This window comes from Macaca thibetana, chromosome Y (assembly GCF_024542745.1).
Source record: "Macaca thibetana thibetana isolate TM-01 chromosome Y, ASM2454274v1, whole genome shotgun sequence".
In the NCBI taxonomy this organism is placed as follows: domain Eukaryota; kingdom Metazoa; phylum Chordata; class Mammalia; order Primates; family Cercopithecidae; genus Macaca; species Macaca thibetana.
In genome coordinates, this window is record NC_065599.1 from 11,634,268 (window position 1) to 11,706,356 (window position 72,089).

Sequence of the window (72,089 nt, forward strand, 5' to 3'; positions counted from 1 at the left end):
GATAGACAGATAATGGAGATATGATGCATAGATAGATATAGGTAGATACATAGATGCCAATAGGTAGGTAGGTAAGTAGGTAGATAGATAGAGATAGGCAGACAGATAAAGGATACATGGGCTACATAGATGACAGATAATGGATAGATGATGCACTGATGGATAGATGATGGAGAGACACATAGATGATAATAGGCAGAGAGATGATAGATCGATAGATACATACATAGATGACGCATAGAGAGATCATGTATAGATAGCTGTGTAGATAGATGATAGAGAAATGGATGGATAGATAATGCATAGATAGGTAGGCAGATGCGTAGGTAAATAGATAAATGGATAGATAGGTAGATGGCTAGATACAGGTGTAAATGCAGGTAGATGTGAGTGTGGATGTGGGATCAGACACAGGCATAGTCGCAGACATGAATATAGCCAGAGAACGCTGAGAGCCAAGAAGAAAGCTGAAGGAAGGTACCGGAGAGAAGCTTCTAGAGAGTGGTGAGAGAGGGCGAAGGAAGAGTTGGCCTTGAAGCCAAAGACCCTCCTGATGAGAAGGTGAGAGCCACATGGATATGCGGGGTGAGAGGAGAGGACTCCAATCAGAGGGAACAGCACACACAAAGACCCCAAGGCAAGAATTGACGTCGCGATTCCAGGAGCAAGAGAGGTCACTGTGGTCAAATCCAAGAGTCTTCCCTGCACGTCAGGGCCCTGGGCTGAATTTCATTCCAGGAGCTGGGGGAGCTGAGCAGTGGACTGACATTGCCCAGGCTGGACAGGGCCTCAGAGATCTAGGCATGGAGGGCAACACGGGGCATCAACAGTGAGGAAGGAAAGGCAAACTTGGGGTGCAGCTGAGAGTAGAGAGACCAGATAAAAAGGAGGGAAGGGCTGGGCGCGGTGGCTCATGCCTGTAATCCCAGCACTTTGGGTGGCCAAAGCGCGCGGATCACGAGGTCAAGAGGTCAAGACCATCCTGGCCAACATGGTGAAACCCTGTCTCCACTAAGAATACAAAAATTAGCCGGATGTGGTGGCAGGCGCCTGTAATGCCAGCTACTTAGAAGGCTGAGGCAGGAGAATCGCTTAAACCCAGGAGGCGGAGGTTGCAGTGAGCCGAGATCTTGCCACTGCCTTCCAGTCTGGGTGACAGAGCGAAAAACAAACAAACAAAAAAGATTGTGGTTGCCATGGTCAAATTCTAGTGGAACCTATTCTCTTTAGTGAGACAGAAGCAACAAAAGAGACTGGCTAAGTTATTTGAGGTCACAGAGCTGGACTTGGGTTAACACGTCCCAAGCCTTTTTGCAAAGTTGAAAGAAGCATTGTTGCCCCAGACGGCACTGTAGGAAATGGAGCTGCTTTGGACCAAAGAGGATGGATTGTATTGTGGTTTTGCTGAATTTTAAGAGGCCAAATGCAACCACCCAGTTTTTATTATGTTATACACATCTCAGTGTGCCTCAGGTGTCTCTGAATGCATGCATGTGTGTATATGCATACATATGTGTGTGTGTTGTTTGTGTTTGCATGAATTCACACATCCAAATGCACGTGTGCACACATCACTGCATGCCTGCAAATGCATGTGTGAATTTGTGTGCATGAAGGTGTGAATGTGTATGCATGATTGTGTGAATGCCTTGTGCATACACAAATGTGTGTTCAGTGCACACATGCATTTATGTGCACGTGAATTTGTGTGCCTGAAGGTTTGATTGTGTGTGCCCGATTGTGAATGCCTTGTGCATATGCAAATGTGTGTTCAATGCACACCTGCATTTATATGCACATGTGCATGTACATACATGCATTGTGCACATGTGTGTGCATGCACTGTGCATGCACTGTGAAAGTGTTCCATGTGTATCCTGCATGTGTGTATTTCTGTGTATGTGTACATGCATGTGTGAATATGTGTGTACCTGAGTCAGTGTTTGTGTGTGCATGTATGAAAGTGTATTCATGGGGATGAGAATGCTTCATGCATGTGTAAAAATGTGTGTGGGCCCTGCATTTATTCATGTATGTGCGTAGGTGTGCATACATGTGTGCGTGTGCTTGAGTGTGAAAAACTGCACCTGTGCCTGTGTGCAAATACCTCATGTATGCGCGCTTGTGTACAATGCACATATGCCTTTGGCTGCCTGCATATGTGTGTATGTGAGTGTGAAAACCTGTGCACGTGTGAAATGTATAGATATATGTGTGTGCATCAGTGTGAACACCTGTATGCATGTGTGAATGTGTGTGTGCAATGTACATGTGCCTTTATCTGCATGTCTGTTTCTGTGCACACATTAGTGTGAAAACCTGTGCACATAATGCAGTGTGTATGTATGTGCATGAGCGTACATACATGTACATACGTGTGTGCAGTGTATGTATATGCACGTGTGTACATGCAGATGTGAGTGTATCTGTACATGCATGTTCATGCCTGGGTTTGAGTGGATATGGGGAAAGCAGGAGGAGAATCACTTAGACGCTGACACACAAGTTCTCATTTTGGTAGATGAGCTGGTTGTGTATGTAAAGAGGAGAACAGAGGACAAAGACAGGTGGGATCAGCATTTCGTGCTGATGACGACAGCTCTGGACTCCTCTTGATGAGGGCTGTGGCACACATTGAGGGAAGCACTGCTGAAAACAACATAGAATGTGGTTTGGACTCAGCGTGCAATCCACAATGGCCACGCTGCCAACACGGGGAACACGTTGGTTGACACGTTGGTGTTGGAGACGAAGATCTCCAAAGACGCTTTCTTGAAATCACCAAAGGAAAGGATCCATGCAGGAGAAGGAGTGCAGAGAGAAGGGCAGAGACCACAGAGTGCACCTGTGCACGTGTACAAATGCCTCACGCATGTATAAATGCATGCGTGCGCGTGTAAAATGCACATATGCCTTCAGCTGCGTGCATATGTGTGCAAATGAGTGTGAAAAGCTGTGCACATCTGCAGTGTATAGGTACATGTGTATGCATGAGTGTGAATGGCTGTATGCGTGTGTGAATGTGTGCGGATGAGTGTGGAAACCCTGAAGGGAGCCTCTTTGCAGTTTCTGGAACACAGTTTGTAGTTAACCTGGGACAGAAAGTCCATAGATTCCTTTACGGGATGCTGATGAGTCAGGCCTGCTACCGGAAAGGAGTGTTGTGCACGCCAGGGTTTCTCTTTGGCTTAGGCTTTCTTCCACCAAATCTGTCCCAACCGTGCTGCCCTACCAGCGGCTGTCAATCCGCGTAGGGCTGCATGAAGACCCAAGTTCCTGTTTGGTTGCTTGGTAACCACTAGATGACATTGACTGCGTCCTCAGCGTGCACATTCTAATCCCTGTAATTTTGTTGACTCCGTCAGAGGAGAAACATGGTCTCTTCTCCACTTTCCCAGCTGTAATGCAAACCTTAGCATACAAGAAACAGAAGGAGGCAAGCGAAACACCAGAAGGAGGAGGTTAAGGGAAGGGAGGAAAGAGGAAACCAAAGGATGGCGGTGGGCTCAAACCACAATTTGTGCCACTGGATCGTGTGGTAATATTTCTGCGTGCTTGGGAATTACAAGCCCGCATGGAATAGTATGCAACTGTGGAAAAAGAATGAGATCATGTCTTTTGCAGGAGTATGGATGGAGCTGGAGGCTGTCACCCTTAGCAAAGTAACGCGGGAACAGAAAATCAAATACTTTCTCACTTATAAGTGGGAGCTAGGCCGGGCGCGGTGGCTCATGCCTGTCATCCCAGCACTTTGGGAGGCCGAGTCAGGCAGATCACAAGGTCAGGAGTTCGAGACCAGCCTGGCCAACATGGCAAAACCCCATCTCTACTACAAATACAAAAATTAGCCAGGCACGGTGCAGGCGCCTGTAATCCCAGCTACTCGGGAGGCTGAGGCAGGAGAATGGCTTGAACCCAGGAGGCGGAGGTTGCAGTGAGCTGAGATCATGCCACTGCACTCCAACCTGGCAATAGAATAAGACTCTGTCTAAAAAAGAAAACAACATGCGTGCATAAGTATCTTTTTCATATAATGACTTCTTTTCCTCTGGGTGAATTCCCAGTACTGACACTGCTGGATCACATGGTAGTTCTTTAAAAAATCACCACACTGCTTTTCTAGTGACTGTATGAGTTCACCGCATCCACACCCACACCTATTATTTTTTGATGTTTTGGTTATGGCCATTCTTGCGGGAGCGAGATGGGATCACATTGTGTTTTTTTTTTTTTTTTTTTTTTTTTGAGACGGAGTCTTGCTCTGTGGCCCAGGCTGGAGTGCAGTGGCCGGATCTCAGCTCACTGCAAGCTCCGCCTCCCGGGTTTACGCCATTCTCTGGCCTCAGCCTCCCGAGTAGCTGGGACTACAGGCGCCCGCCACCTCGCCCGGCTAGTTTTTTGTATTTCTTAGTAGAGACAGGGTTTCACCGTGATCGCCAGGATGGTCTCGATCTCCTGACTTCGTGATCCGCCCGTCTCGGCCTCCCAAAGTGCTGGGATTACAGGCTTGAGCCACCGCGCCCGGCCACACATTGTGGTTTTGACTTGCGTTTGTCTGATCGTTCGTGACGCTGAGCATTTTTTCATACGTTTCTTGGCCGCTTGTCTTGAACAGACAGTTCTCAAAAGCACATGTACAAATGGCCATTATCTGCACATTGCGAATTCGTGAATTCCCCTGCTCACTAAAATTGATTGGTCACCTCAAATCAATACTGAAGGTGCTTCCTGGGTCACTCACAGACATGCACTGGATAGGAAAATATTCGAGTCACCCGACACACACACGCACACACACACACACACACACACTCCTAGCTGACATCTAAGAAAGAAAGGTTCTGTCTTGTGACTTCAGCTCTCACACTCTAAAAAACAAATAAACAAAAGTGTTCTTTTTGCTTTCTCTTCAGTGCCACACTTCTTGTCTTCTTAGGCTTTTTATTTGTGACTTTGCTATTTAAAATGACCCCCAAGCAGGCCAGGCACGGTGGCTCATGCCTGTCATCCCAGAACTTTGGGAGGCCAAGGCGGGCGGATCATCTGAGATCTGGAGTTCCAGACCAGCCTGGCCAACATGATGAAACCCTGTCTGTACTAAAAATAAAAAAAATTAGCTGGAGGTGGTGGCAGGTGCCTGTCATCCCAGCTACTTGGGAGGCTGAGGCAGGAGAATCACTTGAACCCAGGAGGCGGAGGTTGCAGTGAGCTGAGATTGCACCACTGCACTCCAGCCTGGGCCACAAGAGCAAAACTCCGTCTCAAAAAAAAAAAAAAGTCCTATTTACTGTTCCGAAGTGCAAGAAAACTGTGATGTGCCTCGCAGGCAAACTCCATGTGTCAGAGAAGCTTTGCGCAGACCTGAGTGATAGTGCTGTTGACTGTGACTTCAGTGTGAATGCATCTACAATATGTATTCAGTAAGGTGTCTGTAAACAGAAACACACATACAACAAGCTGATGTATGGCTTGGCTGCCAACAATTTTGTGACCAGTTGCTCACGGGAACCTAACTCTGTATTTCCCCTGGAATCCCTGGCTTCATATTTGCTAATTTAGTATTTGCTATGACTTTATAGACTCTCTCTACCCTAAATAATAAGAAAGTACTGAAATTGTAAAGAAAAAATCTTTTATTTTTATTTATTTATTTATTTATTTTGACACAGGGTCGTGCTCTGTCACCCAGGCTGGAGTGCAGTGGCATAATTTTGGCTCACGACAGCCTTGACCTCCCAGGCTCAGGAATTCTCCCACCTTAGCCTCCCATGTAGCTAGGACTACAGGTGCGTGCTACCGTGCCCGGCTAATTTTATTGTATTTGTACAGATGGGGTTTTGTTGTGTTTCACAGGCTAGTTAAGAATGTAAATGTTAGCACATTCTCCTCCCACAATTTAGAAAGACTTGGAACCAACCCAAATGCCCATCAATAATAGACTGACTAAAGAAAATGTGGCATATATATACACCATGGAATACTATGCAGTCATAAAAAAAAGAATGAGTTCATGTCCTTTGCAGGGACATGGATGAAGCTGGAAACCATCATTCTCAGCAAACTCACACAGGAACAGAAAACCAAACACCACATGTTCTCACACGTAAGTGGGAGTTGAACAATGAGATCACATGGACACGGGGAGGGGAGCATCACACACCGGGGCCTGTCAGGGCTTGGGAGGCAAAGGGAGGGAGAGCCTCAGGACACATACCTAATGCATGCAGGGCTTCAAACCTAGATGATGGGTTGACCATCATCTAGGTGCCGCAGGAAACCACCACGGCATGTGTATACCTATGGAACAAACCTGCATGTTCCGCACACGTATCCTGGAACTTAAAGGATAATTTTTTTCTAAATGGAATTTTTGTTATGGTTGTTGAGACAGTCTCACTCAGTCCCAGGCTGGAGGGCAGTGGTGCAATCTTGGCTCACCGCAACCTCCACCTCCTGGGTTCAAGTGATTCTCCTGCCTCAGCCTCCCGAGTAGCTGGGATTATAGGCACGCACCACCAGGCCTGGCTAATTTTTTGTATTTTTGGTAGAGACGGGGTTTCACCGTGTTAGCCAGGATGGTCTCGATCTCCTGACCTCGTGATCTGTCCATCTCGGCCTCCCAAAGTGCTGGGATGACAGGCGTGAGCCACCGCCACTGGCCTAAAAATACTTTTTTTAAAGAGAAATTAAGAACAAAGTTATCAGCAGGTTCCAAGTCAATCCAGGGGGCTTTCTGGCATTCCTCATGTGGTTGGAGATACGAAGTGAAATAAATAAAGGTCCTTGTTTTTCAGGAGTGACCACCTAGACAGCAAGACAGGTCCACCATAGCGAGACTGGTGTCTGACGAATTTAAGCCGAGCAGGCGTAGGAAGTGCAGGGAAGGTTGCGGCCATGGGGGAAGGTGTAGGTTGGAGATGGGAGGGGCTGTGTTCATCAGGTGGACCAGCAGGACAGGCAGCCCAACTAGAAAAGCACACGCTCATCCCAAGAGATACCCCACAGCCAGTTGTGTGGGAGAACACCACCAGCTAAGACGGAGACTCAAAGGGGAAGAGGATGTGGAAGAACATACCTGGGGGAAGACTGAGCCTCTCAGAGCTCCTTGGGATCCATTCCCTGGAGACTTTTAAGCTCTCGGTGACTCCTGCAAATGTTCAGTGTCGAATTCTCACCTTCACCTGCCTCCTGGAAGACAAACTCGAGACAGAGTCCCCAGTGGGAACGAACCACAGCATGAGCCAGAAAGCATCGCTTAAAATCATTTCACCTTGTTCTCTATTCCAAAGGCACGCAGCTGCCCGCTTTTCGTCTGACGCAGTGGCTGGAAAGCAGGATGTGTCCGGAAACCCTGCCCGTGCACAGCAGGACACGTCAGCTTGGAGGCTGCTTGCCTTGCGGCCTGGGGCTTCTGTCGTTTTGAGCTCTAATGCCCGTGCTCATTACAGTGGACCAGCACAGCGTGGGCAGACGCCGTGGAGTGACGGGCATCCATCCTGCAGCGTTCTGCCTGTCTCTAACAGGTGCTTCCAAAGCTCGTTCCCTGAGGCCCCTAAGTAGCCCTCAGGGGACAGAGACTCTGTGACTAAAGTGGCCAAAGAAACGTGCCCTTCATTCATTGTTGGAGCTCGATGCCAACTTAATTTTGCTTGGAGACCAGCACCCCGCTCTGCAGAGCTGCCGAACACAGACCCAGTCGCATGAGACGTTCCCAGCTGTGCGTCTGAACTCCTCTGTACGGAAAACGGAGTCCTAAGACCTCCTCCGCTGTGTTGCTTGAAAGATCAAACGCAAAAGATGTGTGAGTCCTTACACAACAGTCTTGGGCAGTGACGCATTTGTAAAGCCTATTGATGTTTTAGGAACTGAAGAAAGCCTTGAGGACGTTCTTTGTGCACGGTGTCTGCCCTACTGCCCAGAAAATACGCATCTGACATTTCATTTTCCACATCTTCCAGCAATCTCATGGTAGAAAGTCATTGGAAGATCATACACCAATATGGCACCCACTGCAAACCAATCACGTAAACGTATATAATACGCTTTGTCTCTTCTCTCTGTTCTGCATGTGGCAGAGCTCTGTCTTACTTAACACTGCAAACTCTGGACAAATCTGGAGATTCCGGAAGAAATACCAAGCCTGAGATGAAAGCTGTTGGTCCCTGGTGCCACCGTCCATGCCTCCTTTATGTCATTCTGACTTAGAACTTGCTAATGAGCTTTTCTCTTCATTTGTCTTTGAAACATTACTTTTCATGGCGGTGAAACAGCACACCACAAAACGTACCATCTTGACCACTTTTTAAAGTGTACAGTGGCGTTGAGTACATTTTATAGAGTGGTGGGACCATCGACACCATCCATCTTCAGAACTCTCTTCCGTTTGCAAAACACAAATTTTGAACTCATTAACAAGTAACCCCTGTTCGCTCCAGTCCCCAACCTACTGGTAACTTTTCTCCTTGACACTCTGATGATCTTATTTTTTTTGAGACGGAGTCTCACGCTGTCACCCAGGCTGGAGTGCAGTGGTACGATCTCGGCTCACTGTGACCTCTGCCCCTCAGGTTCCAGCGATTCTTCTGCCTCAGCCTCCTGAGTGTCTTGGACTACAGATGCACATCACCACGCCCAGCTAATTTTTGTATTTTTAGTAGAGACAGGGTTTCACCATCTTGGCCAGGCTGGTCTGGAACTCCCGACCTCGTGATCCTCCCCCCTTGGGCTCCCAAAATGCTGGGATTACAGGCATGAGCCACCGCGCACGGCCTTCTGATGGTCTTATAAATAGCAACTGTGATGACCTCTTACAGGAGGCTGCCCTGGCCAGAACCAGAACATTTTGCAATTCAGAGGTGTGTGGAGCCATTGAACCAAATCATAGTGTCTACCCGGATCCCCTCGACTTACCGGAAATTCTTCGTAGGGAGCATAGCTCCCCAGGCAAGGTGAAGTTTCTCCAAACGGCCATACACTGCACCTCCTTGGCTTCCTGCCGTGATCTGACTCCACCTCGAACTCTCACGTTCATCTGAACTCTCAGGAGAGAGAAGGGACTCTCCGGTCAGGGCAGGCCCCCGACGTAGGTCATCACAGTTGCTCTTTATAAGACCATCAGAATTCCCACACGTGGTGGGAGGTGCCTGGTGGGAGGTAATTGAATCATGGGAGCATCTATTCAAAAAGAAAATGAGCATATGAACAAATGAGCACCTACTTATGTCTGACAGTTACTGCCCAGCAAGGTCTCCCCCTCTGGGCCTCTTTCAATAATACCAGGCATGGTTTCCACACCACTGTTGCGTGCATTGATTTCCTGAGTGCTCCAGTTGTAACACTGAACTGAGCACACTGGATTTTAACCCTTGTCCCCGGTGGGGCAAAGAGCAACTCAACTGCTGTGTGTAGACCGGGCAGTGAGTGTAGATGGTCATATGCCAAGGAAAGGTCTTCAGTCAGAAGGCTGTGGACCCGTAATGTGAGGCGTGAACAAGGAAAAGTGTGAGAAATGGCCACAAGGGACTATGGATTTTTATCTACCCCAAGAGTAGTCCATAGAATCGATAATAGGAATATATAATACGTGTCTCATCGGAAGGCATCGTCATTCATTTTTGCAAATAAGACACAAACGTCATAAATTACACGTGAAGGAGTAGTAGCTTTTGGGGGCACGGTGCATCTCCTCATTGTAAGAACAGTATGATACCCTTCAATCATGGGGGTTGCATGACGTTTTTTGATATCCAAAAGGAGCCCTGCTGCTCAGTATGGTTGAGACTGATTGGTGTGTGTGGCACTGTTGGCAGCTGATGGTTCCTGAGATAAATCCAGATGTGAAGTGACGCGAGTTGTCTCGGCAGAATAACATCTGCTCCAGGCACAACTTCTTGATGCTGCCGCCAGAAAATCCAGGGCAGGGAATGGTTTTAAAATAGAGGCTTTATTATGATTCAGGTAGAGGAAGGTCAACAGACCAGGAGACGACTAAGAAGAGGGGGGTGTCATGTCAGGCAGGACCCCATGGGGAGCTCAGGAGACAAAGAAATGGGTGAGAGGCGTTATTGCGGTTTCCGCAGGAAGGAACAGGTGAGGTAGGATGAGTCGTAGGCTTAGGATTGCCTGGTTTGAATAATTTCAGCAAGCTCTGGGGTATATTCCCACTCACTGTGGGAGGCACCTGCTGGGAGCTAATTGAATCATGGGGGCAGGTCTTTCCCGTGTTGTTATTGTGGTTTCTACAGGAAGGAACAGGTGAGGTAGGATGAGGAGTAGCATAAATGTTTGTCAAGGTTGGTTCTTCAAAGGGAGTGCTTCGGACCTCCCACGGCATATTTGGAAATGTCTGCAGACATTTTCCGTTGTCACCAGGGAGGTGGAGGAGGTAGGTGCTCCTGGCCCCTGGTGGGTGGAGCCCAGGGGCGCTGGTCAACACCGGACAGTGCACAGGACGGACGGCCTCACCACAGAGTCATGCACCCCCAAATATCCACAGCGCTGAGGCTGAAAAAGTCTCTTAGCATGAGTGACTCTCACACATTGCTCCTTCTCTCTTCTCCCTTTTCTCCTCCTTCCTTCCTTCACCCATCTCTCTGTGTATCAATCTATAGCTCTCTCTCCCTTAACCTCTCTCTCTCATCAATCTCTCTACCCATCCATCTATCATCTGTCTAGTCCGTCCATCCATGCATCCATCATGTATCTGTCTATCCATCCATCAATCATCTATCACCTATCAATCCATTCATCTATCCATCTTTCTACCTTCCAAAGTGCTGGGATTACAGGTTTAGGATTGCCTGGTTTGAATAATTTCAGCAAGCTCTGGGGTATAGGTACTGATATGGTGTGGCTGTGTCCCCACACAAATCTCATCTTGAATTCCCACTCATTGTGGGAGGCACCTGGTGGGAGCTAATTGAATCATAGGGGCTGGTCTTTCCCGTGTTGTTCTTGTGATAGTGAATACGTTTCATAAGATCTGATGGTTTCATAAGGAGGTATTTCCCCGCACAGGCTCTCTCTCTGCCTGCTGCCATCCGTGAAAGACGTGACTTGTTGCTCCTTGCCTTCCACCATGATTGTGTGGCTTCCTCAGCCACGTGGAACCGTAAGTCCATTAAGCTTGTCTTTCTTTTGTAAACTGCCCAGCCTGTGGTACGTCTTCATAAGCTGCATGACAACAGACTAATACCGGGGCTCTCCGTATTCACCTGGCACCTGACCCTGCAGACCTTAGGGCAAGTGGAGAGTGGCCCTGGGATGCGAGACTCCCATACGGAATGTTGTTGGGGTGTGCAATCTAGATTGATTGTTTTTCATGTGAAAGACGTGCTCATAGAGGAGTCGTTCACGTTCTCCAGAAATCGCCTAACCCTGAGATGGTCGTGGGGTGTGCGATCTAGATTGATTGTTTTTCATGTGAAAGACGTGCTCATAGAGGAGTCGTTCACGTTCTCCAGAAATCGCCTAACCCTGAGATGGTCGTGGGGTGTGCGATCTAGATTGATTGTTTTTCATGTGAAAGACGTGCTCACAGAGGAGTCATTCATGTTCTCCAGAAATCGCCTAACCCTGAGATGGTCGTGGGGTGTGCAATCTAGATTGATTGTTTTTCATGTGAAAGACGTGCTCACAGAGGAGTCGTTCACGTTCTCCAGAAATCGCCTAACCCTGAGATGGTCGTGGGGTGTGCGATCTAGATTGATTGTTTTTCATGTGAAAGACGTGCTCATAGAGGAGTCATTCATGTTCTCCAGAAATCGCCTAACCCTGAGATGGTCGTGGGGTGTGCGATCTAGATTGATTGTTTTTCATGTGAAAGACGTGCTCACAGAGGAGTCGTTCACGTTCTCCAGAAATCGCCCAACCCTGAGATGGTCAGTTTCTCGAGGAAGCAAGACCCCCCAGTGTCAAAGCATCACATACAGAAATCAGGAAATGCGATAATGGTAGGAACGTTCCCCTGCCAAAGGACCCTTACACAGTCTTTAACTGCTTTCAAAGAGATGCTTGGTGGAGGGGAGGGGGTCCTCAGACCTACCGAATTGTGGAATAACGCAGTCTTCCGGAAATGCATGGACTTGTGCTTCTAAAGTGTAGCTCTAATACACAGCCAGTCTTGCTGTATTAGTCCGTTTGGATGCTGCTGATAATGACATCCCTGGGTATGTCTTCCACCTCCGTGAATCTGCCATGACTACAACTCCCCGTGTCTCATTTCCTAGCTATTTTTAAAGAAAACCAGAGCCAGAAAGCACAAAGCAATGGAAACTGGGCTGCTCTCCTTTACTTTCATAAATGCCTGTTTCCACTGAGGAGAAAACATACCTGATAAAGATACACTTGGGGGACTGGGTAATTTATACAGAAATAGAGGTTTAATGGACACACCGTGTCACGGGGCTGGGGAGGCCTCACAATCATGGCAGAAAGCAAGGAGAAGCAAGTCACGTCTTACATGGATGACGGCAGGTAAACGGAGAGCTTGTGCAGGGAAACGCCCTCGTATAAAACCATCAGATCTCATGAGACTTACTCAGTTTCATGAGAACAGCATGGGAAAGACCTGCCCCCATGATTCGATGACCTCCCACCAGGTCCCTCTCACAACAACACGTGGGAATTCAAGATGAGATTTGGGTGGGGACACAGCCAAACCCTATCACTTGCTTTTTATCCCTCATTTTTGGAAACAGCTCATCATACACATGTGGCTTTCCTCGTGCAGCAGAAATGCCTGATGTTTAATGACTAGATAGTAGGAGAATGACCTACCTCGACCATTGACTGGAGTCCTTCCTAGTTACATCCAGGGAGATTTTCATCTTTCTTGTTTCTTTTTACAACACCCTCAAAATCTGAAATTACTTCGGAAGTCTCCAAATTTCTTTTCTTTCTGTTTTTTTTTTTTTTTTTTTTTTTTTTTTTTTTTGACGGAGTTTCACCTTCTTTCCCAGGCTACAGTGCAGTGGCGCGATCTCGGCTCACTGCAGCCTCTGCCTCCCAGGTTCAAGCGATTCTCCTGCCTCAGCCTCCCGAGTAGCTGGGATTACAGGTTCCCAACACCACGCCTGACTAATTTTTGTATTTTTAGTAGAGACAGGGTTTCACCATGTTGGCCAAGCCGGTCTCAAACTCCTGACCACAGGTGATCCACCCACCTTGGTCTCCCAAAGTGCTTAGATTCCAGGTGTGAGCCGCCGTGCCCGTCCAGAAGGCTCCAAATTTCTCAGTGCTTCCTGAGCGACACGGTGTCTTCCCTAACGTGCTTCTCTCTTTTAAAGTAGTTTCTTGGAAATATTCCACTTGTGTACATCTGCCATGACTACCACTCCCCATGTCTTGTTCCCTAGCAGTTTTTAAAGAAAACTAGAGCCACAAAACACACAAAGCAATGCATGCCGTGCCGCTCTTTTTTACACTCATACATGCCTCAGGGAGAACACTCAGAGATACCAAATCCCAGTTCAGTGAACCTTTCTGGTTGTTAAAGACGATGTCTGTGATCTAGTCTAGCAATTTCGTTCCACGGAGAGAAAAAACAGAGTTCACGTTTCTGAGCTTCCTGCCTAGGCTGCCTGGCAGGAATGAGTTGGTCAGCTCTGAGGGTAATTTCCTGTACCAAGTAGAGTGAGCTGAATAATGAGCCCTGAAGATATCAGGGTCTTAATCCTCAGAGCCTACTAATCTGTGACCTCACAGGATAACACACACCTCGCAGGTGTGGTTAAGAATCTTGAGATGGAGGGATTACACCAGATTATCCAGGGGGACTCCATATAATCAAAGTCGTCTTTTTTTTTTTTTTTTTTTTTTGAGGCAGAGTCTCTCTCTGTTTCCCAGGCTGGAGTGCAATGGCATGATCTCGGCTCACTGCAGCCTCCACCTCCTAGATTTAAGCAATTCTTCTGCCTCAGCCTCCCTAGTAGCTGGGATTACAGGCACCCGCCATCATGCCTGGGTAATTGTTGGATTTTTGTAGAGATGGGGTTTTACCATGTTGGCCAGGCTGGTCTCGAACTCCTGACCTCAGAGGATCTGCCAGTCTCAGCCTCCCAAAGTGCTGGGACTGCAGGCATGAGCCACCATGCCTGGTCTCAAGGGGTCTTTATAAGAGGAAAGGAGAAGGAGATTTCACACAGAAGAGAAGATCAATGTGGAGACGGAGGCAGAGACTGGAGTGATGCGGCCACAAGCCCAGGGACACCTGGAGCCCTCAGGAGCTGGGAGAGGCAGGAAGGATCCTCCCCTAGAGCCTCCAGAAGGAACCAAACACAACTGCAGTGGGTTGAATGGTGATCCCTAAAAGATGTGTTCATGTCCTAACCCCTAGAACCTGTGAATAAGACCTCGTTTGGAAATGGCATCTTTGCAGATGTAATCAAATTGAGAATCTTGAGATGAGATCACCCTGGAGTAGGTGAGCTCTAAATGGAATGACAGGTGTCCTTCTAGGAGACAGAAGAGGAGACACAGACACAGAGGAGAAGGCCACATGGAGATCAAGACAGAGACTGGAGTGATGTGGCCACAAGTCCAGGGACACCTGGAGCCTCCAGGAGCTGGGAGGGGCAGGAAGGATCCTCCCCTGGAGCCTCTGGAGGGAGCACAGCCCTGCCCATGCCTCGATCTCATGTCTCCAGGACTTGGAGAGAGTAAATTGCTGCTGTTTCAGCCACAGAACTTGTCATCATTGGTTAAAGGGGACTCAAGAAACAACTGCAGCGGCTTCCCACTGGGGTTGAGCCAGCAACAGGCGCAGACGTTGAGCAGCATGAGAGAGTGGTCAAGACAAACCGGAGCCTTGGGGAAGGGAGGGGAGGTGGTGAGTCAGCGTCGCGGGGACGGGCTGTGGACACTGCAGCACACACGTGGCCCCTGCCCAGTGTGCCGAGGTGTCCTCCTTACAGCCTCCCTCTCCCAGGTGTAGGTTCTTAGATCTAACGCCCATGACTTGAGTGAACTGTTTGGGGCCTCATCTGCTTTCTCTTTTCTTTTCTTTTGTATTCATTTTGTATTTTTTTTATTTTTTTTTCAGACGGAGTCTCGCTCTGTCACCCAGGCTGGAGTACAGTGGCCGGATCTCGGCTCACTGCCAGCTCCGCCTCCCGGGTTTACGCCATTCTCCTGCCTCAGCCTCCCGAGTAGCTGGGACTACAGGCGCCCGCCGCCTCACCCGGCTAGTTTTCTGTATTTTTTAGTAGAGACGGGGTTTCACCGTGTTAGCCAGGATGGTCTCGATCTCCTGACCTTGTGATCCGCCCACCTCGGCCTCCCAAAGTGCTGGGATTACAGGCTTGAGCCACCGCGCCCGGCCTCTTTTTTATTTTTTGAGATGGAGTCTCACTCTTGTTGCCCAGGCTGGAGTGCAATGGCACCATCTCAGCTCACCACAACCTCCGCCTCCTGGGTTCAAGCGATTCTCCTGCCTCAGCCTCCTGAGTAGCTGGGACTACAGGTGCCCGCCACCACGCCCGGCTAATTTTGTAGTTTTAGTCGATACTGGCTTTCTCCATGTTGGTCAGGCTGGTCTCGAACTCCCGACCTCAGGTGATCCGCCTGTCTCGGCCTCCCAAAGTGCTGGGATGACAGGCGTGAGTCATTGCGCCCGGCCTCTTATCTGCTTTTTTCTAAGTTGAGTAGGTAGAAGATGCTCCAATAATTTATAAGAAATATTTTCCTTTCAGGCCAGGCCTGGTGGTTCGTGCCTATAATCCCAGCACTTTGGGAGGCCGAAGTGGGCAGATCACCTGAGGTCAGGAGTTCAAGACCAGCCTGACCAACATGGTGATACCTTGTCTCTACTAAAAATACTAAAATTAGCCAAGCATGGTGGTGTGTGCCTGTAATTCTAGCTACTCGGGAGGCTGAGGCAGGAGAATCACTTGAACCCAGGAGGCAGAGGTTGCAGTGAGCTGAGATTGCACCATTGCACTCCAGCCTGGGCGACAGAGCAAGACTTTGAAAAAAAAGAAAAAGAAAGAGAGAGACGGAGGGAAGGAAGGAAGGAAGGAAGGGAGGGAGGGAGGGAGGGAGGGAAAGATAGAGAAAGAAAAAGAGAGAGAGAAAAAAAAGAAAAAAGAAAGAGAAAAAAGAAAAGAGAGATGAAAGAAAGACGAAAGGAAGGAGGGAGGGAGGAAGGGAGGGAAATATTTTCCTTTCAAGGTGACGACCTGAATCAGTAAAATAGAGAAAATATTAGAGAGAAAAGACCATTGTCTGCTAGATGAGTTTTCTAGGCCGCCAAAACAAATAGCCACAAACTGAGGTGTTTAAAACCACAGAGATTTGTCCTCTTCTAGTTCTGGAGACCCAGAGTCTGAGATCAAGGGATCTCACGGCTGTGCTTCCTCAGGAGACTAGGGGAGGATCTTTCTTGCCTCTCTCAGTTTCTAGGGGCTCCAGGTGTCCCTGGGCTTGTGGCTGCCTCCCTCCAGGCTCTGCCTTCATCTCCACATATCTTTCTCCTCTGTTTCTCTGTCTGCTCTTCTGACTCTTAGAACACCTGTCATTGCATTTAGGGCTCTCCCTAATCCAGGATGACCTCATGTTAACAGGATGACCTGCAAAAGCTCTGTTTCCAAATGAGGTTACATTCTGGGGTTCCAGGTGGACATGCATTTATTTTTTCTTTTTCTTTTTTCTTTTTTTTTTTTTCCTTGAGACAGAGTTTCGCTCTTGCTGCCCAGGCTGGAGCGCAGTGGCGTGATCTCAGTTCACCACAACCTCCGCCTCCTGCCTCAGGCCTCCCGAGTAGCTGGGATTACAGGCGCCCGCCACCACACCTGGCTAATTTTTTATATTTTTAGTAGAGACTGGGTTTCATCATGTTGGTCAGGCTGGTCTTGAACTCCTGACCTTGTGATCTGCCCACCTCACCCTCCCAAAGTGCTGGGATTACAGGCGTGAGCCACCTCGCCCGGCCCAGAATACTTCTTAACAGACGCTCAAAGCAGTGTGTGGAAATCGTACCCACACTGTAATTGTGTAAATTGAAGGGTTTTTTTTTCATCATCTCTAGCCAGCGAACTGGAGACATGTGAACTCTGTGAGAGGCACACGGTCTGTGCACCTTGCTACTTGCAGCGTGTGACTTGGAAGAGAGCCTCAGTCTGCTGAGGACAGCTCTGGCCTAACGATGCATTTGCTGCCTCAGGAGGCGAGGGTTGGTTGGCTTTGCATAAGTGTATCTTAGAGTCCAGGAATTTTGATGAGACCGTCTTCATTCTCCTTTCCTTGGGAACAAGTCTCCTCCAAAAGTTCTGAACCAACAGTGCCAGGAACCATTTCAGCCTCTGTTTCATCGCTGACGTTGAATTGTGGGACTCTTCCACGAAACATTGAGCAGCGTTACTTTGCCAGGTGGATGACCAGTAGGTACAAATCCCAGGTACAGGATGACTCACGCACAGGTGGACCTTGTCTGGCTTAGACAAACAGGGAGAGGTGAGATGGAGGAACAGTTTCAACAACACTCATCTCTTTAGGGTGATATCACCCCCGTAGCTCTCATGCCAAGTGGCTCCGTGGCCACCACCAGAATTACTTTTCACCAGCTCCTAAAGCTCTGAACCTGTGCTGTGGCAAAAACGGGGGGCAAGCTTCATGTTCCGGGTGTTGGCTGATTGCATAAGAAGCTAATATCGTCGGCAGTTTATTCTAAGGATCTGCCTTGTGTCTGCCGTCTTCTCACAAAGCATTCCGTTGTAAAGGAATCAGAATAGCGTGGAACCACCAGGCAAGCTGAAGCAGAGTAATATCCAAAAGTCCGACACCAGCACACGTGGCATTGCTAGGTTGTTCTCCATCCGGCAAAGCTCCTTCTCTCAGGGACGCAGTCAGAGAGAAAAGGTGGGGACTTTCCATGGTTGGGTAATTGGATTTAGAAAGTCACAAATTTCCGCAGGGTAATGGCAGCAATTCATCACCTGTGAGGTTGGCGTCTCTGAGTCTCCACTTGTCAGCACCCAGACTCGCTGCCAAGTCCGGCTCCTTCACACCTCCTGTTTGACTCCCCCACCTCAACCTCCTCAACAGAACGTGCATTTTCAAGACCAACAAAGTTTCTGCAGAACAGAACTCACTTCATGGCAGGCATTTCTCCATCTCTGCAGCAAAGGAGGGTTCCACTAGACAACGGTTAGCCTTCCTTTGCAGGCTTGCAATCCTTTCACCGTTACCTATTTATTCAGAGCTGAGAAGCGGAATATAATCGAGGCTCAGGCCATTTTTGGAGACAGTCAGAGGCTCAGGACCGAGGGAAAGAGTGAGTTGAGAATCTCTAAACAGGCAGTTGTTATGCCCCACATAGAAATGAAAAGAAAGGGTCCGACGCAGTGGCTCACGCCCGTAATCCCAGCACTTTGGGAGGTCGAGGCGGGTGAATCAACGCGGTCAACAGTTCAGGACCAACCTGGCCAACATGGTGAAACCCTGTCTCTACTAAAAATACAAAAAATTAGCTGGATGTGGTGGCAGGTGCCCGTAATCCCAGCTACTCAGGAGGCTGAGGCAGGAGAACTGCTTGAACCCGGGAGGCGGAGGTTGCAGTGAGCCGGGATTGCGCCACGGCACTCCAGCCTGGGTGACAGTGTGAGACCCAGTCTCAATAAAAAATAAAAATAAAATAAAATTATAAAATAAAATAAAAATAATATAAAAATATATAGTAAAAATATAATTAAAAAAGTAAAGCAATAAAAAAAGAAAAGACCTGCAAGAACAGGAGAAGAACCCATAAAGTTAATTTCCCCAGTGAGTGAGGAGGACAGAGTGGTAAACCAGGCAGAAATCAAACCTGAAGGAAACATCAATAAGCATGCCAACTCTTCATTTGGTATCTTAATTTTATCTTGTACTGATTTTTCATGAGCATTTTCTAGGTAGCCTTTTCTTTCCATCTCTCCCTGCTAAACAGTGATATTCTTGGCCTTTCTAATGAATCATTTTGACATGGACATGCTGTCAATACCAGTTAGTGCAGGATTTAACATTTTGGTCATCCTCCAATCATGAACATATTCAAAAGTCTTGGACATAATGAAAAACATGAGAATCTTAAAATTTGTTGATGAAGTCTCTCTGTAGCTTTTGGATGCTCAAAATGCCATACTTCTCTCAAAATCCAAGGAGAATTAAAAGGATTGATGGGTTTAAACATCGCTATATTTACTTTTCTCTCCCCTTTCAATTGTACTCTGCCCAAGGTCTAGATTCAGGTGCAGACTCTCATCCCCTGGGAAATGGGACCTTATGATGGAAAAGGGTCTTTGAAGATGCAATTAAGGTAAAGATCACAAGACGAGACCACAGGGTGGGTATGACCTCCAATGACAGGTGTTGTTATAACCGATGGATGAAAAGACACAAAATGAAGGTCGTGTTGGAGAGAAAAGCAGAAATCAAGGTGATATGTCTACAAGCCAAGTGTCTTAGTCTGTTTTCACACTGATGACAAAGACATACCCGAGAGTGGGCAATTTACAAAAGAAAGAGAGGTTTAATGGACTTACAATTCTATGTGGCTGGGGAGGTCTCACAATCATGGCTGAAGGCAAGGAGGAGCAAGTCACATCTTACATGGATGGCAGTAGGCAGAGAGCTTGTGCAGGGAAACACCCCCTTATGAAACTATCAGATTTCATGAGATTTATTCACTCTCATGAGAACAGCATAAAAAAGAGTTGCCCCCATGATTCAATGACCTCTCAGCGAATCCCTCCCACAACACGTGGAAATTCAAGATGAGATTCGGGTGGGGACACAGCCGAACCATATCACCAAGGAATACCTGGGGCCACTAGAAGCCAGGAGATAGCCATGAGCCAAATTCCTCTCTTGCAACCCTCATAAGGAACCATGCCTCCCAACATCTTGATCGGAGACTTCTGTCTTCCAGAACTATGAGACAACATATGTATATTGTTGTAAACCACCCAGTTTGTATAAATTTGTTATAGCAAGTTCAGGAAAGGAACTCAAGCTCCAACCCAAATTTTGCTCTTTGAAGATCCTCTGAACCCCATATACATCATTCCCCCATCTGAAATACCCCCCTTTTATTGTACTTCTTTTTTTTTTTCCAAACTTTTTTTTATGGGTTTATTTGGGGTTTTTTTTGGTTGGTTGGTTGGTTTTATTGAGATGGAGTTTCACTCGTGTTGCCCAAGCTGGAGTGCAGTGGCGCGATCTTGGCTCACTGCAACCTCCGCCTCCAGGTTCAAAAGATTCTCCTGCCTCAGCCTCCTGAGTAGCTGGGATTACAGGTGCCCGCCACCACGCCCGGCTAATTTTTTGTATTTTTAGTAGAAACGGGGTTTCAGCATGTTAGCCAGGCTGGTCTCGAACTCCTGACCTCAGGTGATCCACCTACCTCGGCCTCCCAAAGTGCTGGGATGACAGATGTGAGCCACTGCACCCAGCTATTGTACTTCTATTCCAGACGTGACATGAGTCCCTCATACTTAGGTGATTTAAGTATTATTCATTCATGAATGTCAATCCCTTGAGAAGGAGAATGTGGTTTTAGTTCTTCTCTCATCACCATGCCTCATGCATGGGAAGGGCTCACCAAATGTCCGTGCCCCGTGCGGAAAATAAACTGGCAGATGCTCAGAGTGCGATGTGTCCTGTGTCATAATGAACCTTTGCCACCAACAGAAATCTAGCAGTCACAAGCAATTAACTTTTTCTGTGAGTCGTCCAAGGCTAATTTTAGCCTCAGTAACAGTCTCCTGCCAGATCTGATAACTTTTCTCCTCTGCTTCTGACTGTCTGGTTCCTGATGGCAGTTGGCTATGTAGAAGCTGGCATCTTGAGTACATTAACAATTTCCAGAAACTGAACTGCATAGCTGATGAATATGAATGACCTTCTCATGGGGTTATTGGATAAGGCTAATAGAATCTGACACTTTGGAGTTGCCCTGGGCAGTCTCCATTTTACCCAGATGGAAAAGGCTCTGCTTTGCAACATGGTGACAGAGAAGAGAAGAGACACCTAAACACACCGATGAAAATAAGTGGAGAGATGCGTCATGAAACTGCCCCATTTATATTTACAGAAAGCGCTTACTGTGGAGCTCTCTCTCTCAAATGGCTCAGGTTGGAATGTCCGTTTTGAAGAACAGAGAACACTCGAAATTCTCTCTTTCTTGAGAGAGATCTTGTGTGTTGGAAGCAAAAGCAGGTACCGTATCTCCATGGAAATATTCTGTATTTTGCCTGTTAACTGGATGCTGGACAATAGAACATAAAATTCACCAAAGCAGCTTTCCCTCTTGGGTTATTCATATTCATTCACCCATACTTACTTGCCTTAGTGGACATGGAGGTGGTCATTGAGATCCCTCTGCCAGAGTCCATGGAGAGAGAAGTCAGACTGCCTGGGGGAGATTATCTGTTTATGTCAATCACACTCTCCCCAGGTGACCTCAGCAGATAGATCATCATCTGCTTCCTACAATGATGGAGAAATATTGGTTACGATGGATTGTCTATGAGATTTACAGTTTATGAAAACTGGTAAGGTAAAGGTGACACCTACTTGGGGACTCAAGATTTGAAAAGAGCAGTTACAAAGTGATCTAAAAAACATTAAAATATTGGACCTGGCGTGGCAGCTCACTCCTGTAATCCCAGCACTTTGGAAGGCTGAGGAAGATGAGTCACTCGAGGTCAAGCATTCGAGACCAGCCTGGCCAATATGGTGAAACCCCATCTCTACTAAAAATACAAAAATTAGCCTGGTGTGGTGGTGGGCGCCCGTAATCCCAGCTACTCGGGAGGCTGAGGCAGGAGAATCGCTTGAACCCGGGAGTCAGAGGTTGCAGTGAGCTGAGATTGCACCACTGCACTCCAGCCTGGGTGACAGAACAAGACTCTTATCTCCTCCCAACCAGAAAAAGTAAAAAAAATAAATAAATAAATGACAGGGCACCCTGTCAAGGTAGACAAAATGTGATTCTGATCATACAATGAGGAAGAAAAGTTGGCATAGAGTTTGGTCTCTACGGGTCTCTTTGAATATTTTCCAGTTTGAGAATTAGACTGTGGCATCTTCAATACTTTTCCAAAATGATTTTAAACTGTATTGTTAGGGCCATGACTGATGTCAGATATAAAATCACTAGCTGGGATGCCATCTCATAGAATTTCAACATCTGAGGGTATCATTTGAGTGTCTGTCCCCTTGATGTTTTGTATCCTCTTCAACTAGGACAGGAATTGGAAATATTCACCGGTTTCAGACACTCACCTCATTGACTTCATTTTTTACTGGATGGATTCTACCTGGGTCTGTTTTTTTTTCTAAGTGAGCTAAAAAGGAAATAGGAATGGATATCTCATATAGCTTTGCACTCAACTCTCTGTTGTTAAAATTAGACCAACCTCGGGCACATGGTACGATTCCTAAGACCCAGTGAGATGTCTACGATCCTGACTGTGCCTGACACAGTTTAGAGACCTAATCCTCTTTTTTTGCAGTTCCTAAGAGCAAGAGTGCATTGCCTGCATTTTCTTCTTCACTGTGAAGGCTATGGTAGCTTAGTTTCCTTGGTACTCATGCCCAGTCAGCTAAGCTCATACTCATGCCCTTTCTCCTTTGAACCATGCGGCTCTATTTCCCTCTACAGCAACCCACTGTGGCTAAGCTCATACTCATGCCCTTTCTCCTTTGAACCACGTGGCTCTGTTTCCCTCTACCGCAGCCCACCGCACCATTGCAGTCGTTTATTTTGGGATCTGCAGATTTTCCCGAAAGCTAAAATGAGCCTCCGCAAAGCAATGAGAAAACCCATGACGGGTGATTGACAGTGGGCTGTTTGTCAGATTTTTGGCAGCTCGGAGCAAGTTCAGTTTCTGCCACGCGTTTTTGGAAGAAGCTCACACACATCATTCTCATGCGTGGGATTTCTTGTTGAAGTCTATGGCTTTGTTTTAGGGATGCATTCACAACACAGCTGGAAGAAAAGAAATCTTTTAACTGTTTACAAGCAACGCAACACCCAGAGCCATGAAACCTGACACCTCTCTTGGAAATTCATACTACGACCTCCTAATGCGGATGAGCCAGAAGTTCTTGCTCAACTCTAAGCTAAAACCATGTCGATAGTTGCAGTTTACTGTCCAGTGAAAACTGCATTTATTTTATTTCATTTTTGAGATGGAGTCTCGCTCTGTCACCCAGGCTGGAGTGCAGTGGCGCCATCTCGGGTCACTGCAAGCTCTGCCTCCCGGGTTCATGCCATTCTCCTGCCTCAGCCTCCCAAGTAGCTGGGATTACAGGCGCCCACCACCACGTCCAGCTAATTTTTGTATTTTTGGTAGAAACGGGGTTTTGTCATGTTGGTCAGGCTGGTCGCAAACTCCTGACCTCAGGTGATCCACCCGCCTTGGCCTCCCAAAGTGCTGGGATTACAGGTGTGAGCCACTGTTCCTGGCCTAGAAAAGAAATATTTTAACTGTTTACAAGCAACACAACACCCAGAGAATGAAACCTAACACCTGTCTTGGAAATTCATACTATGACCTCATTCTACTAAAGAGCCAGCAGTTCTTGCTAAGCTCCAAACTAAAACCATGTTGAGAGCTGCGGTTTACTGTCCAGTGAAAATTGCCTTTATTTTGTTTTATTTTTTGACACTCAAACCTGCCTTTCCATGCCACTCAGTTCCAAGTCAATCTCCTGCAACTTGACTTGGACATTCTACTCACAAGGATGCACAACTGAATGCTTCTGTGATACGCTTCCTGCCAACCGCCCACTCCATCTCTCTTGGGCACTCTCTGTTGACTTCCCCATCCTCCTATAGCTCCTAGTCTGGGCTGCCATGACTCTCCTCAGTCTTGGAGCCACTTCTACCTTCTCTGCCTTGTGATCTCTTGGTACCTATGATCTCCATCTCTTCTTCCTCCAAAGGCCAGGATTTCTTCATACTTGGTACCTATGACCTCCATCTCTTCTTCCTCCAAAGGCCAGGATTTCTTCATGCTTGGTACCTATGATCTCCATCTCTTCTTCCTCCAAAGGCCAGGATTCCTTCACACTTGGTACCTATGATGTCCATCTCTTCTTCCTCCAAAGGCCAGGATTCCTTCACACTTGGTACCTATGATGTCCATCTCTTCTTCCTCCAAAGGCCAGGATTCCTTCACGCTTGGTACCTATGATGTCCATCTCTTCTTCCTCCAAAGGCCAGGATTCCTTCATGCTTGGTACCTATGATCTCCATCTCTTCTTCCTCCAAAGGCCAGGATTTCTTCATGCTTGGTACCTATGATGTCCATCTCTTCTTCCTCCAAAGGCCAGGATTTCTTCATGCTTGGTACCTATGATCTCCATCTCTTCTTCCTCCAAAGGCCAGGATTTCTTCATGCTTGGTACCATGATCTCCATCTCTTCTTCCTCCAAAGGCCAGGATTTCTTCATACTTGGGTCCTTCTCTCTCTGCTGGGCCACACGAAGAGTGTACATTTTTGCACTTGAGATCCTAGTGTTCAAATTCCAAATTCTCCCCAGGACGTGTCTGTGACCCTGGGCAAGTCACGTTGCCCCGTGGACTGCCTGTCAGGATCTGTAGATTACGACAGTCACAGTATTCAACTCAGACGGTTTTCTTCAAGACAGAGTGAGTGACTTTATGTAACCCACTCACATCTAAGTCTGATACGTGCTAAGGTCTCAGGAACTATGAGCTTTGATATGATGCATTTGACTTCAAATCTTTCACTCTCCAATGTGCAAATAACTGTGGAAACTTTATCTGTCACCATGAACTTTTCCTCCTCTTCTTTTTTTTTTTTTTTTTTTTTTTTTTTGAGACGGAGTCTCGCTCTGTCGCCCAGGCTGGAGTGCAGTGGCGCAATCTCGGCTCACTGCAAGCTCCGCCTCCCAGGTTCACGCCATTCTCCTGCCTCAGCCTCCCGAGTAGCTGGGACTACAGGCGCCCGCCCCTGCGCCCGGCTAATTTTTTCTATCTTTAGTAGAGACGGGGTTTCACCATGGTCTCGATCTCCTGACCTTGTGATCCGCCCACCTCGGCCTCCCAAAGTGCTGGGATTACAGGCGTGAGCCACCACGCCCGGCCCTTTTTTTTTTTTTTTTTTTTTTTTTTTTTTTTTTTGAGATGGAGTCTCGCTCTGTCACCCAAGCTGGAGTGCAGTGGCACGATCTGGGCTCACTGCAAGCTCCGCCTTCTGGGTTCACACCATTCTCCTGCCTCAGCCTCCCGAGTAGCTGGGACTACAGGAGCCCGCCACCTCGCCCGGCTAATTTTTTGTGTTTCTAGTAGAGACGGAGTTTCACTGCTAGCCAGGATGGTCTCGATCTCCTGACCTTGTGATCTGCCCGCCTCGGCCTCCCAAAGTGCTAGGTTTACGGGTGTGAGCCACTGCGCCTGACCCTAGACTTTTCTTAAGACCACAGATCTTTTATTTTTTTTCTTTCCTTTTATTTTTTTTGAAACAAGATCTTACTCGGTCATCCAGGCTGGAGTGCAGTGGCGTGATCTCGGCTCACTGCAATCTCCATCTCCCAGGCTCAAGCAGTCCTCCCACCTAAGCCTCCCAAATAGCTGGGACTATGGTGCACACCACCATGTCCAGCTAATGTATGTAATTTTCGTAGAGATGAGGTCTTGCCGTGTTGCCCAGGCTGGCCTTGGACTCCTGGGCTTAAGCAGTCTGCCCTCCTCAGGTTTCCAAAGTGCTGGGATTACAAGCATGAACTATCGCACCCAGCCAGTCTTCTCTATAAATACGAACTTGGCTTGAAATTTTCACCACAAAGTCAATGTGTACCAGTTTTCCACTTATTTATCATCACCATTATAATTTTGCTTCGACCTCCAGTTTCCAGACCTGGTCAGGAATATTCTTCCTCTTTTCTTTTTCTTTTTCTTTTTTTTTTTTTTTGATGGAGTCTTGCTCTGTCACCCAGGCTGGAGTACAGTGGCGTCATCTCAGCTCACTGCAACCTTCGCCTCCTGGGTTCAAGCGATTCTCCTGCCTCAGCCTCTGGAGTAGCTGGGACTACAGGCGCCCGTCACCACACCTGGCTAATTTTTTGTATTTTTAGTAGAGATGGAGTTTCACCGTGTTAGCCAGGAGAGTCTCCATCTCCTGACCTTGTGATCCGCCCGCCTCGGCCTCCCAAAGTGCTGGGATTACAGGCGTGAGCCACCGCGCCTGGCCTCCTGCTCTTATTAGTAAACCTGTTGGATTCAGTCCACCCTGAAATTAAATGTAGCGTCAGTTAGCTCAATCAGAGCTCAGTCAGAAGGAACAATTTAATATCATGAAATCTGCGGTGCTCCCGAGCCATGAAACGGTATTTTTTTTTTTACTTAATGGATCATTTTTACCACAAATCGTATGACCAGAAATACAATATTCGTATAAATAGCGATAAATATACAATTGAGTGAGTGCTATATCTGATGAGTATATATAGTTTTACCTCAGTGAGTTTCTGGAGTTTTTGTTGTTGCCGTTTTGTTTCATTTTGATTGTTGTTGTTGTTTTTTTTTTAATTTTTTATTATACTTTAAGTTCTAGGGTACATGTGCACAACGTGCAGGTTTGTTACGTAGGTATACATGTGCCATGTTGGTGTGCTGCACCCACGAAACGGTATTTATGGGCATAAATTCACCAGAAACCAGCAGGTGATCCTCAGTTTTGGAGGCTTACAAGCTCGGATTGAGAAGGATAGTACAGCCACCAGTTGTTGCATTAGCTTACGAGAGACCAACTTCTGACCCACACGTTACTCTCTAATGTGGTGCCATCCAGCCAGGGTGGTCCTATGCTCTCTCAGGAGACACATTTGTCTGAGAAGCTACACATGACCAGAGAAGAAGTCGGTGTCAATAGAGGTTGAGGTGAAATAAATGGCATTGGGTTGGTGCAAAAGTAATTGTGGTTTTTGCCATGGAAAGTAATGGCATAGGCCGGGCGCGGTGGCTCACGCCTGTCACCCCAGCACTTTGGGAGGCCGAGGCAGGCGGATCACGAGGTCAGGAGTTCCAGACCAGCCTGGCTAACACAGTGAAACCCCGTCTCTACTAAAAATATAAAAAATTAGCCAGGAGTAGTGGCAGGCGCCTGTGGTCCCAGCTACTCAGGAGGCTGAGGCAGGAGAATCGCTTGAACCCAGGAGGCGGAGGTTGCAGTGAGCTGAGATCACGCCACTGTACTCCAGCCTGGACAACAGAGTGAGACTCCATCTCAAAAAAAAAAAAAAAAAAAAAGGAATGGCATATACATACGCCACATCAATAAATGTATACAAGATAAAACAATACAATATTCACTCAGCAGAATATCAATGAATTGTAAAAATAACTCAATATCCTCAAAGGGGCTGGGTGTGGTGGCTCATGCTTGTAATTACAGCGCTTTGGGAGGGTGAGGCAGGCATATCATCTGAAGTCAGGAGATGGAGACCAGCCTGGCCAACATGGTGAAACCCCGTCTCTACTAAAAATACAAAAATTGGCTGGGCGTGGTGGTGGACTCTTGTAATCCCCGCTACTAGGGAGGCTGAGGCAGGAGAATCCCTTGAACCCGGGAGGCAGAGGTTTCAGTGAGCTGAGATTGCACCACTGCACTCCAGCCTGGGTGACAGAGCAAGATTCCATTTCAAAAAAAGAAAAATCCTCTAAGGATCATGTGATTACATACACACACACACATATATTTTTATATATATACACATATATATATAAAAGTGACACATGAACATATGTATATACAGTTTATTCTTGTGATATACTGTAATAAAATATGATATAGTTTGTGCATATATTGATTGCATGCATATATATTTATGTGTATAGATAGGTGATATATAGATAGATACAGAGATACATAGACAGATAATCACATGAGCCTCTGAGGCTATTGAGTTATGTATGTAACTTATTAACATGCATCATATGAATCTTCTTCTAATTAGCACAGCCTCTTGACACACCCAGAAGGATGTAATTAACTGGATTCCCACTCCTGAAATCACAGTCATGCTCCCGCCTACCTCCAGGAGACTGGAGCCAGGTCCCTCAATGGGCGTTTTCGGTTTTCCTCAACTCTTCCGTTAGATAGTTCTAGAAAGTCCTCAACTCTTCCATTAGTTCTAGAAAGTCGCAACTCTTCCCTTAGACAGTTCTAGAAAGTTGTCAACTCTTCCGTTAGATAGTTCTAGAAAGTCCTCAACTCTTCCGTTAGACAGTTCTAGAAAGTCGTCAACTCTTCCGTTAGACAGTTCTAGAAAGTCCTCAACTCTTCCGTTAGATAGTTCTAGAAAGTCCTCAACTCTTCCATTAGACAGTTCTAGAAAGTATCTTGGTCTGCATTCAACATTTAATTGCTTGCTTTTGGTGACACAATGTGTGGTATAGTTCGCAGGCAGGCTTATTTCTCGTACTATCAAGTTCTTTAGGGGAGAATGCTGCACGGATGCACCTACCTGAAGCTTGATCCTGAAAAGACTGTAGAAGTGATTTCTGTCTTCTTTTCCCAGACTGAAAGTCATTTCAGACTCCCTACTCCTCTGTGAGAACCAGCTCAACCTCCTCATCCACGTCCACTTGACCATTTGTAAGCAAAGAAATCTGAGTAGTGTTGGGGGAGAAAAGCTAGAGGAAAGTCAGACATTTTTCCTCTAACTTTTCAACTGTAACACTGTTGTTCAAAGATGGCGGTTGTGATTACACTGTTAATTCAGAGGGCAGGAGATCATGGTGGTTGGCTCCCAACTACTCAAATCTTTCAAGTATCTTTCCCCTCAAGAGAAGTCAGAAACTTGGTTTGCACTTGATATGGTTTGGCTGTGTCCCCACCCAAATCTCATCTTGAATTGTAGCTCCCATAATTCCCATGTGTGATGGAAGGGACCCAGTGGGAGGTCATTGAATCATGGGGGCGGTTTCCCCCATACTGTTCTTGTGGTAGTGAATAAGTCTCATCGAGATCTGATGGTTTTATAAGGGAATTCCCCTTTCACTTGGTTCTTATTCTCTCTTGCCTGCCACCATGTAAGACCTGCCTGTTGCCTTCCACCACGATTTTGAGGCCTTCTCAGCCATCTGAAATTGTGAGTCTGTCAAACCCCTTTTTCTTTATAAATTACCCAGTCTCGGGTATGTCTTTATCAGCAGCATGAAAATGGACTAATACACCCTTAGCCTCTGCATGCTAATTTCATAAACTCTGCACAGGTTGCATGACGGCCAATAGCTTTCTCTGCTGGTGGAGTTTGCCTCACCATTTTGGACATTGTATTAGAGAAACATTTTACTCATTCTTTTTGTTTCAGAACTAAATTAAAACTAAGTTTCAAAAAGAGCTGATGGATTTCTGGAGCCAATCACAGGCTTTGTCATAATCCATCCGTTTGGCTGGTAGGGGATGAGTTTCCTGTAGAAATTCAAATTTGTCTTAAACGCATCTTTGTGGATAAATCTTGTGTCCTCACACAATAATTCTCTCTCTCCTCTCTCTGGTTTATACAAAAAAAATTCCTTATAACACAATACCTCCTCCTCTTATCCACATGGGCTGTCAGCTTATGCTGGCTTAGAAGCACATTGATTTCTTCGAAAGAAACAAAGGATAAGAACATATGCACTGCTACCCATGAAGAGGGGAGCAAGTTTAAAACACTTGTGAAAATGACGTGTCTTCTCCCTAAGTTTTCTATTATGTTCAGGAGTACACATGTAAGTTTGTTATGTAGGTAAACTTGGGTCATGAGAGTTTGTTGTGCAGATTATTTCATCATCTAGGTATGAAGCCTGGTACCCATTAGTTATTTTTTTCTAATCCTCTCCCTCCTCCCATTTTCTTCCCTGCAATAGTTAGGACACGCTGTGTCGTTCTGGGTGTGTCAAGTCGCTGTGCTAATTAGAAGATAATTCATATGATAGATGTTAATAAGTTAATAACATGATGGGTGTTTATGTTAATAAATTAAGTTACATATATAACTCAATATCCTCAGAGGCTCATGTGGTTATCTATCTATCAATCATCTATATCTATCTATCTATTTATCTATCTAATCTATCTATCTATCTATCTGTCTGTCTATCTATCTATCTATCTTTCTATCTGTCTTGAGATAATAGTGTCCAGCTCCATCCATGTTCCTGCAAAGGACATGATCTCTTTCTTTTTATGGCTGCATAGTATTCCATGGTATATGTGTACTACATTTTCTTTATTCAGTCCAGCACTGATGGGAATTTAGGTTGATTTCATGTCTTTCCTAGTGTGAATGGTGCTGCAGTGAACACACACTTGCATGTGTCTTTACGATAACATGATTGATATTCTTTTGGGTGTATGTCCGGTAATGGGATTGCTGGGTTGAATGGTAGTTCACTTTTTAGTTCTTTGAAGAATCGTCACACTGTTTTCCACAATGATGTCTTATCTCACGTGCCTTCTTTCAAAATTTCTCTTACGCCCTCGTTTCTGCATTGTCGCCCGCCTACTATGCGAAGTTCTTTCCAAAGCTCAGTTACAGCAGTGGTGTTACAACTGGTTTCCATTCTTTCAGCCTCTCCCACTGGATTCTAGGTTTATCCTTTTTCCAGCTTCTCCCACTGGACCCCCACTGGGCTCTATGCACTAGAGCAATCCTGCATTCCTCCATGCCTTCACTACTCTCTCATTGCCTACAAGCCAAGCCCTTGGCCATCTGTTCATGGCCTTCTAGCCTTCGTTTCGACAGATCACTCGTCCACCACGACCTGCCACGTGTCTTGTACCTGCTCTGGAGTCCATATTGCTCCTCAAGCAAGATCTTCATGAATAATAGTTGCCTTGTGTTTCTGGTATACCCTCTGCCTAGGATAGTTTTCTCTTCCCTCCATCAATGCAAATGCTGCCCTCATTCCGGCTTCTACTCAAGTTCAACTTCTCTTCTGCATTTTGTCTTTAACTTTCATCCTTGGATTTCATGTTCTTTCTCTTGGTCCTTACCTTTTCCTGAAGAGTCCTTCACTGCCCCTTCCCAGAATCTCCACCAACAGGGTCATTTTCAGGACTCTTCCTAGATCAATCTGAACTTGAGCTGGGGACCTCTTCAGCTAGCCATGGAGAAAGCCCTTCTTGTACCAGTACTTTTGTGGAGAGGGTAGAATGATGTCCTTGCTCTCATAAGTCTACCTGAGAAGGGGGTGTCTTGGTACTTATCAATGGATGCTAAGTTGAGCTCTGCCTTTTGTGGTCTACTCGTCTTGTTAAGTGAGGAATTGTGTCTGAATTACTAAATGCACGCTCCTCTCTGTTCCCAAGAAGAAAGAAAGAAGTTTCTTTCTTCTTGAAGCTCCAACTGTGGCCTGGAGCTTGGAGTTCTGTTAACTGGACTGTATCTTGATGCCCTGTGTCCCCAAGTACAAGGAAGTTTCTGACACATTATGTATGCATGTTGAATGGAAGGAAGGATGGATAGACAGAGGGACGAGTGGATAGATGGATAAATGGGTGGATAGTTGGATAAATGGATGGTGGATATGTGCATGAGTGGATGGATAAGTGGATGGATGGATCGGTAGATGGATGGGTTGCTGGCTGGCTGTCTGGATAGATGGGTGGATGAGTGGGTGGGTGCATAGATGGGTGGATGGTAGGTGGATGAATAAAGGGATGGATGGTTGGATGGATGGATGGATGGATATGTGTATACGTGAATGAATGGGTGAATGGCAGGTAGATGGATGGATGGCTTATCCATATGCCTGAAGTTTTCCTGCCTGGATTTCTGAAGTTTTCTACCCTAACTTTCTCTCACCAGGCTCCATCTACCTTGACAAACACCTTACCACGTCACCTTGGCAGCCTAATGGCATTTATCTGCCTGAACAATTATTTGAGCTTGTGGAGTCTCAGGCTGGCCTTGTTGAGTCACAGCTTCCAGCTGGGCTGTCCTCCCAAATTCACGGAGGCTTGGATTCAAACTCTTACATTGCTGAGAAGACACTGCCAATCCTCACTGATGGCCGAGGACCCAACCGTCCATCATAGAAGCTCAGAAAGGCTTGATAGATTTGCCACCTTTGACTTTCTGTTGCTTATCCATGGGGCCCAGGAGTGACATCTGCTGTGGCCATGAGCAGATTTGTATCTTTAGTCCACTCAGACATAGCTGTATCTGATCCAAACAAATGCCATTGTTTTATATTTTCTCATAGAGCCCTTCTTCCTACTGTATCTTCACAGCTTTGTGGGCTTCCCTCTCCTACACACACGTCTAACTTCAATCTCACAGATGCACACTGCACATCTAATTCAAAATCAGTTTATTTCAAAACCAACGGTATTGGCCAAGAGATGGCCATAACCACAGATGGCTCCACTCCCCCTTATTTTCCCAGAAAGGTGAAGTAACAAAAATTAGCATTTCTATGCCTACACTTGTTCTGGACAACAAGTTCTTCCAGTGGGGGGGGAAAATGATACTTTTTGAAGGGAAGTGAAGACAGAAAGAGACAATCTCCAATTCTGTTTTTGTTAATTTATTCCCAAGAAACCAGAGTGACAGCACAACAAATGAGTGTACAGGCACTGAAGCGGCATTTAAAATGATTTAGGACTCTTGAACCAGACCAATTTGTTATAAGGTCACTTAGGTGGTGGTGTCTCTCAAAGAGTCATCACTCTAAGTTGTTTCTAGGTCACAGAAGATGCTTCATAGTCCAAAAGAGAACATCAGTCAAACCACTGCCATTCTGGGATTAAAAAAGAAAGGGAGAAAATCCTTCCAGGGCATATTATTCTCAGATGTCCCAGTGGCAGCACTGCTGACTCGTCTTGTGGGATTCAGAATCTTATAGCTGATTATCAACATTGTAGTAATGATGATGACAATGATGATGATGCTGGTGTTGGTGTGATAATGACAATGGCATGGTAAGATGATGATGGTGATGATGATGGTGATGATGATGATGGGGTGGTGATAGTGGAGATGATGATGATGATGGTAGTGATAATGGAGATGATGATGGTGATGATGATGGGAGAGGTAATGAAGATGGTGATGATGACGATGGTGAGGATGGTGGTAGTGATGACGATGGGAGAGGTAATGAAGATGATGGTGATGATGATGGTGACGATGGTGATGGTGATAATGGAGATGATGGTGATGATAATGATGGTGGTAGTGATGACGATGATGATGGGAGAGGTGATGGAGATGATGGTGGTGAGGATGATGGTGACGATGATGATGGAAGAGGTAATGGAGATGATGGTGACAATGGTGATGATGGTGGTGGTGGTGATAATGGAGATGATGGTAATGATGATGATGATAATGGTGGTAGTGATGATTATGATGATGATGATGATGGGAGAGGTAATAGAGATAATGGTGATGAGGATGATGACGGTGAGGAAGGTGATGATGATGATGATAATGGTGGTAGTGATGATGATAATGGGAGAGGTAATGGAGATGATGGTGATGATGATGGTGAGGATGATGATGATGGTAAGGATGGTGATGATGATGATGGGAGAGGCAATGAAGATGATGGTGATGATGGTGATGGTGGTGATAATGGAGATGATGACGGTGATGATGATGATAATGGTGGTAGTGATGATGATGATAATGGGAGAGGTAATGGAGATGATGGTGATGAGGATGATGATGGTGAGGATGACGATGATGGTGAGGATGGTGATGATGATGACGGGAGAGGTAATGAAGATGATGATGGTGATGATGGTGGTGGGGGTGATAATGGAGATGATGATGGTAATGATGATGATGATGTGGTAGTGATGATTATGATGATGATGATGATGGGAGAGGTAATGGAGATAATGGTGATGAGGATGATGACGGTGAGGATGATGATGGTGAGGATGGTGATGATGATGGGAGAGGTAATGAAGATGATGATGGTGATGGTGATAATGATGGTGGTAATGATGATGATAATGGGAGAGGTAATGGAGATAACGGTGATGAGGATGATGATGGTGAGGATGGTGATGGTGGTGATAATGGAGATGATGATGGTGATGATGATGGTGACGATGGTGATGATGGTCGTGGTGATAATGGAGATGATGGTAATGATGATGATAATGATGGTGGTAGTGATGATGATGATGATGATAGGAGAGGTAATGGAGATAATGGTGATGAGGATGATGATGGTGAGGATGATGATGATGGTGATGATGATGGGAGAGGTAATGAAGATGGTGATGGTGGTGCTGATGGTGATGGTGATGATGATGATGATAATGATGGTGGTAGTGATGATGACAATGGGAGAGGTAATGGAGATGATGGCGTGAGGATGATGATGGTGAGGATGATGATGTTGGTGAGGATGGTGATGGTGGTGATAATGGAGATAATGATGTTGATGATGATGGTGATGATGGTGGTGGTAGTGATAATGGAGATGATGGTAATGATGATGATGATGATGGTGGTAGTGATGATGATAATGGGAGAGGTAATGGAGATGATGGTGAGGATGATGATGATGGTGAGGATGATGATGTTGGTGAGGATGATGATGTTGGTGAGGATGGTGATGATGATGACAATGATGATGATGGTGATAATGATGATACTTTCTGCTAAGCTCTGAGGCCCATTTGACTTGGAAAATAAAATCATGCACACTTTAGTTTTGGAGCATTCATACAAGATCTCCTTTGATTGGTCTTATTTTTATTTATTTATTTATTTTGAGGCGGAGTTTTGCTCTTGTTGCCCAGGCTTACGTGCAATGGTGCGATCTCAGCTCACTGCAACCTCCGCCTCCTGGGTTCAGCCGTTTCTGCTACAGGCATGTGCCATGACACCCAGCTGATTTTGTATTTTTAGTAGAAACAGGGTTTCTCCATGTTGGTCAGGCGGGTCTTGAACTCCCAACCTCAGGTGATCTGCTCGCCCTGGCCTCCCAAAGTACTGGGATGACAGGTGTGAGCCACCGTGCCTGGCCTGGTTGGTCCTATTAAATAGGGTTTAAAAGCACACACTAGAGTCAGTTTTGGGCACCATGTAAAATGACCAGTGCTTGTCTTCTAGGGAGGATGAAACAAATTGGTTAGTCATTTATCCACTCATTTTTGTTTGACCAGTGTTTAGTGTGCATATCTTCAGTGTGAGAAGCTAGGTATATAGAAATAAATGAGCAGGCAAGGTAATGGTCTACCATGCAACTGTGCTTTTTGAATGAATGAAGCCCATGGTCTCTTGAAAAAAGCTGATCCTGGTAACACTGTGAGGTCTACATTTTAATCTACGTTATGGCTGTGGTGCTGTCATTCCTACTGGGTTGTTTCCTGGTAACACACATGCCTATGTGCATACACATTGATATTTCATACTAGCTTGGATCAATGATCTATGCTTGAACCAGACTTGTAAGGACAAGTTAGACTATTCTGAAGGCAGTGTCCCCAAAGCGGAGGTAAAACTTGGCACCACAGTGGACTTCTAGGTATTCGTATGGGATTTCTGCCTTCAAACCCCAGCAGTCACTGGCTTCAGATTGACAGGAGAAGAAGACATTCAATAGACCTCTCTTAAGCTCTTACTCTTGGTCCACAAGCATGCCAGACACCCCTGTCTTCCACGAGTTTGCTCTGATGTTGTGTCCCATTTATATCAGCCTCTTCTCTGCCCAGCTGCTTTCATGAATATACCCCCTGTTTACTTCTAATCCCTTGCTTTATATTTCCTCTTCCTTTTCTTTTTAAGCATTTCATTTAAGTAATAATATTTGTGATGGTTAATTTTATGTGTCTCCTTGTCTGGGTCACCGTGCCCAGATGTGTGGGCAAACATTATTCTGGATGTTTCTGTGAATGTGTTTTTGGATGGGGTTGATATTTAAATCCGTGACTTTGAGTCAAGATGATCCTCTCTCCATAATGTGGGTGGGCCTCACCTAATCAGTTGAAGACATGAAAAGAACAAAATCTGACGTCCACAGAGCAAGAGGAAATTCTGCCAGGAGACAGCCTTCAAATTATTTTTAAAAATAGTTAAACTGGCTGGGCGCGGTGGCTTACGCCTGTAATCCCAGCACTTTGGGAGGCCGAGGTGGGTGGATCACAAGGTCAGGAGATTGAGACCATCCTGGCTAACACGGTGAAACCCCATCTCTACTAAAATACAAAAAAATTAGCCAGGCGTGGTGGCGGGCTACTTGGGAGGCTGAGGCAAGGGAATCGCTTGAACCCAGGAGGCAGAGGTTACAGTGAGCTGAGATCCGGCCACTGCACTCCAGCCTGGGCGACAGAGTGAGAGTCCGTCTCACACACACACACATAAAAATAGTTAAACCATGGGCATATCACATAGGAGACAAGACCAATTATGTTGATTACTTCATTCCCATTAATTTTTTAGATAAACCAACCATGGAGTTGGCCAACAAAGGGAATATCTGGGATACGGCATTTACTCACAAGAAGAAGGACTTCCTCCGTCCGTCCTTCCTTCCTTCCTTCTTCCCTCTCCCTTCCTTCCTTCCTTCCTTCCTTCCTTCCTTCCTCCTTGCTTCCTTCCTTTCTCCTTGCTTCCTTGCTTTCTTTCTTTCTTCCTTTCTTCTTTCTTTCTTCCTTTCTTCTTTCTTTCTTCCTCCCTCCCTCCCTCCCTCTCTCCCTTCTTCTCTCCCTTCCTCTCTCCCTTCCTTTCTTCCTTCCTTCTTCCATCATTCTTCCTTCCGTCATTCTTCCTTCCTTCTTCCTTCCTTTCTCCCTTTCTTTCTCCTTCCTTCTTTTCTCCTTTCTTCCTTCCTTTACCCTCCTCTCTCACTCCTTCCCTCCTTCCCTGTCTCCTTCCTTCCTTCTTCCCTCTCCCTTCCTTCCTTCCTTCCTTCCTTCCTTTCTCCTTCCTTCCTTCCTTCCTTTCTCCTTGCTTCCTTGCTTTCTTTCTTCCTTTCTTCTTTCTTTCTTCCTTTCTTCCTCCCTCTCTCCCTTCTTCTCTCCCTTCCTCTCTCCCTTCCTTTCTTCCTTTCTTCTTCCTTCCGTCATTCTTCCTTCCGTCATTCTTCCTTCCTTCCTTCCTTCCTTCCTTCCTTCCTTCCTTTCTTTCTCCTTCCTTCCTTTCTCCTTTCTTCCTTCCTTTACCCTCCTCTCTCACTCCTTCCCTCCTTCCCTGTCTCCTTCCTTCCTTCTTCCCTCTTCCTTCCTTCCTTCCTTCCTTCCTTCCTTCCTTCCTTCCTTCCTTCCTTCCTTCCCTCCCTCCCTCCCTCCCTCCCTCCCTCCTTCCTTTCTTTCTTTTCTTTCTTCTCTCTTTTGTTTGTAGATCTTGGTTCTTGTTACGATTGGCACAACCACGTAGGAGCCATCTGAATGGAGATAGCTTTTTGTGGGGCATCATGAGGAAATTGTATATTCTGTGACACAAGCTCTCGACTCCCTGCTTTTCACTGCAAGCGGTGGCTAATTACTGGCTGGGACACATCCTTGGATTAATGTATGCACGCCTCTCTTGCTTGTTTCGGAGAACCGGAACGCCCTGGCTGCAGAAGCCCTGTCATTGGAGCTGTCGTCGTCGTCTCCCCACAGCGAGAAAGCTTTTGCAAGTTTAATCTCATCATTGAGGAAGCTTTCAGAGACTTCAAAGAAAGTATTTGGTGCTGAGCTTTTCCCTTCCACCCAGTGAAGAATGTGCCCGCAGTGCTTGTAACAAAACAGTCTCTGTGGCCGGTGCCGTTCAGATCCCAACTTGGTATAAAAGCCGTGCCTCGGAGGAAACGCAACTGAGTTTTAAACATTCCCCTCTTTTTTTTTTTTTTTTTTTTTTTTTTTTTTTGGGTTTTTGGTTTTGTCATTTATTGTGTAGTAAAAGTCTACAACTGTTTAGTGATTTTGTTGTTTGGTAATTATCATATTATTCCATAAGCTTTTTCATAATCAGTGAGCTATAAAGATGAAACTGTATCCAATAGAAACTAAGCTTCTTAAAAAAAAAAATCTGACCTACTAGGTTTGTCTCCTAAAGACTGTCCTTTCTTTTATTTTGCTTGTTACTGCTTACTTGGTGATTTCCTTTGGAGAAAGGCTAGCCTTGCTCAGATTGGATTTTAGAAATTGTACCATTTGATACTCCTTCTCCTCTTCCTCCTCCTCCTTTTCCTTCTACTCCCTCTCCTTTTTCATCTTTTCTTGTTCTCCTTCTTCATTTACTTCTATTTCTCCTCCTCCCACTGTCCTTGTCCTCCTCCTCCCTCCCTTCTACCCTCTCCTCCTCCCCTCTCCTCCTCCTCCTTCCCTCTCCTCCTCCTCCTTCCCTCTCCTCCTCCTCCTTCCCTCTCCTCCTCCTCCTCCTCCTCTCCTCCTCCTCCTCCTCCTCTTCCCCTTCCCCTCTCCTCCTCCTTTCCTCTCCTCTTTCACCTCCTCCTCCTCCCTTCTCCTCCTTGTCCTCCCCTTTCCTCCTCCTCCTCTTCCTCTCTCCTCCTCCTCCTCTTCCTCTCTCCTCCTCCTCCTCTTCCTCTCTCCTCCTCCTCCTCTTCCTCTCTCCTCCTCCTTTCCTCTCCTCTTTCACCTCCTCCTCCTCCCTTCTCCTCCTCCTCCTCCCTTCTCCTCCTCCTCCTCCCTTCTCCTCCTCCTCCTCCCTTCTCCTCCTTGTCCTCCCCTCTCCTCCTCTTCCCTTCTCCTCCTTGTCCTCCCCTCTCCTCCTCCTCCTCTCCTCTTCCTCCTCTCCTCTTCTTTTCCTCCTCGCCTCTCCTCCTCCTCCTTCTACCCTCTCCTCCCACTTCTCTTTTTACTCCTCCTCCTTCTCCCCTCTCCTTCTTCTCCTCCTCTTTCTTCCTCCCCTCTCCTTCTCCTTCTCCTCCCCTCTCCTCTTCCTTCTTCTCCCCCTCCTTCTCTCCACCTCTCTCCTTTCCCTGCCCAGCCACACACACATACACCATAGCTTCTGGCTGTCTTCCCTTTCCTTCCAGTTCCAGGAACCATCCACTGATTCAAGAGAGAGGCTCAACAAGAACCATTTGTTGGAGCGACTTGGCCAGATGCTGAATTCTTAGTGGCTGATTCCCCTGGGATTTAGGTCCTTCCCCTGCCTTCTGCATCTGTCTTTCCCTGAGAGAACATCATCCCTGCTGGGTGACCAAGGTCTACCCAGCACGGAGCCCTCAGATAATGTCTCTAAACGTCTCCTTGAAGAGTGTGATGTTGGAGGTGAATTCAGCATCTGGGAGGGTGAGGCGCGTGACTCATTAAAATGGAGCCACATGGTGGTGGACCGTGAACCAGGACTGAAATAGCTCCTTGCTCTGCTAACTTTTCTTATCCTTTCCCTGGTGTGTTCCGGCTGGCAGCCCTCACCATATGCCAGCCAGCAGGTCAGTTGCACTGATGTCCGAAAACCTGGGTTGTGAGCAATGTACATGCTATGTGTGCATATCTACACACGTAGGTTACAAAGGCGACCAGCCACAGGTGGTCCCCATTGCTGGTTCTCTGGGTGACCCAGGTACATGTCCCTGAGTTTCATCCCCTTCCTTTTGAGAATTTAGTCAGGATGTGACATTCACCAGACTGAACACAGCAGCTGTGGCGTTTTGAAAGGGCAGCTCCAAGTCCAGATGGAACTGCAAAACCGGACGAAAAAATATGATTAAAGAAGGTACCCGTTAGAGTTGGCATAGCATATATATACGTAATATAAAATAAAAAATATATTATACCTATTTTATATTCATAATATAAAATATAAAAATATGTATTTGCTCTGTGTATATGTAAATATTACAAATATATAAAATATGTTTTATATTACGCATATATTAACTAAAATATGTATATTATGTACATATGTATTATATACTTATATTGCATATGTATTGTATACTTATGTATTATATACGTATATTATATTACATATGTATTATATTTATATTATATATTACATATGTATTATATATTAAATATATATTAAATATTTTATGTTATATATTAAATATGTTAGATATTAAATATATATTAAATATTTGTATATAGTATATATTAAATATATATTATATATTTTATATATATTTATATTAAATATAATACATATGTATTACATATATTTATATTATATTGCATATGTTATATAATGCTTATATAATATAGATATATTTTATTATAAAAATATATATTTTATACATACACAGACACATAAGAAATATATATATTTATTTCTACAGGTATACATATAGAAAATTACAACTTCTTTTTTTAGAGGTTGTTTAACTTTTTTTTTTTTTGAGACAGAGTCTTGCTCTGTCACCCAGGCTGGAGTGCAGTGGCACGATCTCAGCTCACTGCAAGCTCCGCTTCCTGGGTTCACGCCATTCTGCTGCCTCAGCCTCCCGAGTACCTGGGACTACAGGCGCCCACCACCATGCCCAGCTAATTTTTTTTTATTTTTTTAGTAGAGACGGGGTTTCACCGTGTTAGCCAGGATGGTCTCAATCTCCTGACCTCGTGATCTGCCTGCCTTGGCCTCCCAAAGTGCTGGGATTACAGGCGTGAGCCACCACGTCCAGCCTTTGCGTTTGTAACTCTGTCCTGCTTTCTGCATTCCAGAACCCCCAAGTAACACAGACCCTCTTCATAGGCTTATTTTGCTACTTAAGCATCTTATTTAGTGACAAGTCCTTTCGATTCTATTTTCTAATTTTTATTGGGTCAGATGCAATCGTCATATGACTTGTAACTATGCTTCCTAAATGTTGGCCACAAGTCCTTTAGGAAATTTATTGTCTTTCCACTAGTTTCTCACATTCTGTGTCTTGTCTTTTCGCTTTCTTCAGAGTATTTCTTTTTTGTGTGGCTTTTCCTCCCTCACTGGAAAACATCAGGCCTATGTAAGCACCTTATAAGCCGTAAAATTGCTTTTTCTGAATTTTGCAATTTAGATTTTGATTTTGACCATGAAAAAAAGACTTGTTGGCCGGGCGCGGTGGCCCACACCTGTCATCCCAACACTTTGGGAGGCCAAGGCGGATGGATCACAAGGTCAGGAGTTCAAGACCAGCCTGGCCAATACGGTGAAACCCCGTCTCTACTAAAAATACAAAAAAAAAAAAAAAAAATTAGCCAGGCGTGGTGGTGGGTGACTGTAGTCCCAGATACTCGGAAGGCTGAGGCAGGAGAATCTGTTGAATCCAGGAGGTGGAGGTTGCAGTGAGCCGAGATCACACTGCTGCACTCCAGCCTGGGTGACAAAGCAAGACTCCATCTCAAAAACAAAAGAAAAGAAAAGAAAAGAAAAAAAAAGAGAATCATCATAGTCCCTTGGCCTCCTGTAGAAGATACCATCGTTAAATGCAACTCATTTTTTTTTTTTTTGAGATTATAGAAGCCACAGCACGCAATGGTTTTGTATTTTGAGTTAATTTGTATCAAAGCTAGCAGGTTGAGGTTGCGATTCATTTTTTGATGTTGCTCACTGTGTGTCTCCTTGCTCCAGAAATTTCAGTGAAATGGATATTCCTCCTCCATTCAATTACTTTTGCTCCCTTGTCAAAAATTAGTCGGACATAATTCTAGGTATTTGTTTCTGGGTTCTCTATGCTGTTCCATTTATTTATGTGTCTTATCTTTGTTCTGTGCCATACTCTCTCCATTTTATCACAGCAATATAATAAGCCCAAAACGTGTGTGATCTCTGTCACTTAATTCTTTCTCAAAATGGTTTCGACTCGCTTTTCCATCGCTTTATACATGTTACAATAATCTTTTCTATGTATATTTTTAAAAAATTTCTAGGTATATTTTTTAAATGCTTGGATTTTTATATGAATTTTGTTTGTTTGTTTCTTGAGACGGATTCTCGCTCTGTAGCCCAGGCGCAGTCTTAGCTCACTGCAACCTCCACCTCCTGAGTTCAAGCAATTATTTCTGCCTCAGCCTCCCAAGTAGCTGGAATTACAGGCGCCTTCCACCACACCCAGGTAATTTTTGTATTTTTATTAGAGACGTGGTTTCATCGTGTTGGCCGGGCTGGTCTCAAACTCTTGACCTCAGGTGATCCGCCTGCCTCAGCCTCCCAAAGTGCTGGGATTGCAGGCGTGAGCCACTGCATCCAGCCTGAATTTTGTTAACTCTGTAAATCAGTTTATTGAGAACGGATCTCTTTACTGTAGTGAATGTGCTCCATGAACGTAGTGTGCCTTTCCTTTATTTGGGTCTTCTTTGATGTTTTTCATGAGAATTTTATAATTTTTATCATACAGAACTACATATGCTTGGAGAGATTTATATATAAGTATCTCATTCTCTTTGGAGCAATTTAAAATAGTTTGTTTTTTCTTTGAGACAGAGTCTCGCTCTGTAACCCAGGCTGGAGTACAATGACACGATCTCGGCTCTCTGCAACCTCCACCTCCTGGGTTCAAGTGATTCTCCTGCCTTAGCCTCCTGAGTAGCTGGGACTACAAGCACCTGCCACCTCGCCCAGCTAATTTTTTTGTATTTTCTGTGGAGACCGGGTTTCACCATGTTGGCCAGGCTGGTCTCAAACTGCTGAACTCAGATGATCCACTCGCCTCGGCCTCCCAAAGTGCTGGGATTACAGGCGTGAGCCACCACACCCGGCCTAAAATAGTATCATATTTTGTATTTTGGTTTCCCCTTGTTCATTGTCACTGTATAGAAATACAATGGATTTTTATACATGTATCTTGTATCCTGTGAACGTATTGAGCTCATTTATTAGTTCTAGAAAGTTCTTTTCCAGATTATTTGACATTTTCTTTTTTTTTTTTTTTTTTTTTGAGACGGAGTCTCACGCTGTCGCCCAGGCTGGAGTGCGGTGGCGCGATCTCAGCTCACTGCAAGCTCCGCCTCCTGGGTTCACGCCATTCTCCTGCCTCAGCCTCCTGAGTAGCTGGGACTACAGGCGCCTGCCACCGCGCCCGGCTAATTTTTTGTATTTTTAGTAGAGACGGGGTTTCACTGTGGTCTCGGTCTCCTGACCTTGTGATCCGCCCGCCTCGGCCTCCCAAAGTGCTGGGATTACAGGTGTGAGCCACCGCGCCCGGCCTTTTATTTGACATTTTCTATCAAGACAATTGTATCATCTTCAAATAGAGACAATTTTTTTCCTTTTTTTCCATGAGGGTTTGTTTTTACTCTTTGACTATTGTTTGTATATTTCGAATTCTTCATAATGATTTTTTTAAAGCCAAATGATGTTTGGATCCTTCATATACTTCCCTGGACCCCATCCTGGAAAATCCCTCAAGTTATCCTCAGGTCAGGGGTCTTCAAGGAGCAGGTGCTTTAAACGCTGCTCCGTGACCACGTGACTGACCCAACCCTTGCAGATGCTTCCAGAAAATATATGTCTTTAGTCTTTTGCTGAAACTTTTAATCAATTCACCAGTTTAAAAGTTTTTATTCATAATGTAAATAAACCAGAGCTTCCCTGTGACTTTTTCCGTTTATAGTCAAAGCTGTACACACTGAGCCCAGTGCCTTTTAATGCTTTCTGCTTTGCCAAAACCACCTTTTTTTTTCTGCCTATTTAAACATCATCGTCAGGGCCGGGCCTGGTGGCTCACACCTGTCATCCCAGCACTTTGGGAGGCTGAAGCAGGCAGATCACGAGGTCAGGAGTTCGAGACCAGCCTGGCCAATATGGTGAAACCCCATCTCTACTAAAAATACAAAAATTAGCGGAGTGTAGTGGCGGGCGCCTCTAGTCCCAGCTACTCAGGAGGCTGAGGCAGGAGAAGCATTTGAACCCGGGAGGCGGAGGTTGCAGTGAACCAAGATCGTGCCATTGCACCCCAGCCTGGGCCACAGCGCGGGACTCCGTCTCAAAACAAGAAACAAAAAACATCATTGTCAATATTCATCTTCGGTTTGAGCCTCCGTTTCTTTCTCCTTTAAATGAAGTTACTTAAGAGCAGATGTTTTTCAGCACTTTATTCCTCCTTCCCAGTTCTCTTTGTTTCTCCTGCTTGATTAAAAATCTTAAATAATACCCATCATATTGGCACCAGACTCTCGTTGCCGAAACCTCATTTGGCTAAGCTGGTGCTGTGATCTCCCGGGTCTCCTAATGACCTGCTTCAGCGTGCGCCCCTCGGTGTGTGCGGAGGAAGCTGTGTCCCTCACGTTGATCGGTCAGAAACGAACACAACAGCTCCTCTGCCAGTACACGATGCCCCGGGCTGGGCTCTACCTGTCGGCTCCCTGAGGGAAGGTGGCTATGCCATTTCTCATGCTGCCTTCTTGAATAGTACCCAGAGTGCATCCACAAAATAATGCTGTGGCATGCTGAATTACAGCCCCGTCGTATACAGGTCCTTATCCTTAAAACCCATGAATAGCCTGTAATGAGGCTGAGGTGGGTGGATCACCTGAGGTGAGGAGTTCAAGACCAGCCTGGCCCACATGGCGACACCCCGTCTCTACTAAAAATATACAAATTGGCCGGGCGTGGTGGCTCACGCCTGTAATCCCAGCACTTTGGGAAGCCGAGGCGGGTGGATCACAAGGTCAGGAGATTGAGACCATCCTGGCTAACGCAGTGAAACCCCATCTCTACTAAAAATACAAAAAAAAAAAAAAATTAACTGGGCGTGATGGCGGGCACCTGCAGTCCCAGCTACTCAGGAGGCTGAGGCAGGAGAATGGCATGAACCCAGGAGGTGGAGGTTGCAGTGATTCAAGATTGCGCCACTGCACTCCAGCCTGGGCAACAGAGCAAGACTCCATCTCAAAAAAAAAAAAAAAAAGAGGAAAAAAGAAAATTAGCTGGCTGTGGTGGTGCGAGCCTGTAATCCTGGCCACTCAGGATGCCAAGGCAGGAGAATCGCTTGAACCCGGGAAGTGGAGGTTGCAGTGAGCCGAGATCACGCCACTGCACTCCAGCTTGGGTGACAGAGCCAGACTTCATCTCAAAAACAAAGATAAGCAAACAAACAACACCACTAAAACACGAATAGGGTTACATTATATGGTAACAGACTTTAAAGATGCAGTTCAGTTAATGATCTTGAGATGGGAGGATGATATTGGATTATTGACGTGGATCCTCAATGTCATCATAAACACGAATAGGGTTACATTACATGGTAACAGACTTTAAAGATGCAGTTCAGTTAATGATCTTGAGATGGGAGGATGATATTGGATTATTGACGTGGATCCTCAATGTCATCATAAACACGAATAGGGTTACATTACATGGTAACGGACTTTAAAGATGCAGTTCAGTTAATGATCTTGAGATGGGAGGATGATACTGGATTATTGACGTGGATCCTCAATGTCATCATCAGCATCTTTCTAAGAAGGAGGCAGAGGGAGACTGGACTAGCAAGAGAGTACACGATGTCAGGACTAAAACGAGGTACGATGTTGCTGGCTTTGAAGACGGAGGAACGGGCGACAGGCCGAGAAATGAAAGGAACACAGCTCTGAAAGCTGCACAACGCAAAGGAACAGCTCCTCCCCTAGAGCCTCCGGAAGAGACACTGCCTGCTGACACCGTGATTTTAGCCCAGGGAGGCTCATTGTTGTAGTTCTGACCTCTAGAACTGTAGGACCATATACTAGTGTTGTTTCAGCCCGATAAATGATAACTTATTACAGCAGATAGCGCTTCCTGTAGCCAACCTTACTGAGACTTCAGTTGGAGCCTGTTTGGACAATGTGATAATTGGAGATCTCCCCTTGCCATCAAAGTGACAGCTTTCAGCCTGCTGTTGGGGAAGAGATGATGGCTGCCCACGGGGTCTGCCTTCCATCACAGGCTTCTATGCAAAGAGGTTTTGTTTGTGTCTTTGATGATGATGTTTGAGACAGAATCTCACTCTGTCACCCAGGCTGGAGTGCAGTGGTGCGATCTCGGCTCACTGCAACCTCCGCCTCCCGAGTTCAAGGGATTCTCTTGCCTCAGCCTCCTGAGTAGCTGAGACTACAGGCGCCCGCCACCAAGCCTGGCCAATTTTTGCATTTTTAGTAGAGACGGGGTTTTACCATATTGGCCAGGCTGGTCTCGAATGCCTGACCTCAGATGATCCACCCACTTCAGCCTTCCAAGGTGCTGGGATGACAGGCATGAGCCACCACACCCGGCCTATATGCAAGGAGTTTCTAAGAAAGAGCGTGTTCAAGGAAGAGCATCAGGTAACGTGTTTTGAGAACTCACAACCTGCAGAGGCAGCAGTAAACGTGTCTGATGCACTTTTCTGAGAATGTTCAATTGAGTTAGTGTAAGAATCCCACCATTCCGGGTTCCCATGTCCTCTAACGTAGACATACCACCTCTGGCTTTGCAGAAGAAACCATCTGCAATAGAAATGACAGCAATGTCCATATTATCATTCCCTCTTATCATTAGAACAGCTGATGCCTCTGGAACTGCGCGTACCGGATTGAATCCTCACAAAGGGAAAGTCGGAGATTGGAGATCAGCCTCATCTGCAAGGTCAGGCAGGAGTCGTGTACCAGCTAAGCACTGACTCCAACCTGCGTGGATCTCACCGCAAAGCACAGGCTAATGTTAACCCCCAGGCCATTTTCATGTGGATCCAGTCTCTGGGACACATCGCGTGTCATTTACATCAAGACTGAGCTTGCAGGAGGGAGGTTTTATCCTGACAGGACAGACCTTCTGGGTGTTCAGGCTAATCTCCAACCATTACCTCCACTCAGGTGTGTGTGGTAAATCCCCAGTTTCTAGGAGCCCCGTGTCACTCTGACCTAATTCACTTGCTCCCTACGTACTCTCTGGCTGCGTCTGTTTTGTGTTGCTGTGAAGGAATCTCTGAGGCTGGATAATTTATAAAGAAAAGAGGTTTATTTGGCTCATGATTCTGCTGGCTGGAAAGTTCAAGATTGGACATGTGCATCTGGTAAGGGCCTCGGGCTGCTTCCACTCAGAGCGAGAGAGTGTATTCCTCTGTTTTCACACTGCTGATAAAGCCACACCCGAGACTGAGGTTGTTTTGGACTTACCGGTCCACATGTCCAGGGAAGCCTCACAATCATGGTGGAAGGCAAGGAGGAGCAAGTCACGTTTTACATGGATGGCAGCAGATCTCGTGAGACCCGTCCGTTATCATGAGAACAACATGAGGAAGACCCGCCCCCATAATTCAGTCATCTCCCATTGGATCCCTCCCACAACCCATGGGAATGATGGGAGCTAGAAGATGCGATTTGGGTGGGGACACAGAGAGGAAGGGGAGCCGGGTGTGCAGGGACCACATGTAGAGACAGGACACAAGAGAGAGCGAGCGAGAGAGAGTGGGGAGCGTCCAGGCTCTTTGGAACAGCCAGCTTTCGTGGGAACTCATAAGAGAGACACTCTCAAGGATGAACACTAATCTGTGCATGAGGAATCCACTCCCGTGACCCAAACACCTCCCATTACTCCCCACTTTCAGCATTGGTGATGAAACTTCAGCACGAGGTATGGAGGGGTACAAACATCCCAACCATAGCATTTCTGAAACCATGCAATGAAACCATCATTGTCATAGCAACTCTCAGAAAAGCAGCTCTGAAGTGGGAACGATGCATTCTCTGCCTCTCACCAGCATCATGATTTTCAGACTCTGGAAATTTTGCTTTTGCCTGTTGTGGGTTTGCTTTGTCTTTTCAATAAATGTATCTCTAGCAACAACAAGTGGCTTCTCCCTTGTGAATGCCTTACGAGAAGTGAGGTAAACACAGTGTAGTGGAAATATCGGGATGCAGCAGGAGCGCCTCAGAAAATGAGATCCTGTCCTCCAATATCTCCTTTCATCATTGGTGCTGGTGCGATTCATCTGTCCTTGCTTTGCAGTAGAGATGTAAACAAATTTCAAACCCAACGGGCATCCCTGGTTGCTCCCTCCCCTCTGTCCAGTTAGTGACGCTGTGAGCCATCCTCCTTTTTTTCCGGTCCTAGCGGTCTAGCAGGAGACAGCATGCCTGAGTCTGGAGAAATCCCACTGGAAGAGACCTGCATGGTGAAGAACGTCCTGACTCCTCCCAAGAAAGACAAATGGCAGTCTTCTAAGGTACTGGCCGATGATGGAGCTCCCATTAGTCAGACGCATGTGCCCCAGACTTGGAATCAGGCACAAGAACATGGCTATAGTCTGGATGATGGTGCCTCTGCCAAATTCACGTGTCGGAACTTAACCCCCCAGATAATGGGTATTAGGAAGCGTGGGCCATCAGGAGGTAGGATGACTGCCCTCATGCATGAGCTTGACAGATTCTGCTGGCTCCTTCTGCCCCTCTGCCATGTGAGAACACCAGGAAAGCACCATCTCTGAAGCAGAGATAGAGCAAGCCCTCAGCAGACACTACGCAGCCCTCAGCAGATGGAGGCTGAGAACTGGGAGAAGGGTCTTTATTGCTTGAGCTTATGGATGGCAGGAGGCATCGGGGTCTAAGGTGAGACTCCTTGTGTTTGAATCTTCCATGTATCCTAAAAAGTCATGAAAGGAACGAGACTCTGTTCACACACTCTTTCAAGTTTCTTTTCTTCTTCCTCTTCTTCCTTCTTCCTTCTTCTTCTTCTTTCTTCTTCCTCTTTCTTCTTCTTTCTTCTTCCTCCCCTTCTTTCTTCTTCCCCTTCTTCTTCCTTCCCCTTCCCCTCTTTTTTCTTCTTTCTTCTTCTTCTTCTTTTGTTTGAGATGGAGTCTTGCTCCGTCGCCCAGGCTGGAGTGCAGTGGCGTGATCTCGGCTCACTGCAACCTCCGTCTCCCGGGTTCAAGTGATGCTCCTGCCTCAGCCTCCCAAGTATCTGGGACTCCAGCGCCTGCCACCACACCCGGCTCATTTTTGTATTTTTACTAGAGACGGGGTTTCACCGTGTTAGCCAGGATGGTCTTGATCTCTTGACCTCGTGATCCACCCGCCTCAGCCTCCCAAAGTACTGGGATGACAGGCGTGAACCACCGCACCTGGCTCCTAGTTCCCTCTTCTATAAAATGTAGGAATGATAATATAGGTTGACCGTTCCTCATCTGGAAGTCCAAAACCTGAAATGCTCCAAAATCTGAAACTATTTGAGCACCAGCGTGGTGCCACAAGTGGAAAATTACAATGATATACTAAGGTGGTATGTGTCAGGATGTTCATTGATGAAGGATAAGGAACTCTTGATCTTATGTGCAAAGTCACAGTCAAAATGCAGTCAAAACTTTGTTATATGCACAAAATTGTTAAAATGTATAAAATTACCTCAGGTCATCTGTATAAGACGCTTATGAGGCCGGGCGTGGTGGCTCATGCTTGTAACTCCAGCACTTTGGGAGGCCGAGGCGGGTGAATCATTTGAGGTCAGGGGTTCGAGACCAGCCTGACCAACATGGTGAAACCCTGTCTCCACTAAAAATTCAAAAAAATTAGCCAGGTGTGGCAGCATGCACCTGTCATCCCAGCTACTGGGAGGCTGAGGTAGGAGAATCCCTTAAACCTAGGAGGCGGAGGTTGCAGTGAGCTGAGATCGTGCCACTGCACTCCAGCCTGGGTGCCAGAGCAAGACTCTATCTCAAAAAAAAAAAAAAAAAGAAAAAGATGCATGTGAAACATAAACAAATTTTGCATTTAGAAAAGAGCCCAATCCCAAGATATCTCATTAAATATACAAATATAACAAAATCTGAAAAAAAATGTTTGAAACACTTCCAGTCCCAGGCATTTCAGATAAAAGATCCTCAACCTGTATTAACTTTCTGGTTTTCTGAGAAAATGAAATGAATTGTTTTAAATCAAGAATTGGACACAGGGCTTGGTTCTTAGTAAGTGCTCAGAATGTTCTTGTCATTCTTATTATAGTCCTCAACAATCCTAACGATTATTCAGTATTTCTCCTACTTGTCAAGAGCAGGAACAAATTCAATCTTTTCCATGTATGCACTCCTCTTCGTTTGCTGATTTCTCTATAAAATACCCATGCACTTTTTTTCCCCCAATAGGTTTTTGGGCCCATCTGCTCTTTGTTTTGCAGAAGGGAATTAGAAGAAATTAGGCTGGCATCACCAAAAGTCTTTTCTCTCTTTGAAAATTATTCTTATTTTCCACCAGTCTCTGACAGCATCTTTATCTTCACCGAAAAGAATCCATGTGGAAAATGCCTTCCCTTCCACACAGTTCACTGGAGACATGTGAAAACCTGCAACTGACATTCCTGGCTTTACTCAAGTTTCTGAGGAAAGGGCTCAGCAGAGAAATAATTCCTTCCAGGGACTTTAGGCTATGACCTTGGGAACTGAAATCTGGAGACAAAGGGAACGGGTGTTTGCCTTCACCTCATGAAAGGTGAATGATGTTCTGCGGTTGCAATGGCTTATGTATTTCCTTCCTTCCTTCCTTTCCTTCCTTCCTTCCTTCCCTTCTTCCTTTCCTTTCCCCTTCCTTCCTTCTTCCTTCCTTCCCTCCTTCCTTCCTTCTCTCTCTTTTTCTCTTTTTTTTTCTCTTTCTTCTTTCTTTTCTCTTTTCTTTCTTTTTGAGACAGTTTCCTTCCTTCCTTCCTTCTTGTTCCTGTTTCTTTCTTTTTCTTTTTTTTTGAAACAGAATCCCTTCCTTCCTTCCTCCCTCCCTCCCTCCCTCCCTCCCTCCCTTCCTTCCTCTTCTTTAAGACAGAGTTGGGAGGGAGTCTCGCTCTGTTGCCCCGGCTGGAGTACAGTGGCACGATCTCAGCTCACTGCAAGCTCCGCCTCCCAGGTTCATACCATTCTCCTGCCTCAGCCTCCCTAGTACCTGGGACTACAGGTGCCCGCCACCATGCCTGGCTAATTTTTTGTATTTTTAGTAGAGATGGGGTTTCACCGTGTTTGCCAGGATGGTCTCGAACTCCTGACCTCGTGATCCGCCCACCTCGGCCTCCCAAAGTGCTGGGATGACAGGCGTGAGCCACCGCGCCTGGCTGTCACTGGCCATTTTTAATTTTTTGTTTTCTTTTTTCAGATGGAGTCTCACTCTGTCACCCAGGCTGGAGTGCAGTGCTGCAATCTCTGCTCACTGCAACCTCCACCTCCTGGGTTCAAGCGATTCTCTTGCCTCAGCCTCCCAAGTGACTGGGACTACAGGTGCCTGCCACCACGCCCAGCTAATTTTTGTATTTTTAGTAGAGACAGGGTTTCACCATGTTGGCCAGGCTGGTCTCGAACTCCTGACCTCAGGTAATCCGCCCACCTTGGACTCCCAAAGCGTTGGGATTACAGGTGTGAGCCACCACACCCGGCCCATTTTAAATTATTGTAGTATTCTATTTTTAAACTCACATCCCTTAAACGTATTTAGTTCTTATTTTTAGTCACCGCCAACACTAGGACATAAAACCATAATAACTTCAGCAGTTTATAAAACCCTTGACATTTGAACACCTGTAGGAACCAATCATCTGAGATTATTTAAACCACACTTATTTGAAATTAGAGAATGAATTGCAGAATCCCTTTAGAACTGTGGACTTCTTCAGCCCAGAGGTTATCGATTCTTTATCTACTTTATCTACCGTCTTATCAGTCAGCGGGAAATAAATCCGCATTTGTTGAACAACCTGCTGACCAAATTAATGAATATGCCTTGGTGCTTTCTTGCAATTCTGTGGCTTAATTAAGGATCTTTAAAAATATTAGTTTTTCGGCTGGGCGCGGTGGCTCACGCCTGTCATCCCAACACTTTGGGAGGCCGAGGCGGGTGGATCACCTGAGGTCGGGAGTTCGAGACCAGCCTGACCAACATGGTGAAACCCCGTCTCTACCAAAAATACAAAATTAGGCATGTTGGTGCATGCCTGTAGTCCCAGCTACTTGGGAGGCTGAGGCAGGAGAATCATTGAACCTGGGAGGCGGAGGTTGCGGTGAGCTGAGATTGTGCCATTATACTCTAGCCTGGGCAACAAGACTGAAACTTCATCTCAAAAAAAAAAAAAAGTAGTCTTTCATCCAGTTTTTTAAATAAAAAACTTGATGAAAAAATACTAGTTTTCCATGCCGTTTTTTAAGAAATTGGTGGTCTATATCAAAAGATAGGAGCTGGAGCATATAAATACATAGAATAGCAGGGGGCTTTTCTGTTCTTTATTGATTGTGCTTGTTTGTTTTCGATGCCCTCTGACACAGTAAGTGACCTTTCTCTACCCAGACAATGCTTCACTGTATACCAGCTCATACAACGAGAAGAAGTTCGCACGGGCACGCCAGCACGATCTTCAGAATCCCTGTGGGTAAACACAATGACCCTGCCGGCTTTTGAGACCAGACGCCAAGAACTTATTCTTTCCCTGATACTATTGTTCCTCCTAATGTCTTTGACATTGGAATTCGATTGAGAAAAAACGAGAGAGCGAGGGGGGATGCTGGTGGCGTTTGACAATTTGTTAAGGAGTGAGTATCAAAAACTACTTACTACAGAAGTAGAAATTTCAGAGGGTAGCTCTAAACCCAACTGTTCCAGTAGGATACCCGCTTTACGAGGGGAGGAGGGGGGATCTTAAAAGCCTCACAGTTCAGTTGGGTCTTAAGAGTCTCACAGGTGGGTCAGGTGCGGTGGCTCACGCCTGCAAAACCAGCACTTTGGGAGGCCGAGGAGGGTGGATCACCTGAGGTCAGGAGTTCAAGACCAGCCTGACCAACATGGTGAAACCCCGTCTCTACTAAAAATACAAAAATTAGCCGGGCGTGGTGGCAGGCGCCTGTAGTCCCAGCTACTCGGGAGGCTGAGGCAGAAGAATTGCTTGAACCTGGGAGGCCGAGGTTGGATTGCACCACTGCACTCCAGCCTGGGTGACAGAGCAAGACTCCGTCTTTAAAAAAAAAAAAAAGAGTCTCACAGCTCATCAGGGTTCTTGCACGAGACGATGAGGATAAGGGTAGGTGAGCACGCGGAAAGGGTGAGAACAGGTCATTTGTGTTGGAGAAAAGAAGAAAGACAGAAAAGCCGGAAGACCGCCTGGGAAGTCAACCTGCCCCAGCAGATACAAAACTACAGCCAGCAGAAGCCGTCATAGACCCCTGACCTGTGCACAGCTTTTTCCATCCTTTATTTAAATAGAACGCTGCCTTTGAAAAAAAGTTTTAATAAACATGAAAATCATAAATCCTTATTTACGTAAATAATATATCCTGGTCTTATTCTTAGAACCACTGATTTTTCACGGCTCATTAAGAAAGCTGGGCGCGGTGGCTCACACGCCTGTCATCCCAGCACTTAGGTGGGCAGATCACGAGGCCAGGAATTCGAGACCAGCCTGACCAACACGGTGAAACCCCGTCTCTACTAAAATACAAAAAAATTAGCCAGGCGTGGTGGCGGGCACTTGTAGTCCCAGCGACTCGGGAGGCTGAGGCAGGAGAATCGCTTGAACCCGGGAGGTGGAGGTTACGGTGAGCCGAGATCGCGCCACTGCACTCCAGCCTGGGTAACAGAGCAAGACTCCGTCTCAAAATAAATAAACAAAGAAATAAATACACATAAAGAACTTGGTCCTCAGTCAGTCGGTGGCAGGATAGAATCTCCAGGGGCCCCTCTTTTCTTACCCGGTCATGAAAATTTAGCCATCAGAGAGGGGTCAGAACGGCCGACTTCTCACACGCCCGGAAGGCTGAGAATACCTTTATGCTTGTTTTCCCTCCTCCTCAGCGAGTATGCCCATTGCTACTTTCTAAGTGTCTTGGAGATGTTTATATTACAGTTTTGCATTTTGTGACAAGTTCCATAGAGTCTGCTTTTGGCCAGGAGCCTGGTAACCTACCTTCCTCACACGACATCTCAGGCCTGTTCACAGCCACTGAGTCCACACCGTGTTTTAAACACCCGGCATTGAGTAGAAGCTCAGCCGTGGAAAGCAATTCTTTTCCTCACGGCTTTGCCCTCCAGTGACACACAAGGCAGATTTCATGTGCAAGACACGTGGATTTCCGCAAGATACAATTAATACTGTGTCACTTTCTGCTCTGAAAGTTGCCTTTGTTGATTGCACTGCAAAATTGAAAGTTGGCAAGGTGAGAAGTAGTTTCCTGTGACAATACATTGTGATTTTTTTTTTTTTCTGTAAGAAATTTAAGATGACAGCCAGGCGTGGTGGATCCTGCCTGTCATCAGCACTTTGGGAGGCCGAGGCGGGCGGATCACCTGAGGTGGGGAGTTCAAGACCAGCCTGGCCAACATGGTGAAACCCCATCTCTATCAAAAATATAAAGACTTACCTGGGTGTGGTGGCGTCATCCCAGCGACTCGGGAGGCTGAGGCAGGAAAATCGCTGGAACCCGGGAGGCGGAGGTTGCAGTGAGCTGAGATCGCACCACTGCCCTCCAGCCTGGGCAACACAGCAAGACTCCACCTAAAAAAAAAAAAAAAAAAATTTCAGATGAGATGACGGCTAAAGTTTTAGGAACAAGGAGTGAGACAGCTATGGGGGAAATCCCACTGTTTAAATGTAGGGAAGAGGTGAAGAAAAGGGAGAGGAAGCAAGGAGCCCAGAAACACACAGCAAGCAGACACGCCCAAGTTCAGAAAGAGTCTGAAAAGGTTCACTTGCTTCGTTCCAAGAAAAACCCGAATGTACCTGGATTCAGAGAAGTCGTTTAGTCCATGATTTGATTTTTTTTTTTTTTTTTTTTTTTTTTTTTTTTTTTTTGAGACAGTGTCTTGCTCTGTCTCCCAGGCTGAAGTACAGTGGCGTGATCTCAGCTCACTGCAACCTCTGCCTCCTGGGTTCAAGCAATTCTCCTGCCTCAGCCTCCCCAGTAGCTGGGATTACAGGCACCCGCCACCACAGCCGGCTAATTTTTGTATTTTTTGTAGAGATGGGGTTTCACCATGTTGGCCAGGCTGGTCTCGAACTCCCGACCTCAGGTGATCCACCTGCCTTGGTCCCCCAAAGTGCCGGGATTATAGGCATGAGCCACCAACCTGGCTAATTTTTGTATTTTTAGTAGACATGGGGTTTCAGCATGTTGGCCAGGCTGGTGTTGAACTCCTGACCTCAGGCGATCTACCCGCCTCAGCCTCCCAAAGTGCTGGGATGACAGGCGTGAGGCACCGCGCCCGGCCAGAGGCTGTGAGTTTCTGATGTGAATTTTTGTTTTGACTTCATATGTGCTACGGACAAATGTATCCCCCTTTGATGACTGTAAATTCCTTCTCTAGTCATTTTCTTCTCAGATCTTAGCAAGCCTTTTTTTTTTTTTTTTTTTTTTTGATGTTAACCCTTGTCTCTTTGAGCCAAATCAAATACATTAATTATTGGAGCCAGGAGAACGGTTATAAAAGGGTCTGGGACAAGGATTAACATTCTCCTTTTCTTGGCTGGTCTCTTTTGTCCTGAAATCTTTCTTTGACTCATTCATAGTAAAATACGTATTTTTCACACTCCTCCCTTCCTTTAGCAAACGCCAGAGGCTTCAATGCATTGAGAGCAGACGCTTCTCATTATTTGTAATTATCCCCTCAGCCGAATGCAAGAAGAGGGTCCTGTGGGTAAAGCAGGCTGTTCATGAAAACGCCAGCGTTTTTATCACCATCGATACCATCTCCGCTCTTTGCTCCACTCCCCCGACGATCCTGGCTTCCCCCAGCAGGATAATTACTGGGTTATTACACTTGAACCCTGGCTGCTCTCCACAAAAAAAAATGTATCCTGTCCTCCTGGCACATGGGCATTCTGATTTTAAACAGCCAGGGACGGCCCTCCTGGCTCATGGTTTCCGCTCTGCAGGATACCATTGTCATTTGCTAGCAGGGGAAATGTGGCCGTGTATCAGAGTCCAGACTCCAGGAACCCCAGATGCTCAGATTTGTGTTGAGGCTGCTCTGGGGACGTGACAGCACATTTTTTGTGTGGTTGTGGTTGACGGTTTTGTGCGTGATTTGCATCTCCCATCCTTTTTCTACCTGTGACTTCTCATCCAGGAGGTCATGGGAACGGACGCTGATGTCAGCATTTCGACTTTTTTTTTTTTTTTTTTTTAGTAAAAATGCATAGATTGGCCAGGTGTGGTAGCTCACGCCTGTAGTCCCAGCACTTGGGGAGGCTGAGGTGGGTGGATCCCTTGAGGTCAGGAGTTCGAGACCAGCCTGGGCAACATGCGGAAACCCCGTTTCTACTAAAAATACAAAAATTAACCGGTGATGGTGGCACACACCTGTAATCTCAACACTTTATTAGGGCAAGGCAGGGAGATCACCTCAGGTCAGGAGTTCAAGACCAGCCTGGCCCACATCACAAAACCCCGTCTGCAGTAAAAATACAAAAGTTAGGCGGTGTGATGGTGGGTGTCTGTAACCCCAGGGACTTGGGAGGATGAGGCAGGGGAATCGCTTGAATCCAGGAGGCAGAGGTTGCAGTGAGCCAAGATCACACCACTGCACTCCAGCCTGGGCGACAGAGCGAGACTCTGTCTCAAAAAAGAAGAAATAAGCCAGGCTTGGTGGCTTATGCCTGTAATCCCAGCACTTTGGGAGGTCAAAGTGGATGGGTTACGAGGTCAGGAGTTCGAGACCAGCCTGACCAACATGGCAAAACCCTGTCTCTAGTAAAAATACAAAAATTAGCTGGACATGGTGGCGGGTGCCTGTAACCCCAGCTACTCAGGAGGCTGAGGCAGGAGAATCACTTGGACCCAGGAGGCAGAGGTTGCAGTGAGCCAAGATCATGTCACCATACTCCAGCCTGGGTGACAGAGCAAGACTCCGTCTCAAACTACAAGAAATAGGCCAGGCGCGGTGGCTCATGCCTGTAATCCAGCACTTTGGGAGGTCGAGGTGAGTGGATCATGAGATCAGTAGTTCAAGACCAGCCTGGCCAACGTGGCAAAACCCTGTCTGTAGTAAAAATACAAAAATTAGCCGGACATGGTGGTGGGTGCCTGTAGCCCCAGCTACTCAGGAGGCTGAAGCAGGAGAACCACTTGAACCCAGGAGGCGGAGGTTGCAGTGAGCCAAGATAACGCCACTGCACTCCAGCCTGGGCAACAGAATGAGAGACTCCGTCTCAAAAAAAGAAGAAATAAATACAATAGAAATAAAAAGAAAAATGCATGTGTCTTGATTATAAATGTCTACATTTCATAGCTCACCTTAGCTGGGCTGTTTGCATTTGGTTTGTTTGTTTGAGATGCAGTTTTGCTCTTGTTGCCCAGGGTGGAGTGCAGTGGTCCGATCTAGGCTCACCGCAAGCCTCCACCTTCCAGGTTCAAGCGATTCTCCTGCCTCAGCCTCCCGAGTAACTGGGATGACAGGTGCCCGCCACCACACCTGGCTAATTTTGTATTTTCAGTAGAGACAGGGTTTCTCCCTGTTGGTCAGGCTGGTCTGGAACTCCCGACCTCAGGTGATCCGCCGGTCTCGTCCTCCCACAGTGCTGGGATGACAGGCGTGAGCCACCGTGCCTGGCTGGGCTGTTTGCACTTTGAAGCCAAGGGCAGAGTTGACAGACGATGGAAAAGAACCTGGAGTTGGAAGCAGCCGTCTACAGAGAACATGACACACAAGGGCCCCTGCCATGGTGGCTCAGACGGCTACGGGGATCTCACAGGCTCTCAGGCTCTGCTCCATCCCTCGAAACTCTTCATCTATCTTCTGCGACAGTCTGAGGACTTCCTGAGTTTTCCGTGGCTCCCCAGGGGACGTAAACCCCTGGGAGTCAAGCTTCCCTGATGGTATTTCTTGTTTGTGTCCTGTTGAGCTGCAAGGGGGTTTCTGTTTCTTGCTCTGTGTCTACAAAACAAGTAAGGAAATGCCTCAAAAACCATGCAGGACAAAGGAACCCAGAGGCCAAGCATCACACTCACAAAGGATGCATCGACACGGCAGGTGCGTATCAAAGTGTGGGACACAGGAGCCAGGAGCTAATCCTTTTCCAGCATCTCAACTTTTTTTTTTTCTTTTTTTTGAGATGGAGTCTCGCTCTGTCCCCCAGGCTGGAGTGCAGTGGCGCGATCTCGGCTCACTGCAAACTCCACCTCCTGGATTCACACCCTTCTCTTGCCTCAGCCTCCTGAGTAGCTGGGACTACAGGCGCCCACCATCACGCCCGGCCAATTTTTATTTGTATTTTTAGTAGAGATGGGGTTTCACTGTGTTAGCCAGGATGGTCTTGATCTCCTGACCTTGTGATCCACCTGCCCCTGTCTCCCAAAGTGCTGGGATTACAGGCATGAGCCACTGTGCCCGGCCTTTTTTTTTTTTTTTTTTTTTTGAGACGGAGTCTCACTGTGTCACCCAGGCTGGAGTGCAGTGGCACGATCTCGGCTCATTGCAATTTCCACCTCCCAGGTTCAAGCGATTCTCCTGCCTCAGCCTCCCAAGTAGCTGAGATTACAGGCCTTCCACCACCACACCCGACTGATTTTATATTTTTAGTAAAGACGGGGTTTCTCCATGTTGGTCAGGTTGGTCTCAAACTCCTGGTCTCATGTGATCTGCCCCCGTTGGCCTCCCAATGTGCAGGAATTACAGGCATGAGCCATCGCACCAGGCCTGATTTCAACATTTTTAAATAATGTGTATGTTGGCCAGGAGCGGTGGATCACTCCCGTGATCCCAGCACTTTGGGAGACCAATGTGGGTGAATTGCCTGAGGTCAGTAGTTCAAGACCAGCCTGGCCAACATGATGAAACCCCATCTCCACTAAAAATACAAAAATTAACCGGGAGTGGTGGCACATGCCTGTAATCTCAGCACTTTGGGAGGCCGAGGTGGTCACTTTAGGATCGCCTGAGGTCAGGTGTTGGAGATCAGTCTGGCCTACATGACGAAACTCCGTCTCTACTAAAAATACAAAAATTAGCCGGCTGTAGTGGCACGCACCTGTAATCCCAGCTACTCGGGAGGCTGAGGCAAGAGAATCGCTTGAACCTGGGAGGTGGAGGTTGCAGTGAGCCGAGATTGTGCCATTTCACTCCAGCCTGGGCAACAAGAGTGAAACTCAGTCTAAAAAAAAAATAATGCTTCTAATGGAAAATGGTTTTGTGGTTCCTCAAAAAGAAAGCATCCATATGACCCAGCAACTTCACTCCTAGGTACAGACCCCAAAGAATTAAAAACAGGAGCTCAAACAGGTACATGGTCCCGCCAGCATTATTCACAATAGTCAAAAGGCAGAGATAGCCCAAGGGTCCATCCGTGCATGAATGGATAAACAGAATGTGGCCCATGCACACAGTGGAATATTATGCAGCCAGGAAAAAGAATGGAGCACTGGCAGGTGCTATGGCGTGGATGAACCTTTGAAAAACTTCATGTTCAGTGAAAGATGCCAGATACACAAGCACACACGTTGTCTGCCTCAATATACATGATATGTCCAGAATAGGTAAATCCATAGACTCAAAGTGGCGTCATGGTTACCAGAGGATGAAAGAACGGGGAATGACGAGTAATTGCTCATGAGAATAGATCTCTCTTTGAGATAATGAAAATATTCTCAACCTAGACAGAGGTAGTGGTTGTACAACACTGTGAATGGACTAATTGCCCCCGAATTGTCCACTTCGAAACAGTTGATTTTAGGCTGTATGAATTTCACCTCAATAAAAGATATTTCTTTGTTTTGTTTTTTTTAATTATACTTTTAAGTTCTGGGGTACATGTGCAGAATGTGCAAGTTGGTTACATAGTTATACATGTGCTATAGTGGTTTGCTGCACCCATTAACGCGTCATTTGCATTAGGTATTTCTCCTAATGCTATCCCTTCCCCTGCCCCGCTCCCCCTGACAGACCCCGGTGTGTGATGTTCCCCTTCCTGTGTCCATGTGTTCTCATTGTTCAACTCCCACTTATGAGTGAGAACATGCGGTGTTTGGTTTTCTGTTCTTGTGTTAGTTTGCTGAGAAGGATGGTTTCCGGCTTAGTCCATGTCCCTGCAAAGGACATGAACTCATCCTTTTTTATGGCCGCATAGTATTCCATGGTGTATACTCGTGGAATATACATCATCCCTGGTCATTAGAGAATTGCAAATCAAAACCACAATGAGATATACCATCTCATGCCCGTTAGAATGGCGATCATTAAAAAGTCAGGAAACAACAAATGTTGAGAGGATGTGGAGAAATAGGAACGCTTTTACACTATTAGTGGGAGTGTAAATTGGTTCAACGATTGTGGAAGACAGTGTGGCGATTCCTCAAGGACCTAGAAGCAGAAATACCATTTGACCCAGCAGTCCCATTTGACCCAGTAATCCCATGACTGGGTATATACCCAAAGGATTATAAATCATTCTACTATAAAGACACATGCACACGTGTGTTTATTGCAGCACTGTTCACAATAGCAAAGACTTGGAACCAACCCAAATGCCCATCAATGATGGACTGGATAAAGAATAATTTTTTAAAAATAGTCTTTGAAAATGGAAAGAGAAGAGAGCAGAGGGTAGATACCAGGATGCCATCCACAGCAGAGCTCTGCCTGTGCAGATGCTGAGAAGAGACAGAACCTCAAACCCTGGGGCTCCTGGGTGTCCACAAAGCATTGGCTCCTGGTTTGTAACAAAACTAAGCATTCAGAAACATTTGCCATGATTTTCCTAAATTATGTTGACTCTGCTGGTACTTACTGAAAGGTATTTGAGGTCTGTGGGCTACGATCATCATAATAACAAATTGAGCTTGTGTGTTGCGTATCTTTACTCCGATTTTTCAGTGATTCAATTTCACTATGTTTACAAAAGAATTCATCTTCAATATATTGGAGGAAAAACGACAAAAACGAACACTGACAGTGGAAGAAGGCTTGGTTTCCATCACCTGTGTCTCAGGTCCCCCCGGAGAAAATTTTAAGTGCATGGATGGGAACTTTCTCTGTTTGGGGTTCCTGTAACTCTTTCCAAGCCTGAAATTATCATCATCACCATCATCACCGTCACCATCACTAGCATCTTTGCCATGGTCATCATCACCATCACCATCATTGCCATCAGCATCATCTTCACCATCATCATCCTCATCACCATCACCATCACCATCATCATCATCACCATCATAACCATTACCATCATCAGCATCACTAGCCTCTTTGCCACTACCATCATCACCATCACTGTTACTATTACCATCATCACTATCACCATCATTTTCACCATCATCACCGTCACCATCACTAGCATCTTTGCCATAGTCATCATCACCATCACCATCATTGCCATCAGCATCATCTTCACCATCATCATCCTCATCACCATCACCATCACCATCATCACCATCATCATTATCACTGTCATAACCATCTTTATCACCATCATAACCATTACCATCATCACCATCACTAGCCTCTTTGCCACTACCATCATCACCATCACCGTTACTATTACCATCATCACCATCACCATCATCAACACCATCACCATTATCATTATCATCATCATCATCGCCATCACCATCATCACCATCACTAACTTCTTTGCCACTACCATCATCACCATCACCATCATCTTCACCATCGTCGTCCTCATCATCATCATCACCATCACCACCATCACCACCATCATCATTATCACCATGATTATCACCATCATCACCATCATTGCCATCAGCATCATCTTCACCATCATCATCCTCATCACCATCACCACCATCACCATCATCATTATCACCATCATAACCATTATCACCATCATAACCATTACCATCATCAGCATCACTAGCCTCTTTGCCACTACCATCATCACCATAACCATCACTATTACCATCATCACTATCACCATCATTTTCACCATCATCAACACCATCACCATCATTATCTCATCGTCATCCTCATCATCGCCATCACCATCAGCACCATTGTCATTATCACCATCACCACCATCACCATCACTAACTTCTTTGCCACTACCATCCATCACCATCATCCAAACCCTCTGTGTAAAAATGAATGAGAAAAATCACGAGTCCCCCATGACACCCGTTGGCAGAGAAACCCACACAGAATCAGACTCAAACACGCTGTTTCTCCCTGTCTCTCTTTCTCTCTGATCCTCTCTCCCTACCTCCTTCTCTCTGTCTCTTTTCTCTCTTTCTCTCCCAGTCTCTCTCCCTTTCTGTCTGAGTCTCTTTCTCTCCTTCTGTCTCTCTTTGTCCCTGTTTCCCTCCCTCCTTCCCTCCATCTCTCTCTCCCTCACTGTCTCTCTCTCTCCCATTCTGTGTCTCTGAGACTCTTTCTCTCCCTCTTTTTCTCCTTCGCTTTCTGTCTCTCTTTCTGTGTCTCCTTCTCTCCATCTCTCCGTCTCTCGCTGTCCCTGTCTCTACCTCCCTTCTTTCCATTTCTCTCCCTGTCTCTCTGCATCCCTGTCTCTGCCTCCCTCCTTCTCTCCATCTCTCTCTCTGCCTGTCTCTCTCTCCCTCCTTCTCTCCATCTGTCTCCCCCTCTCTGTCTCTGTGTCCCTGTCTCTCCCTCTCTCTTTCTCTCCGCTCTCTCCCTCTCTGACTCTCACTGTTCCAGTCTCTCCCTCCTTCCTTCTCCCCATCTCTCTCTCCCCCTCTCTGTCCTTCTCTCTCTGTTCCAGTCTCTCCCTCCTTCTTTCTCTCCATCTCTCTCTCTCTCCCTGTCTCTCTGTCTGTCCCTGTCTCTCCCTCCCTCCTCTCCATCTCTCTCTCTCTGTCTCTCTTTCTGTCCCTGTCTGTCCTTCCCTCCTTCTCTCCATCTGTCTCTCCCTCTCCATCTCTCTCTGTCCCTGCCTCTCCCTCCTTCCTTTTCTCCACCTCTCTCTCCCTCTCTGTCTGTGTCCCTGTCTGTCCCTCCCTCCTTCTGTCTCTCCTCTCTCTCTGTCCCTCTCTGTCCCTGCCTCTCCCTCCTTCCTTTTCTCCACCTCTCTCTCCCTCTCTGTCTCTGTGTCCCTGTGTGTCCCTCCCTCCTTCTGTCTCTCTCTCTCTGTCTCTCTCTCTCTGTCCCTCTCTGTCCCTGTCTCTCTCTCTCTCTCTCTTCCTCTGTCTCTCCCTCACTCTCTTTTCCCTTGCTCTCACCTCTCTTCCCTTCTCTGTCTCTTGACAAAAACTCTTTCCTTTGACTGAAACCTAAGCCAGGCTCCTCTGAGTCCCCTGCCCGACGAGGCCGGACCTTGGGCTTCCCTCCACGTCCTTGTAGAATCACTTCTGAGCAAGAATCCTGCTACACCAGTGGGGTGAAAGTCCCCCACCCTTGAGGCCTGACGGTCCTGATCACCCTGGCTGGCGGTCCGCAGTGATCCAATCAAGTCAGTGTAGCCAGAAACTGCTTCTCCTAGGAATTTCCTCTGAGTAATCCACGGCGCCTACCCGTGTCGCCCCATAGTTATAAATCTCCACTTCTCCGCGTTGGAGTCAAGATGGACTGCTCTCTCCCCATTGCAAGACTTTGCTACGGGGGGGTTCCTGATAGCTGCCATTTGGGATGCCTTCAATGAAATCTGCTTTGCTATCTTTCACTGATATTGAAATATTTCTTTAAAATGTAAATTTTATTTTACTTTATGTTCTGGGATACATGTGCTGAACATGCAGGTTTGTTACATACGTTTCCACGTGCCATGGTGGTTTGCTTGTGCCTATCAACCTGTCATCTAGGTTTTAAGTTCCACATGCATTAGGTATTTGTCCTAATACTCTCCCTACCCTTGCTCCCCACCCGCCGACAGGCCCCCTGTGTGTGATGTTCCCCTCCCTGTGTCCATGTGTTCTCATTGTTCAACTCCCACTTATGAGCGAGAACATGAGGTGTTTGGTTTTCTCTTCCTGTGTTAGTTTCTTGATTATACATCATTGTACTGTAAAGACCCATGCACACGTATGTTTATTGAGGCACTGTTCACAATAGCAAAGACTTGGAACCAACCCACATGCCCATCAGTGATAGACTGGATGAAGAAAATGTGGCACAAAGACACCATGGAATACTACGCAGCCATAGAAAAGGATGAGTTCATGTCCTTTGCAGAGACATAGATGAAGCTGAAATATTTCTTTCTTTAACCCTACATTCTCTCCCTGTCAGTGTCTGTCTGTCTCTGGCTCTCACCCCACGTTGGTTCTGAAATGTCCACCTTGAATGTAAAGACCCAGGGAAGTGGGGCCCGAAGAGCTGTCATGGTTCCTGACACGCCCATTGCATGGCGTTCTGCCTACCTGAGACGTGGCCCTCGATCTCGTCCTCTGGCCCGCCCTGCACTTTCCAAGGGCGTCTTTCCTTATCCATGGCTCAGAGTCCCCTTCCTAAGTGTCCACATCAGCATCCCGGAGACGAATGATGACTGCAGGCTCTGGGGCACTGTAGTACCCACCAGCTCCGGGGGCCGAACCCATACGACGCTGGAATCATCTTACAGATCCACGGGGCCACAGCTCCATGGCGACCTTGCTGCCCAGGCGAGGTGCCCATCGTCCTAGCCTCCTCGGGAGTGCGCTGCCTTCGGAGACCCACGAGGTGCGGTGCTGAGACTGGACACACATCCAGCACAACCAGCTGCTCACTCTGACCCTGGCTGTGACTCTAAAACCCCTAAGCACAGGGGGAGACGCACCAACAGTGCCCGGACAAGCTGGCTTTCCACGCCGCAGGTCCCTGTGAGTCTGTTCTACAGCGGTAATCCATCCCCGTCCAGCAAGGGCCCTTTGCATGAGAAAAGGCTTGACCCTGAGGTCAAGCGCAGGTGCCAACCACCCCAGCAAGCCCCTCGGATCCTGCCCCCACAGGAGCCCTGGAATCCACGGCCACGTCGTGCCTGGCATGCTAATTCTGGGTGTCGGAGACTCTGCGGTCTTGCAGCCAGCACTCGCCCATTTATTCACTCTCCAAGAGGCCACGGTCCTCCCCGTGGCTGCATCCAGAGGTTCACCAGCCACGTGCCCTTGTAGGTGACCGCCGGTTTCTCTCCTGGAATCTCCGCCTACCGCCTGCTCCAACTTCCTTGGGGACACGCTCCCACCTCCCACGCAAAGCCAGTCTGCTGTCTTTGTGCAGGAGACGCCTGAATCTCTTCCTCCACTCTTGCCCGGCCCCTTAGGTCTGAGGAAGTCAGCGTGGCTTGGAGGCAAGAGTCCAGTCGTGCCATGTAGACAGATCCTTCAGCTTCCACAGTCCTTAGGAGGCAACAGCGTCCATTTCTTCCTCAATGCAGGTGTTGCAAAGGTGGGAAAGGTTGATGGGAAGGAAGGATGCTTTCCACCTGGTGAATGATACTGTGATGGAATCCCCACCTCTGAGCTTTCCTTGGGCCGGCACTCTGGGCCACTAACTGAACCCGGATGCTGACAACAATGAATATATAAACACACCCGAAGCTGCCGTTCGCTGCCGGTAAGGCTGGCTCTTGTTATATTCCCATCACCTGAAGATCATTTTATCACGTCGAAGGAAGCCCCGGGCCCTGAAGGACTCACTTCTCCCCGCAGTGACATTTAAAATTCCATTTCCCGTTATTAACGTTTCACCCAGGGGGCAAAGCCTTGCTCTGTCCTCGACTTCAGAAGCCTCTATGCGTCGCTTTCCTTTGGGAAATTTAATTTTTAAGGGACAAACAGTGACTGCATCTATCTGTAGGGTACAGTGTGACATTCTGATATATGTACACATCATGGGATAATTGCCTGAAGCCAATGAACATATCCATCACCTCACCTACTTTTCTTTTGTGTGTGTGTGGTGCACGCATTTAAAATCCTACATTTAGGCCAGGCACGGTGGCGCATGCCTGTCATCCCAGCACTTTGGGAGGCCAAGGCGGGTGGATCACGAGGTCAGGAGATCGAGACCATCCTGGCTAACACGGTGAAACCCCGTCTCTATTAAAAAATACAAAAAACTAGCTGGGCGAGGTGGCAGGTGCCTGTAGTCCCAGCTACTCGGGAGGCTGAGGCAGGAGAATGGCGGGAACCCGGGAGGCGGAGCTTGCAGTAAGCCGAGATCACGCCACTGCACTCCAGCCTGGGCGACAGAGCAAGACTCCGTCTTAAAAAAAAAAAAAAAAAAAAAAAAAAAAAAATCCTGTGTTTATTGTAGGACTGTTCACAATAGCAAATAGCAAATACATGGGATCAACCCAAGAGTCCATCAACACATGAATGGGGCCGGGTGTGGTGGCTCACGCCTGTCATCCCAGCACTGTGGGAGGCCGAGGCAGGTGGATCACCTGAGGTCAGGAGTTCGAGACCAGCCTGGCCAACATGGTGAAACCCTGTTTCTACTAAAAATACAAAAAATTGGCCGGGCGCGGTGGCTCAAGCCTGTAATCCCAGCACTTTGGGAGGCCGAGACGGGCGGATCACGAGGTCGGGAGATCGAGACCATCCTGGTTAACACGGTGAAACCCCGTCTCTACTAAAAAATACAAAAAACTAGCCGGGCGAGGTGGCAGCGCCTGTAGTCCCAGCTACTCGGGAGGCTGAGGCAGGAGAATGGCGTAAACCCGGGAGGAGGAGCTTGCAGTGAGCTGAGATCCGGCCACTGCACTCCAGCCTGGGTGACAGAGCGAGACTCCGTCTCAAAAAAAAAAAAAAAAAAAATACAAAAATTAGCCGGGCGTGGTGGCAGGTGCCTGTAATCCCAGCTACTCCATAGGCTGAGGCAGGAGAATCGCTGGAACCCGAGAGGCAGAGGCTGTAGTGAGCCGAGATTGTGCCACTGCACTCCAGCTGGGGTGACAGAGCAAAATTCCATCTCAAAACAACAACAATAAAACAGATGACTGGATAAGGAAAATGTGGGTTATACACAAGGAGGCCAACTCTTCAGCTGTAAGAGTGAAGGAAGTCCTGTTGGCTGCTGCAACACGGATGGAATCGGAGGCCATTACGTCAAGTGAAATCAGCCAGGCACACAAAAACCGATATCGCACGCTGTCACTCCTAGCTAAGAGCTGGACAATTTAAACACAGCGAAGCAGAGGGGGAAAGGTAGATAACAGAACCTGGGAAGGGTGAGAGAGAGGGAGGGAGGAGGACGCAGAGAGGTGGGTTAAAGGGTGCACACATACATTAAGATGCAAGGAATGGCGAGGTGCAGTGGCTCACACCTGTAATCCCAGCACTTTCGGAGGCCGAGGCGGGCGGATCAGGAGGTCAACAGCTCGAGACCATCCTGGTCAACATGGTGAAACCCCGTCTCTACTAAAAATACAAAAATTAGCCTGGTATGGTGGTGGACACCTGCAGTCCCAGCTACTCGGGAGGCTGAGGCAGGAGAATCTCTTGAACCTGAGAGGCGGAGGTTGCAGTGAGCCAAGATTGCAGTCCTGCACTCTAGCCTGGGCGACAGAGCGAGACTCTTGTCTCAAAAAAAAAAAAAAAAAAAAAGACACAAGGAGTACATTTGGAGTTCCATAAGAGAATAAGGTGTATAGACTTAACACAAAAATACTGTATTCAGGTGATGGACACCCTAAATATCTAGATCACCACACATTTTATACATGTAATAGAATTTCTCATAGAACCCCTAAATTTGTACAAAACAAGAAAACACAAAAAAGTTAAAAAAATCTACTTTCAACAGTTTTGAAATGCACAGTACTTTAATATTAATCAACAAAAATAAAAATAAAATCTATGCTGAATAATTTTGAAATGCACAGTACTTTATTATTAACAAAAATAAAAATAAAATCAACTCTGAACAATTTTGAAAGGCACAGTGTTTTAACAAAAATAAAAATAAAATCTTCTCTGAACAATTTTGAAATACTCCGTACTTCATTATTATTAAAAAAAAACCTACTCTGAACAATTTTGAAATGAACAGTATTTTATTATCAACAAAAATAAATCTAAAATAAAACCTATAGTGAACAATTTTGAAATGCACAGTACTTTATTATTAAATATATATATATATAACCTACTGTGAATTTTTTTCTTTTTTTGAGATGGAGTCTCACTGTGTCACCCAGGCTGGAGTGCAGTGGCACTATCTCGGCTCACTACAACCTCCGCCTCCCGGGCTCAAGCAATTCTCCTGCCTCTGCCTCCCGAGTAGGTGGGATTACAGGCACCCACTACCACACCTGGCTAATTTTTGTATATTTAGTAAAGACGGGGTTTCACCATGTTGCCCAGGCTGGTCTCGAACTCCTGACCTCAGGTGATCCACCCAGCTTGGCCTCCCAAAGTGCTGGGATTACAGGCGTGAGCCATACTCTGAACAATTTTGAAATGCACAGTGATTTATTATTAATTAACCAAAATAAAAATGAAACCGATACTGAACAATTTTGAAATGCACAGTACTTTAGTAATAAAAAAATATTATTTACTAACAAAATATTATTATTATTAACTAACAAAATATAAAATCTACCCTGAACTATTTTGAAATGCACAGTACTTTAGTAATAAAAAAAATATATAAAACCTACTGTGAACAATTTTTTTCTTTTTTTTTTTTTGAGACACAGTCTCACTATGTGCCCAGGCTGGAGTGCAGTGGCACAGTTTGGGCTCACTGCAACCCCCTTCTCTTGGGCTCAAGCAAGTCTCGTGCCTTAGCCTCCCGAGTACATGGGATTACAGGTGTGCAGCACGACGCCCGGCTAATTTTTGTATTTTTAGTAGAGACGAGGTTTCACCATATTGGCCAGGCTGGTCTTGAACTCCTGACCTCAGGTGATCCAAAGTGCTGGGATTACCGGCATGAGCCAGTGCGCCCGGCCCTACACTGAACAATTTTGAAATGCACCGTTTTATCATTAATTAACACAAATTAAAATAAAACCTACTCTGAACAGTTCTGAAATGCACAGTGCTTTATCATTAATTAACAAAAATTAAAATAAAACCTACTCTGAACAATTTTGAAATGCACGGTACTTTATTATAAATGAACAAAATAAAAATAACCTGTAATGAACAATGTCGAAATGCAGTGATTTATTATTAATGAACGAAAACAAAACCTACTGTGAACAAGTTTGAAGTGCAGTGTTTTATTATTAATTAACAAAAATAAAACTGACTCTGAACAAGTCTGCAATGCACAGTGCTTTATTATTAATTATGTCACCGTGCTAGGCAGTAGCCGTGCAGAGCTTATTCCTCCTGTCTAAACCAAACTCTACATTACCTGATTATTTGTACTTTTATGAGCAACAAAAATAAAAATGAAACCTACTCTGAACTAGGTTGAAATGCACAGTACTTCATTAATTTATTAAATCATATCTGTTAGCCTATATTAACAAAAAAACCTACTCTGAACAATTTTGAAATGCATAATGCTTTATTATAAACTAACAAAAACAAAAATAACCTACTCTGAAGAATTTTGAAATGCAGTGTTTTATCATTCTCAAAATTAAACCTACTCTGAACAGTTTTGAAATGCACAGTGCTTTATTATTAATTAACAAAAATAAAACCTACTCTGAACAGTTTTTGAAATGCAGTGCTTCAGTATCAATTAACAAAAATAAAACCTACTCTGAACAGTTTTGAAATGTACTGTTTTATTATTAATTAACAAAAATAAAACCTACTGTGAACGGTTTTGAAATGCCCAGTGTTTTATTATTAATTATGTCACCGTGCTGGGCATAGCTGTGCAGAGCTTATTCTTCCTGTCTAAACCAAAACTCTGTATGATCTGACCAACATCTCCCGCCGTGACCTCCCCAGTCTCTGCTACCCACCCTTCTACTCTTGCTTCTGTGAGTTTGACTTTTTTAGATTCCACGTAGCAGTGAGACCATATGCTCTTCATCCTTCTCTCTTTATTGTTTGATTTTGTTTGTTTTGTTTTTGTTTTTTTTCAAGATGGGGTCTTGCTCTGTCACCCAGGAGGTGGCACGATCTCGGCTCACTGCAACCTCCGCCTCCTAGGTTCAAGCGATTCTCCTGCCTCAGCCTCCCGAAGAACTGGGATTACAGCCCCGCGCCACCATTCCCAGCTCTTTTTTTGTATTTTCAGTAGAGATGGCGTTTCAGCATATTGCCCAGGCTGGTCTCCAACTCCTGACCTCAAAGGATCCACCCACCTTGGCCTCCCAACGTCCTGGGATGACAGGCGTGAGCCACCGCACCTGCCTCTGTCTTTCTTAATTTCACAGAAGAGGATTGATTTGGCCCCAGTGCAAGAGTTAGGTCTCAGCTGTGGTCTGGACCCGTGCACGAGAACCTCAGTTCCAACTCTGGACCGTGCGAGGGTCCCAGCCTCACAGGTGTACTGAATCCAGGTCCAAGCGTCATCATCTCACCTGTGCACTTGGATCCACATAGGAGAGGCACAATTCCAACTGTGGACTGAGTCTGCCTGTGAGACTCAGAACCTCACCCGTGGGCTGTGTCTATGGTGGGGGTCACAATCCTGTCGGCTGAGTGTACCTACGAGACTCACCATCTTACCTCTGTGCTGGGTCCTGTTAGTGAACCAGAGAGAGAAAGAAATCATTTAGGTGTGGCTGGGTACGGTGGCTCACGCCTGTCATCCCAGCACTTTGGGAAGAAGCCAAAGCAGGCGGATCACCTGAGGTCGGGAGTTCGAGACCAACCTGACCAACATGGTGAAACCCCGTCTCTCCTAAAAATACAAAAATTAGCTGGGCGTGGTGGCAGGTGCCTGTCGTCCCAGCTACTTGGGAGGCTGAGGCAGGAGAATCGCTTGAACCCGGGAGGCAGAGGTTGTAGTGAGCTGAGATCGCATCACTGCACTCCAGCCTGGGCGACAGAGCGAGACTCCATCTCAAAAACATAAATGGATAAATACATAAATAAATAGAAAAAAAAGAAATTGTTTAGGTGGAGAGTTAGGGTGAAAGGACCCCCAGAGAAAACTTTCCTTCTAACCAAAAGCAGCTCGCGGCCACGGTGGCTCACGTCCGCCAGAGAGGCAAGCGGTACATCAGCCGGGCAGGCATGTGATGTAAAAGTATTGTTATACCTTTGCAGTCTTGTATCTGCAAAGACCCTGTTTGCACGTATCCCATTCTGACATTTCTGTGCATGTGAATTTAGCGGAAGGAGGCACTTCTGTTTTCCCCTTTCATTCTCCCAATGCCTGCTGAGGAGAAAATAGAGTTCGAGAGCGGTCCACAAGAAGAAATAACAGGGAATACGTGTTCTCGTTTCTCCTCACTGCACGCAGAGAAATCCGTTCTGCATTTCCCCTCAGGATGATCGGAGGGCCCCTCACGTTCTCTTTTGTGCACCTGTGAGTCAGAATTTGCGGTTCTCGCTGCACCACGGCCCGAACACTTGGGAAGTTGCTCTCTGGCTTTGCCGCCACAATAAGACCTGGAAGATGGTAGTGACCTTCGCAGTGATTCAGAATAAAAAAAATAAAGTCAGCCTTGTCCATATTTCACTGTCTCATGGTTTCTTGCATATAAACAGGATCCTAAAGCTTTTATTTTAAGTTCAGGAGGATATATACAGGTTTGTTATAGGGGTCAACTTTTGTCTTGGGGGGTTGTGGTTTGAACCCAAAAACACCTGAGACAGGCCTCAGTTAATTTAGAAAGTTTCTTTTGCCAAAGTTGAGGATGTGAAGATGGGTACCCATGACACAGGCTCAGAAAGTCCTCAGGTCATGTGTCCAAGGTGGTCAGACGACAGCTTGGTTTTATACTTTTTTTTTTTTTTTGAGACAGTTTCACTGTGTCCCCCAGCCTGGAGTGCAGTGGCACGATCTCGGCTCTCTGCAACCTCCACCTCCCAGGTTCAAGCGATTCTCCTGCCTCAGCCTCCTGAGTAACTGGAATTACAGGCGCCCGCCGCCGTGTCCGGCTAATTTTGTATTTTTGGTAGAGACGGGGTTTCACCATGTTGGCCAGACTGGTCTCAAACTCCCGATCTCAGATGATCCGCCCGCCTCGGCCTCCTCCCTAAGTCCCGGGACTACAGGCGTGAGCCACCGCGCCCGGCCTTACACATTGTAGAGAGACGTGAGACATCAATATATGGAAGAAGTGCGTTGGTTCTGTTAGGAATGCTTGTTTCTCCGTGCTGTAAAGAAATAGCCCTTGAACATAAATTTAATCTCCTCAGCCAGGCCGTTTTTTTACTTTCTGCAGAAACGGTACACTTGCCAGCAGTTTGGCCACCAGAGTACCCAGCACAAAGGCGACAGGGTCATTTATAACCTGACGCGTCCACCCAACGCTGTGTCCGGTTTCCATGGGCTGGAACGGGGGCCCTCACATTCCGTATTTGTCCCGACTGGCCAGCAACTTAGAAC

General features: G+C 46.3%; 1 long non-coding RNA gene across 2 annotated transcripts; it reads left to right on the plus strand.

Moving 5' to 3' along the window:
- Positions 1-40,311: 40,311 nt before the first annotated feature.
- On the plus strand, positions 40,312-52,350 carry LOC126947152 (uncharacterized). Of its 2 annotated transcripts, none has more exons than XR_007722947.1 (3): positions 40,312-41,941; positions 46,345-50,264; positions 52,095-52,350. It is a non-coding gene; the product is annotated as an uncharacterized LOC126947152 (long non-coding RNA). The 2 variants fall into 2 exon arrangements; XR_007722948.1 differs by having other exon boundaries at positions 40,323-41,941; positions 46,345-48,392.
- The last annotated feature ends 19,739 nt before the right edge of the window (positions 52,351-72,089 follow it).